At 46.5% G+C, this 60,948-nt stretch overlaps 2 protein-coding genes across 2 annotated transcripts; both read left to right on the plus strand.

Annotated features, from left to right (window-relative positions):
- Positions 1 to 23,867: 23,867 nt before the first annotated feature.
- On the plus strand, positions 23,868 to 25,451 carry LOC142574545 (kell blood group glycoprotein homolog). Its single transcript, XM_075683600.1, has one exon. The coding sequence runs from the start codon at positions 23,868 to 23,870 to the stop codon at positions 25,449 to 25,451; it is 1,584 nt and encodes a 527-aa protein (XP_075539715.1).
- Positions 25,452 to 36,198: 10,747 nt separating this feature from the next.
- On the plus strand, positions 36,199 to 60,480 carry LOC142575743 (OTU domain-containing protein 3-like). The gene is made up of 9 exons (XM_075685352.1): positions 36,199 to 36,368; positions 37,090 to 37,283; positions 39,701 to 39,849; positions 41,190 to 41,302; positions 46,239 to 46,361; positions 53,000 to 53,104; positions 55,942 to 56,047; positions 57,544 to 57,692; positions 59,757 to 60,480. The coding sequence occupies exons 2-9, from the start codon at positions 37,126 to 37,128 to the stop codon at positions 59,919 to 59,921; spliced, it is 1,068 nt and encodes a 355-aa protein (XP_075541467.1). The 5' UTR covers positions 36,199 to 36,368; positions 37,090 to 37,125; the 3' UTR covers positions 59,922 to 60,480.
- Positions 60,481 to 60,948: the final 468 nt, after the last annotated feature.

Below are 60,948 nucleotides of genomic sequence, written 5' to 3' on the forward strand. Positions count from 1 at the left end.
ACGTTGTGCGCCCTGCAGCGTCGTCTGCTTACTGTTTTCGAGCGACGGTGACGTTAGCGCGCATGCGCGCGAATTATTGCGCTCTCTTTTTGCTTACAGTCTCAAGCTCGCCGTACGGCCTTACACCACACTGCACAGTTCTTTTGTCTCAGACTGAGCGTGAGAGTCAGGATGCGCGACCGCGTTCTCCGCGTGTTTCAAAGAGACTGCTCGCTTCCGTGAACAAGACCGGTGACAAACGCGTCTGTCTCGGCTTGTCGCGCAGCGTCGGTCCTCGTCCGCGGTGCGCTTACATTTAGCCGCGAACTGATCCGGGGTTTCATGTTCTTTCCAGACGGTACAGACACGTGAGCAGAATGAAGTACTAGTCCTGCAGTGACAAATAGGGAGTAACGCTCCCATTCTTTGCGTTTCTTTAAAGCGAAGCTTTCTTTGCCTCTTCTCCCGACTTTCCGGGCGCTGCTGCTGCTGCTTCTGTGGTCTCTATAGCTCGTACGCACCGCTTGGTTTCTTGCCACACCTCCAGATGGCGCTCGCCTCCGTGCGCACCGGCCGGCGTCGCCGCAGCAGCGTTTTACAGCTTGTGCGTATGGCACGTGCTGTGCTTGCGTTACTATGCGACAAAAATGCAGGTGCTGGGCTGTCATACTGTAACCTCCTGGGATATTAAAGTGTAAACATTAGAATCGTCCATAATGTGAAGAGAGCGCTTGGAGCTGGCGTCTCAACGGCGTGATAGCCACGGATGCAAAAACAGCACGTAAACACGCACCAGCAAAATGGCTGCGAACCGTGCACTCGGCGTGGAGGACACCCAGACCCAAAGAAGCGAAACGGGTGCAGACGGCGAATGTATGTGTACAATGTGTACATAAAAAATGCAATAATTAATTTAAGTGCGTACAGTCCCATAATTCAACAAAAGTTTAACACTTCTTGCACGATGCGATGTGCCCTGTGAGGCAATGATAATGCTAAACCCTGTGAGAGATTACGGACAATTACATCAACGCCTCAAGCAAACACGTTGCCATGTGTGTTCTGTAAACTACGCAGACAAACCGCAGTGGTGCACACAAGGTAATGTTTAACATGAACTCACCACTGTGGTGTATATCACATTCGCCGCCAACATCACCACTAATTGTCGTCAATCAAAGCAAAAAGCACACAAATTTTTTAGACCATCTATTCCCACAGTGCGTCGGATCCGACAATTTTTTTTAAAAATCTTATTATCTTCAAGTGTTCGAGGCAGACGGCTCAACAAAAAAAGTTCGGCAGGCACGATTAAGACTGCATACGAATGGGAATGCGTAAGCATTACAGTACCTTTGGTGAAATGCTTCTTTCCGCGCGTTCTTTGTCCGCGAGGAGTTCATAACTCGGAGGACCATTCAGCCGTCTTCAATTGGACATTACTGCTTTTATTTTATTTTGTAGACTCATGTTATACACTCATGACATGGTGCCACCTCTTCTACAATGATTGCGCCGTCACGTGCTGTTGGATAGGCACCTTTTTCCTGGCATCACTCAAGTTCCCCGACCACATATAGTCACCGTAGCATTCCAATTATGGTGCGCAGGGGGGGCGTCTACCGCGTTGCCGGACCCGTCAGACAGGTTGCCGACCCTCACCTCCTCCCCGCACGTCGAGCCCTTCTTCTTTGACTCTTCCCGCAAGTGCACCGGGAGCCTGGCACGGTTCCAGGTAGTGGATCTTGGTGCCGAGCAAAGCTGTTTTGCAGCGCTGAAAGGGTCGTTCGGGAACAACCCGTCTCCTCCAGCTGAGCGCTTGCAGGCCAGGAGGCAACGCCGGTGGCGAGTCACCCATCGGACAGTGGAGTCCTTTGAGCGACACCATGGGCCGAATGTGACGGCACTTGCACGGGCGCCTAACATTGAAGGAAAATGACGACACCTGAGCTGGCTCGACGATTGGCTGAAAATGACGTGACCCCGAGGGACCGAAGCGGTTAGAAGCGGCACACACGGAGAACAGACATTCATTCATTCATTTTTTTTTCGTTCTTCTTACTACAGGCCGAAGCGTCCGATTTGCTGCCGGCTGTCGATGACTTTATGACTGTTCATTACTTTGTGTCATTACTGTAAATAATCTAATTATACCTTCAGTTCTCAAAATCCTCCTCAACGTCGGCCAACTCCCGCAATTCACGGCAAGATCTAATAGTGCCCAACGACGCGCACACTATAGGCCACACGTTTATTCAGCCAGATAGCAGCGACGTGACGTGTGCAATGACGCAAACACTAGGTACACCGTTAGTCAGCAAGAAGCGTGGAGTCGCAACGCCGTCGCGGAAGTGTGCTCGTCTCGCACCCAGGAGGGCCGGCTTTGATTCCCACCCCGACCTAAATTTACAAAATTGTATTTTCGAAGCCGTTAAATTACTTTGTTTGCATTGAACCCCCTGAGAAATTTGACGTCAGTCCGAGCATGTTTTTACTCTTTGTGCCAAAGGCCATTTCTAGTGCCATAAGTCGGTCACGCCCCCGACTACAACGGATTTTCGCTGGCATATAATGCTTTCGCACTAAAGCTAGTTGCATAAAGGGTGTACGCGACGGTGGACACCCTTTTCCACACTGTGTGCCAGCTTTCATTAGAAATAATACTACAACATCTTATCGATACCACAGACAAGATGTCAGGAAGAACACAGGTCTTTTTCTTTAAAATTAGTTGTCTCTGCTTGCAAATTTCTATCGGTACGGTGTCGCTGCTTTACCTCACAAGAGATTATGCAGCGAAATCTTCGACTCTGTCCTACCACAACTAGTGCCGCGTCCAATTTATTCTCTGTTTAGCACGCCGTAAGACGTTATCTTTAATTTGCATATGGGGAGGTAACCCGTCAAGTAGTGACTGGCAGAACAGTCGCAGTTTCACCCGAAAGGCGAAGCATCGATTGCAGTAGCAAATTAGTAGACAGCATAACGAAGTGAGGATAGTACTTTTATCAGCCGTAGCAACATCTAAACATTTGCTTGCTAACTAATTAGAAAGCATAGCCTCGGCGCGAACAAGCAAACATGAACACATAACACTCGATGACGGCGGATACTCGCTGTCAAAACGCTGGCAAGAGGAAACGCGGCAGCTGCAGCGAGCGAAGCGATCTTCGTGCTGTATATCGCTTCAACGCAAAGTGAGCGCCGAGGAAACACAGCACGCACAACGCTATGGGCCGCCGACGCACCTAGACGCTGTCCGCAACGCAGATCGCTCTGAAGATTCGGCCGCGCGACCGCGCGCAGCCGCCACATGCGCAGTTTCAGCCGGAGAAGAATGCCGCCCCCCCCCACGCCTCCTTCCCCTCCCCGCGGTGCCTCGCAACGTTGCGTGCCTCGCGCGCGAGAGAAGACGGCGCGCTTGCTCTTCGCTTTCGTCCCTTTCATGCAAGCGAGGTGGGGTGTGTATACTCCGTTCCATACATAGTAGACACCGCAGTGGAAGCTACGCAAGAAGTTCGGTCAAGTTATCACTCCGAGCGATCCGTTCATGCTTCGCTGCGGGCCATCAGCGTTCGCTCGCGCGACCTTGCACGTGAGGCTCCTCCCGACGAGTTGCAAATATCCCCCCCCCCCCCGCAAAAGAAAGCTAATCTAAAGCAGCGCATTAGGCGCTGTATACCACAGTGTGTTTGTTTCCAAGGATTAAAACTCGTTTCATTTAATACTGAGCCTATCAAAAAAAAAAAAAAAAAACTAAGTGCCCTTCCACTTTGTGAAGAAGGAGGACCATGCGAAGCTATGTATGTGTGCCCTTAATGGTGAACTGCACCTCTGCCGTGGGTCGGCGCGCCATTGCACGATCTCCGGGATCGGCCCACGTATGGGGAGCTCTTTGCTTGCTACGACACGAAAATTTCCTTGGACGGTAGAGGTATACAGCTTCGCTCTAAAACATTAGCGTAGAAATATGTTAAAAAAATTACAATCAGAGGCTATATCATTTCTGTATGTTGTGTGTAAGTCGTACTTTACCATTTTTCTACGTATTTTACTTTGATAACTTAATTTCCTTGTGACACATGGAGGGCCTGCGTGATAGGATATGTGTAGTTCGATCTTGGGTGCCGCGCGCGGGACGCCGACTCCCGATTTTCTGTGACACGGGACCCTTAGACCTATCGCGCTAAAATATCCAACTATGTCCAAGTGTGAACGAAGCCACTGCAAGAAATTTCTCCAGCCTCCACAGCGTTGACTGCTATGTATGTAACGCAGTTTAACGCAGCGTCCCAAAGCGTCAGGTGCCATCAGGCATGAATGGTACAAACCAACACGCTCCCGGTCGTGACGCAACGAAGACATTCGTTAATCATAGGAAATAAAAAAAAGCTGGGGCGCACACAAGTGTTCTAGCTCGGGCTTTGCCGGATGTGACGTCTATCTGCAAGTCGTGTCAAGGAAGTGCAATACAGTCGAACGCCTTTATAACGAAGTGCTTGGGGCGTCCGAAATCCTTCGTCATGCAGGTCACTTCACTGTAAAGTCCGCGCGCCGCACAGCTCCCACAAGAACAGGGACGGAGTTATTCCTTCGTTATACAGGTCATTCCGTTCTAACAATGTTCGTTGTAAAGGTGATTAGTTGGCGCCGGCAGCAGGGAAACATGCGTACGGTTTCAACATTGTGTGAATGTGCCTGCAGCATCAGAAGTAGGCCGTGCTGACTAGTTCGGACCCTCGTAACCAGCAGCAACTGGTGCGGCGGGCCCGGGAGACAGCAAGAGCCGCGGGAGCCCTGGACTAAGGGCGCCTCCCGCACAAGCTGAAAGACACCTGTTTGTCCTTTCTTTTTTTTTTTTAAATGAATGTTTCTCCTCCTCCTCGATGCCCCGTTTATATGTCATCGGTCAGGCTCTGGCCAGCGAATTGCCATTGGAGCCGAATGTTACGCGCGCAAGCCTACATGTTATCGCGCATAAGCGATGCGGTCAGTCTGGTAATCTTTGGAATCTTCTAACAAGCACATCGTCATGGCATGATTAGCGAGAAAATAAGAACAATCTTTGCGAACCGCTTCGGTAGCAGCAAAAGTCTCTTAGCTCAATCTCTCCCATCCAAAGCCTTTACAGAACATAAACCCAATGTTTAGGGTCAAATTTGGCAGAAACGCGCTTTTTAAGAACCGAAAATAACGCCGACCCTCATTTGCAAGAAAAATCGCGTTACGGTGAATGCCACCGTGAAGGTGTGATGTTTCTGTTACACATGCACTGACCCAAGTTGACGTCAAATAGTTCAACCTACGAATACAGTAGTCCCTAATGCGACATTTGAGTGAAACTCTACACGTGTTTTCATTTCGCGATATGTAGAGGCATCGCAATAATCGCCGACTGGCAGAGCCGCGACGCGCGGCGCTCAGTTGCCGCTTCCCGACAACTGCGCTTAAAGGAACCGTCATCTCCACCAGGAAGCGCTTGCGGCGAACGCTATGCGCTAAGGCTGGTTCTGGTTCTTTTTAACACAAAAGCCTTATGTGGCTCGTTCCAATTGCTCACCAGAAAAAAGCGGCGTCTAGTCCAGTGAGAAAGAAATATCGCCATCAGAAATAGCTCGTACCCCCGTAAGCAAGCAAAAACGAAATGCCTAAATATGGATGAGGTAACGAAGCGAAGAACGAAAAATGGAACTAAAGAAGGAAAGAAAGAAGAACAAGAACAAAAGAAATAACGAAGTAAGCTTTTGGTAGTACATTAGGTGTTCACATGTGTCGTTGAGGAGGTCGACCTACAACCGTCATACGTTTAATTCACACTGCGGCTCGTTATGGTCTTCCAAGAAGTCTGATCCCTGCGACCGTATAACTGGATGCATTACCACGTCCGAAGCATGCTTTCGCATTCACGTGCGACAGGAGTGTAATGTGCTGGCGAACTTTTTTGGAGGGCACCTGTAAGGTCGCTCTGATTGTTCGGGTTCTTAAGTGTCACGAATCGGCCACGTGCTTTGTGCATAGAGAGGGGGTTCACTTGCCCCCGTGTCAGCCGGGCGACAGTTGCTGTGTTATGTGGGGTCACAGGCACCGCGCGGTGTTGAGTGACGCGTCGCGGCAGGTGCCAGGTGGGCGAGTGCCGATTCCGGGAAGTCGGCATTGTGCGCACGGTGTTGGCAGTCCGCCGACGGTCACACGAGTCCACACAGACCAGCCTTGAAAGGGACCGCTGTACAAGGTATTGTGAGTGTGGCTCCCGAGTGCCTGACTAATTGGAGGCGCCGCCGAGGTTAAGAAGGGCTTAGCAACTCTGACCCCGTTCCGCAGCAGTGATTATGGACCTAATCTTCTACGCGTCCGGAACGCAATCGCCAGCCTTGTTGTTGGGTGCGACTGCCTGTGTGGTGTCGAAGGCCAGCTTACAGTGCACGCTGCAGGAATGCGGGGCACACGTAAAGAGTGCGTTCGGACGACGGCGTCTTGGAAACACGCACTCGAAGAACTTTGTCTTGTAGACAATAACTCTGAAGTACAAGGAGGGCCATCAGTCTCCCACGCGGACAAACTTTGAGTACGGCCGCACTACGTGGTATCGATGCCCCTGCTTCCGAGACATTTGCGGCCTAGACGCCGTTGGGATTTGAAACGGTCTAGCGATAACTTGTTCGGGCCTGGCGTGTTTTGCTGACCCCGTCACTAACTACGGAGAAATGAGAGGGCATCGGAGTTTTAGGGAAGAAGGAAAATAGCTTTGTTTTCCAATATGTTTATTTTGAAGAGTAAGCCCATCCCTGTGGGTTGTGGCTTAACAAACGTTTGACTCTGATTGGCAACTCAACCTGTGGGACGGGCCAACGGCCCTACCGCCTTTTTTTTTCTTTGTGTAATTGGGCTATAAAAATCGGGACGACATGCTGTCCCTGAGACTTGGCTGAAATCAGGATTGCTGATAGATCAGTGAGCCTCCGTACTATGTACGTTAAAACGAGTCTGGGCTCTAACAGTCATTGAGACAGTCGAAGAGTGAGACTTTGTTTCTCAGTTGTTCAAGTTTGTAATGTATTTGTTTTACCTGCCATGTATATAGAGAAGTTTACGTATAAATATTTCTTGTACATCTTGATCAACAACTGCCGATCATCGTCCGAGAAGCTTCAAGTTCCAACGGTGAAGCGAGGACGGAGAACGAACGAAACTTTACTGGCGCAGGCATGACAGGATCGGCAAGCCCCACAACGAGCAACGAGCAGCGAGCCAGGCGCAAGGCATCAGAGGGCCACCAGCGAATTCCGCAAGCGTTGCAATTCATCTGGACGAGGACGTCAGGCGGCGCCCCCAGCAGCAACGGGTGAGCGGGATTCCTTGCGTTTTGTCTAGGTTGGCATGGCTGTTGTTCAGTGAGGTTAATGGTATTCACGCGCAGAACAGCAAACGCGATTGAGGCTAACGTAAACATTGATACTGCATCTGCACAAACAGAGGGTCAGAGACGGCAGGAGCTGCAACGCGTCGGAGAGACCGAGTCTGAGACGTCGGATATTGAAATGGATAGTGAGGCGCAAGGCGCTGCGCAGGCTCCGAGCACGACGGATCCAGAAGCCATGGCGGTGAGACGCCTGGAGCTGGAGCTGGAAAAGGTGCGCCTACAGCTAGAGTGCGAGCGCATTGCTCTACGGAGAGTGGAGCTCGAGCAGTCGAGCAGGCCGCCTTCGGTGTCGGAAGGAAGCGATCGGCACGGTGCCATCACGGATGGAATAGCACAATGTGCTAAAGTGCTTAAGGCATACCGGTTGCCGTGTGACGCTGACGTTCCGATATGGTTTGATGAGGTCGAAAAGTTGTTTGCATCTTTTCAAGTACCAGCACATAGCCGTGTACATTTGATCATGCCGGCGCTGGCCGAGCGGGTTCGTTATCTGTTGCGTGGCCTCAATGACGAGGAATGTACAGATTATGAGACTGTAAAGAAGGCAGTATTAGATGAACTTAAGCTCACGTCAGCTAAATACTTGGAGAGGTTTGAAAAGGCATCTAAACGAAAGGAGGAAACTTGGGCTCAGTTCGCGTCTCGCGGGAGAACTTATTTGGCCTATTACCTTCAATCTCGAAATGCAAACACCAAAGAAGCTATGACGGAGCTTATGGTCGCTGACCGTATGAAAGCCAGTCTAAGCTCAGAAGCCCTTGAATATGTTCTTTTGCGGGAGGGCGAAGATTGGTTTAAGCCAGTGGAGGTGGCGAAAGTGCTCGAGACTTTCGAGCAAGCCAAAGGGAAAGGACGAGCAACTAAGCCAGCCGCAACAGCATCACTGCTGCAGCACGCAAAACTAGCTAGCCCGCACAGGACACATTTAAAATGCCACATGTGTCATGTACAGGGTCACCTAGCCAGAGACTGCCCAAAAGCTTCAAATAAAGAACAGCAGGGGAAGGCGCCGACTGTGCAAAAACAAAGGGTACAGAAGGTTGCTGTAGTAAGTGAAGAACCTCCACCAGAGCAAGAAAGGGTGCTAAGCGCTAGAGTACAAGTGTTAGCTCAAAATGCTAGTTCAGGGAGGTCAAAGCTGGACCTTATCCCTATCATGTGCGGGGGTATAGCAACAGTAGCTGTGTTGGACACAGGTAGTGAGATAACGGTGGTCCGTAAAAGTAAGTTGCCCGTCGTTTTACAGGAGCCATCACGAACAGTAAGACTCGAGTCGGCATTCGGAAACACCATTCGAGCTAACCTAGCTACGCTGCCCGTAGGCATGCATCACCCGGGGGCTGTGATACAACCGCAGAGGATCGATCTGGTGTGCGCGGTTACAGACGAACTTGCAAACGGGGTTGACTGCCTGCTGTCAAAGGCAGATTGGGAACTACTACAGGCGCACGAAAAAGAGGAGTTTGGAGGAGAAAATATTCCGCGGGTAGCCAATTCCGTTGGGGTCCGATCAGTTGAAATGGTCGATAACACTGACCCAGACTGCGGTCTAAGTTGCGAAGAAACGACAGATGAAATCCCTAAATTGCAAGGGAATAGTTTGATACAAGATATCAATGGGGTGCCTAGTCAGCGGGAGGAATTCCGAGCTGCTCAGATAGCCGATGAAAGCCTGAAAAAGGCCTCGTATGATGCGAGAAATGGAAAAGCTAGCATGTTCGTGTCAGACGGACTTTTGTACCATTGGGATTCCTTAGCGGGAGTCAAAGTGAGACAACTGGTCCTACCAGAAGAAAGACGCATTGAGGCAGTGCCGCTCCGATCCCTGACAGCGAGGGCCACATGCGAGGCTTTACTGGAAATTTTCAGTCGTACTGGAGTGCCGGGAACGATCTGTTCAGGCCAAGGTACTAACTTTAAATCTCAACTGAAACAGTTAATGTTAGAAAAACTGGGCTGTTCACCCAGGTTCTCCACTGCCGAACACCCTGAGGGCAACGGAGTGGTTGAGAGATGGAACAGAGTCCTCAAAAATATGTTGTATCATGTAATGGAACGGGACCGAAGAAAGTGGGATAAGCTGATCCCATTTGTTCTGTGGGCGTATCACGAAGTGCCGCATGATACCACCGGGGTGGCGCCGTTCAGGCCATTGTATGGTAGAAACCCAAATGGGTCCCTATCAATGTTGCAGCAAACTTGGACGGGTGAAATTGCGGTGCCCTCAACTCTGAGAGAGAACTACGCCGATGCGGGGAGCCCGCTTACAGCTTTGACAAGGCGAGGGGTTCCTAATTCAATTCCATGGTTGGAAGATGCGCAGTGCGCGTTCGAAAGTCAAAAGTTAACTCTCTGTCAGGCTGTCGCCATTAACACGCCTGAGCCTCATCAGCCGTACTGGCTATTCACTGATGCGTCGGCGACGGCGGCCGGTGCCTGTTTAGCTCAAATGTCAGCGGACGGAAAAGAAAAGCCGATCGCTTTTGCTAGCCATCGCTTTCATCCGACACAGGCGCGCTGGTCGACTATAGAGAGAGAAGCCTTTGCTATTATTTGGGCACTCAAGAAATTTGACTACTGGCTTTTCGGAGCAGTGGTGAATGTTGTCTCTGATCATAACCCATTGTCATATTTGACAACTAGCACCCCGCAGGAGGCCAAGTTAGCAAGATGGGCGCTTTCACTACAGCGCTACAATGTAACGGTGTGTCACCGGAAAGGAACATGTAACGCCAATGTTGATGCATTATCAAGGCTCTCGAATCGTTCATGGGAGCCAATCGAGTAAAGAGCAGAAAAGAAAGGATAGACAAAAACAGCCATGCCAGCTGGGACAGGCGTGAATGTTCCCGTTCACCCGAAGGACGTGTGCGTGGGACAGTTCAGCCTTGATGGAACTTTCTGTGGTTGTTGTCGTCCCTGTGTGTGAGGGTTATAAGACTGTGGACGTACTATGTATATAACCTGCATATGTTACTTTGCTGCTGTTGTGCCGTGCAGTGCGTTGGAGTGTTCCTGTACATACATGAGTGTTTCTTTTGCATGCTCACTGTCATGAATGTGTTGAGCTTTCGCCCTTTTCTTTTATCGCTGTGAGAAAATTGTTTTTTTTTCGTGGTCCTTTTAGTTCATTTTCCTGTTCCTTACGGGCTCCGCAGCACCCGTGTTGGGCAGCGTATGTCAATTTTCTTTGACGGAACCTTCAGAGCCTAAATTTTACGATACAGCGCCCTTTGGCTCTTGTAGTATAGCTGGGCACATTGTGAGCCCAGTATACTCTTTAGGAGGGACGTGTAAGGTCGCTCTGATTGTTCGGGTTCTTAAGTGTCACGAATCAGCCACGTGCTTTGTGCATAGAGAGGGGGTTCACTTGCCCCCGTGTCAGCCGGGCGACAGTTGCTGTGTTATGTGGGGTCACAGGCACCGCGCGGTGTTGAGTGACGCGTCGCGGCAGGTGCCAGGTGGGCGAGTGCCGATTCCGGGAAGTCGGCATTGTGCGCACGGTGTTGGCAGTCCGCCGACGGTCACACGAGTCCACACAGACCAGCCTTGAAAGGGACCGCTGTACAAGGTATTGTGAGTGTGGCTCCCGAGTGCCTGACTAATTGGAGGCGCCGCCGAGGTTAAGAAGGGCTTAGCAACTCTGTCCCCGTTCCGCAGCAGTGAGCATGGACCTAATCTTCTACGCGTCCGGAACGCAATCGCCAGCCTTGTTGTTGGGTGCGACTGCCTGTGTGGTGTCGAAGGCCAGCTTACAGTGCACGCTGCAGGAATGCGGGGCACACGTAAAGAGTGCGTTCGGACGACGGCGTCTTGGAAACACGCACTCGAAGAACTTTGTCTTGTAGACAATAACTCTGAAGTACAAGGAGGGCCATCAGTCTCCCACGCGGACAAACTTTGAGTACGGCCGCACTACGTGGTATCGATGCCCCTGCTTCCGAGACATTTGCGGCCTAGACGCCGTTGGGATTTGAAACGGTCTAGCGATAACTTGTTCGGGCCTGGCGTGTTTTGCTGACCCCGTCACTAACTACGGAGAAATGAGAGGGCATCGGAGTTTTAGGGAAGAAGGAAAATAGCTTTGTTTTCCAATATGTTTATTTTGAAGAGTAAGCCCATCCCTGTGGGTTGTGGCTTAACAAACGTTTGACTCTGATTGGCAACTCAACCTGTGGGACGGGCCAACGGCCCTACCGCCTTTTTTTTTCTTTGTGTAATTGGGCTATAAAAATCGGGACGACATGCTGTCCCTGAGACTGGTGGTGCTTCACTGGTGGTGCTTCAAGGTGGCTTAATTGCTCCACTTTCCTTAACGCGTTCTCTTCGCTATCGCCATCTTTCCCCAGCTAGGCCCCGCTGCTCTACGCGTTCGCTTTTTCATCTGTCACTCTGCTCGTTCGCTCGGTTACGCCTAGGTAGGACGAAGGACGCCGAGGCACGCCGACGCTCAACGCAGGAACCGGCGCCTAAGAGATCCGCTTTAAAATGGCATCGTTGGGTGTTAGTGGTTGGACGTATACGTATACATAAACGTCATCTGCGATCCGCTTCTTAACATGTATGTACGTGTGTGTGTGTTTAGGTTCTGACGGTTATGTACTACGTTGCGTTGCGTTGTTTATCATCGTAATGTTACTCTGATTAGAAGTCGTTTGTAAGGGTAAAAAACCCTCCCTTTCTACACGCTGCTGCGTACTCCAGGGTAGCGTATCGTACTGCTGCCGAGAAGTAGCGGCGCCTGCCGATCGAAGCTCGACCGACGTTACTTATTGGGTAGCGTGGCGTTGTCGGCGGGCTGCAGGCATACGGTAGACCATGGCGACCAAGCAAGGGCGAGACGATTTCTAGTGCGAAACTTGCACGGTTTATTCAAAGTTAGTTGAAAGAAAATAAGAACAGCATGAAATGATAAAAGTACATTTCGGAGCCCCTTAAATAGGCTCTCTACAATCGTGGGCGGGATCTTGCTTCCGTCGATGTCACGTGACCGGCACAGAAAAAAGGCCCTCCTCCTCTGGTTATACCGAGCCTGCTGAAAGGAAGAAGTCGTCCCGCCTTCCGGGGAAGAAGTCGTCCTGCCTCCCGGAATTGTAGACGCCTGTCCGCCTCTTCTGCGCTTTGCGCGTTCGTGAAAGTTCTCTTCTAGGTCCAATTCGAGCAAAGGGCCTCTCTAAACTCGCACACACACAAAAGAGGCTGTACACTGAGGGGCTTCCGGCAGACAGGTAGACACTCGAAACGGTCATGGCGAATTAAGAAGTCACGCTTCATTTCGACGAGGCCTGGTGGAAGAAGGTCGGGTGAGAGAAAGTTCTTTGTGCGCGAGGTGCGGGGTGCCAACCATAGCAGAAGTCACGCCTCATTTCGACGAAGATGGTCGGATGAAATTCCTTTCGCCACGTGGTGTCAGACGCCAACCCTAACAACGCCCCAGGATTAGAGTGTTCGGAGCGCGACGATAACGCGAGTCGTTTTGAGGCCGTCGTTACCGTCAACTTGTCGTTATTGTCGTCATGTTGCCCTTGGCTGTTATCGTACCATCGTTATCAAGCCCCCATAATGTCGCTGTAGTTGTTCCAGCTACTGCGGCCAATGCGTGTGCCAATTAAACCTGACATTACTGACCGGTTAGTCGCTACAGAGCTTACTAAGCCAACGCACGTAATTTAGGATTTATGAAGAGAGCAATTGCTTGTTTTATTTAGGTTAACTTAATTTCCGCTTAAGAGCCAGAAGGAATTATATTGAAGGGCGCTAAGTTTCACGTGAAAGTGCTAAATGCCGAACCATGGTAGAAAGAAGATAGTATGAGGCGCTTAGAAGGGTAAACAACAAATGTGCAATGTTCTGTGAAAACAAATAGCGCAGAAGAAAAACAAACGGCATAAAACTGAGGGTAGTTCAGTAAACGGCAAAAGGAAGAAAAAAAAAACAAGCAACGTGAGACATGTTTGCATGGGTACTACCGTATCACAAAGATCTTGTTTGGGTTTGTCCTAAGTCACAATTGGTTAATAATGTATATCGGATAAAATTACACGCTTTGACCACCGCAATTAGTTGTTGAATGATCAAACTTAGTTAAAACGAGATCATATTAAAAACTAACAATAAGGAATTTTTTCAGCAGACAATTTAAATGAAGAAATGTAAATCGGGAAGAACGGGGCCCGCGCTCCGCACTCGCGGTGATAAGACACTCGTGAATCAATGAACTCAATCCAAAAACACCCACAGGTACAAAAGCCAAGACAATAAACACCCACAAGAACATAGTAAACATTATTACACAGGTGCACTATAACTTTCGTAAGGAAAAGGTTAGTAAGGCTCTAACTTAGAGCAAGCTAATTAAGCATTATCGAAAGCAAGAGTCCGCATCGCACGAACTGTTTGTTTTTCTAAGAGCATGAGTTACACTGATTGATTGATTGATTGATTAATTGATTGACATTCATTCATTCATTCATTCATTCATTGACTCACTGACTCTCTCACTCATTCACTGAAAGGTCGGTGGAGCGATGAACGGGGCTTAGTCCCACTTACATGATTCGGCGCACCTCTATTGATACGATATGCCAGGAAGATGAAGATGAGGCTTCGTCATGGGGAGTTGAGAAATAATGAAATTAAATTTGATGACATTTTTGGAAATAATGCTAAACATGTTCCCTATCAATATCTGAATAGTATTCTGGAAAACCACCTGGCATATCTGGATACAAAGATCGTTATAGCAACTCATGCTTCAGTCTGTGTCGAACTTATGTCAAACACTTGCCTTTGCTTCGTGTTGTCGACAAATTCGACTTCGCCCTGCCATCTGCTAGCCGCCTGGTTAGCTCAGATGGTAGAGCGACTTCCCCGGAAAGGCGGTGGTCCGGGTTCGAGACCCGGACTAGGAGAGAGAGAGAGAGAGACAACTTCATGTAGTCGCCTGCAGAACGACACCATGACTAAATGGCGCCGTGACGCGGGCCCTGACGTCTTCCCAGCGGGTGGTCTCTACTCAACTCCAGCGCGTGTTACTCCCGCGGTCGGTCGTCTTGAGGGGCAACGTTCCGTCGGTTTCGCTCGGCCTTTGTCTTTCAAGAGCCGCCGAGACCTGCTGGACGGCCCAGGTTTGACTTTCGTGGTCGTAGCATTCCGCCGCAGCCACGAGTCGCGGCGGAATCTTTGTACTTGTCGAAGCCTCATTGGGGAACTTGGTGCAATTCCATAGGATGTGCGTCAGGGTGGCCCTCTCCCGCTGGCACACGCGGCACACATCACTCACATATAATTTAGGGTATAGATGAGTCATTAACGCTGGGGTAGGTAAAGAACCAGTTGGTAAGAACCAGGGTGGTAAGAACCGGACTAGGACGAATTTTTCAACTGTGAGGCTTTTCTTTCGAGGAACCCGTATGGTTTTTCTTTGTAGCAAACGCCACGAACGGGTAGATATCTGATTTTCCCTTTATTAATCAGTTACATTTCTTCGCGGACAGTTTAGATCGGTTCTGGATTTTACATTTCCGGGTCCAGGTCTCTCTATATCCGCGTCGCAAACGGTGGATGTTGGGACAAACAGTGATCATATTCTAGTTGAGTTTGAATTGGTAGGTCCGCAGTCCACCGTGGAGGCTCAAATCCACTCTTTCGTTGATTACCGAACATTTTAATATGCTTGCAGACCGCATTCAAATCAACTGAAGATTATTCATTGAACGCATACGATATTTGCTCCATCTTAGATACTACGTGCAAAAGGTCAGACTTCCAGTTAAAGCTAGACACGCAAAGACACTGCTTCTACAAATTGGTGGCATGACGATCGCTCGCGGGACATTGCAAGCGACCGCCCCCCCCCCCCCCCCCCCCGGAGCGGAGGGTCGGGGGGGGGCCGGGAAGGGGGGCCCGCCCCCTCCCTCGAAATTAAACGGCATACCCCACCTCTCCGCCCACACCACCACTCCTCACACACATTCCTAAAGCGCCGCCAAATCAATGTTGAGACTTAGCTATTTGGCGGTAACATTTTGCAGCCTTTTTCACTCCTTTTGGATGGCGGTAGTTATCGGCATCTCCTGGGGTGTGAAGACCCGTTTTCTCACAGATTCGGTGCCCACGCGATTAACTCGAGATTTGTCAGTTGTCACCACCTATTCAACGGTCACGCGCATTGCTTTGTCTTGGTTAGTTCAACCTTCTTTGTTTAGACTAATTCAGCGACCAAGAAAGGGATTCGGTTCGTAGTCGGCTGGTCTGTATGCACGAGAAACGAGTTGCGGCCGGACAAAACGCCAGTTGCGTTTAACTTCTCCTTTTGCTTCATTATTTGCTCGAGTGACGGCTCGCCGCTACGGTGGCAGATCATCGGAACCATATAAGCGCGATATGGATGAAATAAGGCGGAAAATGAAACAATGCGAAACAGCGTCCATCATCAAGCCCCTGCAGTAACCCTTAAGAGGAAGGTTTAGCTCGCGCCCAACTCCGACGCAGCCTATTCATATACATGTAAAACGCAAACATGGTTTTCTGAGATAACTCCTCGACCGCTTTTAATGAAATTTGTTGCAATAGAGAGAAAAAGTTAAATTCTAGTGACTGTTCGAAGCGGGATTTCGATTTATGGCCTGAACTTTGTGAAAAATATTTTCGAAAATTCGGAAGTTCGAAAAAAAGAATAGACGCACGAAGTTTATGAATTAATAGCTCTGCATGCAAAACAGATATCGCAGTTCCCTAAAGGGAATCCACTAGATCACTCAAAAAGGACAAATTTGATACGTCAATTTGTATCTTACGTAAATTTGTTACGCTGTGTACAAGCAAAAGACGTATTTCTATATTACTGAGTTATTTTGGGATTCACATGTAACATATCAATGTTGTCCCCTTTAGATGTATCAGATGCAATTCACAGAATTGTGATAATATTTTTTTCTTGCTGAGTTAGAGAGTTGTGGACTTGACAGTATCGTTTTTTTAAAATAAGAATTGACAATCTAAATCAAAAATTTCATTCAAAACAAAAATTCACTAGATTTTAATTCTCTCTTTTAAATGCAACAAAGCTCGTCAAATTCAGCGCACTGGTTGCCGAAAAAAACGAATTCTCCTTTTACAAGTTTTTATATAGGAACAGCCGAGCTAAAGCTTCCTCTTAAATCCACAAGCAATATGACTGTCACCCGTCGCCTCGTCTGGCTTTTCCATAATTGTACAGCACTTTTCCTGCAAAATTGGCTACTGGAAACAAGAGTCGCAAGGAGTTGAGAAATTAAGTGATCTACTGAGGGAGAGAGCCAAGGCAGCAGCCAAACAGGAAGAAAAAGTGAATAGTAACAAATGTACCGGTTGTTTATAAAAATATTTATGGATCAACATCTTTTTATTTAAAAAGGAAGTAGAGAAAACGCCGCCGAAAGTGGAGAATAATTCCGTGTGTTTTCAATGACGCTTCTACAGTTCTCATTCGAGCCGCCTGACGTAGCCACTTCTCCTGCTGTGCTTATGCATAGGTGTCTTTCTAAGCTTCGGCGGTGGGCGCAGTACGACTAGAACCGCAGCGTCCTGCACTCTACAGGGTTGTACGGGACTGGCGGCCACGCATCGTTACGCAACTTTTCAAATAACAATTTGAGTCGGTTGTGGCACTTGACTTGGTAGAGCAGCAAACGAGGGATCCAAAATAACTATGATTGTTGAGCAAATGTGTATTCTTCTATAATTCTTCCAGAGCTAATAAAAAAAAAACGCTACTATAGTCGGATACGACTCAAGTCTGCAGTCAAGCCCCGCACACGCCCTCATAATCGCCAGCCACTGTTCCTCCGCGAGGCTGCAAATAATTCGTACTTCAAGCTCTTCCTGTTAACCAAATCGGGCGGTAACCACAAAAATAAAATTATTAGCGCCTAACTTTATACGTTCTCCCTCGCCTATAACAGTGGAATGACGAATACCTAATTCTTTATTGAACTGAAATAAAATACTTGCTTCGCTGCAACTTTTCAGTATATTGTCAAGTTGTACTTCAGCTGGCAGTCAGGTTTCATGAGTAAAACGTGCTCAGCAGTGAAATGAACTGTACCGCAGACTTTCGAAGATTTAATTAATTAATCATGGAGTTATACGTGCACAAACCATGAGGTATGCCGTAGTGGGGGACTCCGGAAATTCGGACCACCTGGAGTTCATTAACGTACACCTAAATCTAAGTACATGGGTGTTTTCGCATTTCGCCCCAATTGAAAATGCGGATGCCGTGGCAGGGATCGGGATTCGATCGCGCGACATTGTGCTTCGCAGCCCAACATCACAGCCACTAAGAAACCATGGCCGGCAGACTTTTGATGAGTGAAATGCTCAGACTCCACATACTTTGTCCATGCCTGTCGCCCACCTCGTTGCTTCCGTCGATGAAAAGACTCTTCAAGAACAGCAGACGCTCCGGAGGTATAAAGTACGACGCAATTTTGAAAAAGGCCGCATGACGACGATTGTGTTTGCTTCTGTGATTGGCTGGCGGAGTAACACAACCCCGCGCAGTCCGTGTGCCTTGGTTGCCAACTGCTGTTTTATTTCTTTAAGTTATATGCTACCATGGAAATCTTTATTTTACACTTTCGCTTTTTTTAATCTTTCTTGGCAGTGTTCTTCCTGCGCTTCTTTCCTGCGCGAGTCCATTTGATGTGGTTCCTTGTTTGCCTAGTAAAGGAGAGGTATATCTCGCAGGCGTACCTGTGAGATGCACCTTACTTCATTTCTCTTTTGTGGGTTTACGCGTCTTTATGACGAACGGCGGGCGTTATTAACATTTGTACTAGTAAAGGTACCTCCCCCGCCTCATTTGCAAAGAAAAGTTACCTTGGGTTGGGCCCCTCCCGAAATAAAATCCTGGGTATGTGCCTGGCGGGACTACAAGTGACGTAAAGCTGCATGGAAACAGCTAATGCGTAACCAGTCTCCGAAAAACAGGAGCAACTGTAAATATATTGCTGGAACATTTAAAGGAAGGCACATCAGGCAAAATATGATTACAATGTCCGCCATCTCGAATTTCTTTCATAATCAAAGAATAAACGTGCATTATTTCGGTTTTTAAGATCCCAAAAAGTTATTCCGCGCCCACCAGTGAAAAACCTTAGTTTCTAGATGTAATTGCGAGAGGGTTGGAGACCCGATTCGCTACCTTTCTTCCCTCCTCTCCTCAGAGACAGGGCACATCAGAAGATTTCGAAGAGATATCGATGTCAGAATTGTCCCGAGCTGCTGCATGTTTACCAGTTGCAGCCCCAGCTCCCGATGGACTCACTACTAAGACGATTAAACTTCTCTTTGAAGTCGCTCCTAACGGCTTGTTGGATACCTTAAATTACTCATAGAATATACATGGATCCCTCCTGCGTGGAGAATGGAGAAGGTCATTGCATTGCTGAAATAGCCAACCAAAGGGTATGTTCGAGAAAATATTCGGCCTATTTCTCTAACATCAAATTTTGTTAAAATTAATAGAAAAATTATTAAACGCACGTATGATTAAGTTTGTGACGACAAGAGAATTATTCAGCACCTTCCAAATTGGATTTAGACCAGGGATGTCAATTTGGTGCACACACGTCGACCTAGAGAGCCCAATTCCTTTGGCTCGTTACCAAAAACAACGTGCATCTCTAGTTACACTAGCCATTTCTAAAGCATACGATAGTGTGGAATGCCCTGTATTAATAAAGAAGATGCAGGACATTGGATTACCTGAATAATTTGTAACGTGAACTGCTGAGTTCTCGCAGGGCAGGGAGTTTTACTGTGCACAAAGTGGAATATCATCGGGAGAGAGAGAGAGAGAGAGAGATGGCGGGGACAGGAAAGGCAGCGAATTAACCAGACGCCCGTCCGGTTTGCTGCCCTGCAAGGTGGGACGGGGATATGGCGATGAAGAGAGCGAGAGAGCACAGTTTCGCGCACAGTGGAAGGTTCGCACCGAGTCTACACACGGTTCCCAAGACCTGTCGACTTGAGGAATTCAAGAACGCTTTCGTGGCTTTCTATGCCATCGACGCGTACGGCCAGGGAACAAGGATCTTCATTGCGGAAAAGTGTCTTGAGTGCAGAATTTCACCGGGAAGATTGAGACATACGCGCGGGGTTCTGCACGGCGCAGTTTTACCCCCCTTGTTGTTTAACATCTTACTTAGCGCCATTCCTTAACATCAGGATGTAAACACGTACGTTTACGCTGATGATATTGCGTTTTTTTTTATTCAGCAAGTGATATTCAGTCACTGTACGAGTGCTTAGACGAATACTTATGCGAGCTAGAAGCATTTCAGGACACTATCCGATTGTTCCCTAATGTAAATAAGAATGCCGTTCTTGTCTTCCCACTACAAGAACAAGTTATTATGTCCCTTTCATAGCGCCACTCCACTATTCTGCAAGTGGGAAAGATCAAGGACCTTGGAATAAATTATGAAGGAAATCTTAGTTGGCGTCATCATATTGAATATATAACTTCAAGAGTTTCTTGTGCAATGGGGATATTAAGAAGGATAAGCAATCATTGATGGGACATGCACAGGGACACACTCATAATGATTAACCGCATGTATATGCGACTTATACTAGAGTTCGGCTGTGTGTTATGCTCTAGAGCCTCTGCTCACAAGCTACATCCACACTGTAAAATAATTTACACCCTAAAAAGTAAACAAAAGGTGTAAATGTGTCTATAATTCACACCCTTAGGGTGTCCGTTATATAGATAACACCCTAAGAGTGTGAGTTATAGACACATGTACACCCTTTTTCACTTTCTAGGGTGTAAATTATTTTGCAGTGCACTAGTTTTGCTGCAACGGCAAGCGCTTCGCTTATGTCTCGAGCTACCGAAGTTTGTAGCAAACGGTGCGCTCTCCAAGGAATCACGAATACCTTCCCTTGAAATGAGATTTAAAATACTCACCATTGAAACATTCATAAGGCTCTATGAATCCCCACAAAGGAGATTCCAGTCAATCATTATCAATCAACCAGCCTAATTTTTTCAGAGCCTTCTCATGGTCTCGGTTTCACACGCCGCAAGTTATTATAACACAGTCGTTATTGAGTCCATTAGATGTACATATATATTATGTTATCACGGGAAACAGTATCTCAATTTCATTGGTCATTACTTATGATGACATTTACCCAGACAATGCATAGCAGCTTCCCTCTCATATCCTTAACGGCTTACTCCAAGATCACTTGAATCAGCTGCGCACGAACATAACTACAGCAACAGATGCCTCGCAGATTGAAGAAAAGGCCGGAGTTGGCATTTTTTCCTCATCATTGTATTCGTCTTTTTTTATTCGGCTTCCCAACTTCACTCCAATATTTCTAGCGGAATTCCTAGTTGTTGTCCTAGCTTTGCGTAAGCTATGAGCTTCCAGGACAACCGCGATTATAATTACAGACTCTCTATCGCTGTGCACCATACTTACTGCTCCCGGTGAGTCGCATGTATTCAAAACTTTGCACTCCCTGGCTGCACGTTATTTGCGGAGTTTACGATTAATATGGGTGCCTGGGCACAAGGGCATATTTATGAATGAAACGGCAGACAGCTTGGCCAAGGTTTCTATCAGGGGCCCTGTGCTTACCGTTATTCCAAAACGGGTTTTATCTGGTCTGTAAAGTTTAGAAGATACCTCCTTTTAACATCAAAATCAAATCTAACACCATACTCTGAACTACACCACTTACCATTCCTTTGGAGCAGGACGTTTTTCAAAACCAGACAGACGGAAGTGGCAATAACGAGACTGCGTCGTCGAGTCCCACCTCTAAATTTATACTTGCGCCGATCTGGTCTGGCAATTTCCCATTTGTGCCATTTCTGCAACTCATTGGAAACGATTGAACACTACTTACTGGAAAGCCGGAGTTTGTCCTCCATGAGAAAAATGACGTTGGCAATTACAGTGCGACAGCTCGGCCCGACATTGACGACTCCGGTACTGCTGTCTTTCGAAGCGTCTGTGCTTGGGCACTCGCAAAGGAATGTTTGCATCGCCTTAGAAAAAATCATAATTGAATGAAATTGATGTTATTGTTGACCGTATTATTCATTTCATCCCTCCTTTATTGCATCCTTTATATTATATATACTTCTTTTATTGAGTGACTTTCTGCTAAATCGTCGTGAACTTTCCCCGCTTTAATTTATTCAACAAAATCATAGGTGTGTAAATGTGTTACCTTAAGACACATGTAAAATACGCCGGACTGATGACCGATCCCCGTGAGTGGGAATGCGCCAAACACATCAAGGTCATCATCATCATCATCATCATCATCATCATCATGAAGCTCCGGGCACGCGCCGTTCCGTGCCTCGTGCATCATGGAGGACGCCGACGAGCTGGCCTTGAACGTGCGGCCTTCCTGCTTGGATCGCCGCGTTCCGCAACCGTTCATCGCCGACCGCGCCGCCCGCTTCGTGTGCGCCTGCAACTACGCCGCCTACAGCGCGTTGGTCGTCGTCCTCGCCGTCCTGGTGATGGGCCTCGTCGGCTATCTGGTCGTCGTGCCGGGCCGAGGCGGCGTCGACTACGCGCACCGGCGATTCAACTTCACCGACGAATCGCCCGACGGATTCGAGGGTCAGAATTTCTCTCCCACCGCTCAAGCAGACGGAACCATGGTCAGGTTCACCATTTTACACCGAATATCATTTCTGTGTGCGTGTGTGGTGTTACTTCGCTTAGCGGTGCGCGAATAGTTATTTTTCATACCAAATCGAACACGTATCAAATGGTGCGAAATGAAGCCGAATATGGAATAATTTTCGGATATCCAACAGTCATTCCCACGATGGTGATCAAACGACAAGCACATCCTCGTATCCATGAGGTTGACAAGCTTTTGTCATCTATTGCACGTATCAAGCACTGTTTATTAAGAGCAGGAACGGAGATCTAGAAGCAAATTAAGCAGATTGTTCACATATGCTCAGGACTCTTCGGAGAGCCGTGTGCATAACGCCGGCCAAACCAGCCGGCGCACCACTCATGAAGTTTTCTCTCCGAAATGCCAGGTCGTCCACGAGAGGGATCTGTGCGACTCGCGCGAGTGCAACCACGAAGCGGTGCGCATAGTTGGCTCGCTCAACACGTCCGTGCACCCATGTGACGACTTCCACGCCTACGTGTGCTCTGTCTGGATGGATAAGCACCGTCCCACGAAAGGCCGGGACAGGCGGTCCGTCGACGACGACCTCTTGGACAGCTACTCTCACTTCCTGGTCAGCGTGCTGGGTCACAGCAATGCCGAGATACCCGCGGCCAAGACCCTCTTCGACGCGTGCGTCGAACCACCCGCCTCCCTGTTCAGGGACGTCGTCACCACCTTCTTCTACATGGTGTGTCTACAGCACTGGCCTTGCTCGCCTTCGGACAGGGTTATGGCCATGGACGTCGTCTCCAAGGTCGGCACTCTTCACCGTCTCTTAGGGCTGGACAGCCTATTAACGCGATAGCGTTAAGGAGCTCGTGTCGCAGAAAAGCCGGTGTCGTCGGCGTCGGTGTCGGCGTCGGCGTCCGCGGCGTTGGCCGTGAGCGATAAATCACGGCAGGCACTTCATAAATAAAAAAATTGGAGGACGCTTAAGCTTCGCCTTCAAGAGTGGAACGCGACAGCATTCCCGTCGACCCGCCAAGGGGTGTAAGACAATGCACAGCGACTACGCGCCCCGCATCGGACGCGGTGAGCGTCGAGCAACGCAGCGTTCGGCGCGACAACGAAATGTACGCCTGAGCAAGCGACGCACGCCTGAGCCCTAGAAACAGCTCGTTTCTAAGGCAACACCGCGTTCACTAGAGGCGCTTTTGTACCTCTTTGAAGCATCGAACTCGTGGCTCAGTGGTAACGTCTCCGTCTCACACTCCGGAGACCCTGGTTCGATTCCCACCCAGCCCATCTTGGAAGTTGCTTTTTATTTATGAAGTGCCTGCCGTGATTTATCGCTCATGGCCAACGCCGCGGACGCCGACTTTTCTGCGACACGAGCTCCTTAACGCTATCGCTTTAAAAAGCAACTTCCAAGATGGGCTGGGTGGGAATCGAACCAGGGTCTCCGGAGTGTGAGACGGAGACGTTACCACTAAGCCACGAGTTCGATGCTTCAAAGCGGTACAAAAGCGCCTCTAGTGAACGCGGTGTTGCCTTAGAAACGAGCTGTTTCTAAGGATCAGGCGTGCGTCGCTTGCTCAGGCGCACATTTCGTTGTCGCGCCGAACGCTGCGTTGCTCGACGCTCACCGCGTCCGATGCGGGGCGCGTAGTCGCTGCGCCGTAGCCCATTGTCTTACACCCCTTGGCGGGTCGACGGGAACGCTGTCGCGTTCCACTCTTGAAGGCGAAGCTTAAGCGTCCTCCAATTTTTTCATCACTCCGTCGTTGAGGATCCCGAAGACAAATACACGTTCATGTCCATCGGTGAGACCGAGCTGGTGTCCGGATTCGTCAAAGGATCCTCCGTCGGAGAGTTCGCCTTCTTGGACAAGGCTCACGAAACACTCATGTCGTACCTGGGCAGGACCTTGTCGACCAACGTCGCGGTGGTGGAAACGGACCTGGCGCTACGCATGGCTCCACGAAGGACACCGGATAGCTACGAGCTGCTGAGCAAGTGCACGACCGTGCGCCTAGACCAGCTGCCGGAGTCTCGCGTAGTCCACTGGACGTTGCTAGCGGAGGAAGCGTTCGGCGACCGCATCGCGGCTGTCAACAGGTTCGTCAGGATGCCTAACCACGAATATCTACTGAGCTTTGGCAGTGACGAGCAGCAGACCCTGCGGAAGCCGGACATTCTCAACTACCTGGCGCTCCGAGTCTGCATGGCGCTGTCACCACTCATCGCCAACGCCACCGTGCGCCACCGGCTTGCCTCCATCGCGTACGGCCGCAGCCCACACGCTGCCCAGGCTCTGCTACCGGAGCACTACTGCCTGCGGCTCTTGGACAGTTTCGAAGCACCGCTCGTCATGGCGTTGGCATACGACCAGTCCGTCACCCTAATCTCGTGGGACGCTGTCCGGGAGCTCGTTTTGGGTCACCTCAACGCCACGCTAGTAAGACACCTCAGCTACGACTTCTCCCGCTGGTTCACGCGCGAGTTCGCCGATCACGTGTCCCAACAGTTGACGCGCGTCTCGTGGGAGCCCCTGGTACCTAAGCGGTTCTTCGACAAGGAGTACAGCAGCAAATACCTGAGCGGGCTCTGTAAGGGGGACTCCGGCAGCAAGCAGCTGCCTTCCTTCTTCTACTTCTGGCTCCAGCGAGCCGACAAAAAGGCGCGCGGCACCCTGGAAATGTCCGAAGAGGACCTCAGGCCCGGCTGGAACAAGGGCTTCCTTAGCACGTGGCCGTATTTCGGCTCTCCGTTTAGAATCCTGGAGATCCCGCTGCCGGTGTTCGACTTCGGCATGCCCCTCGACCACAGGCTGCGCAAGTTTCACATCGCTCGGGTCGGTACGCGAGTCTACTGGAGCCTTTTCAAATACATCTACTTCCTGGCGTACGGTTTCTACCTGAACACCACGTCGTCCGACCCAGTCTCCGTGTTCGAGAACTTGCGCGGGTGCCTCCAGAAGGACTACGCCCGGATGAGCGCTTCTGCAGGCCGGTCTCCGCTGCACACGCAGCTCCTCTTCGAGAAGACTTCTCCCGCGGACATGCTGGACGTGTTGGCAGTGGCCCTGGCCTACCAGTCCTTCGAGGAGTACATGCTCAAGGAGCTCTCCAACTTCCGTTTCACGGAGGCGCGCCAGTTCTCGCCGGAACAGCTGTTCTTCATCTACTACGGCATGAGCCACTGCGAGAACGCGAACCCGCTCTTCGAGAGCTGGCAGCAGGCGAGCGACGTCAGCTCGGCGTGGGCCCGCGTCAACGGCCCCCTGAGACACGTGCCCGAATTCGCGGGGGCCTTCCGCTGCGCCCTAGGTTCTTTCATGAACCCGCAGGACAAGTGCAGGCTAGATGAGATCAGCACCACTATGCGCCAGCCTTAACGGAAATTTGTTAGGCTATATATGTGACGCAGGCACAGAGACCTATGATCTAAGTCTGCAGCGAGTTTATAGGTTACCTGTGATGAAATTAAAGGATGCGACACACGATGTGCAAACGGCGAGAACACAGATATGTGCGGTCTCCCTAACACGCTGTTTATATTCTTGCAAAGTTGTATACTTCTAACCTAAGCCTTCATGGAAAACGTAGTTTTGTCGCTTGCTGATATCCTGTCGGTGTCGTTAGCATGGATGTCGTTGCTTACCGCCACAGCACACGATTTCCGCGGTTATATTGATTTATGCGATGTACAACAGAACATGTGTACAATGGAGTCAAACTACTATTGCGACAAATCATGACGCGTGCGTCTAAAAAGTTTAAGCGTTTCTTCGATACAGTGTTCTTTTTCTTATGGCTAAAAAAAAAGAAACATGCTTTTCGCAATTTGATGTTCATATACCGTATACAGACGTTTAACGGCGGCTGGCACTTTCCTATTCGTCGACGCGGTTTTTTCCAGATTCAAGCTAGTGTGTTGAAGATTACCCCGGATGTTGTTTGGTTGATTGTGCATGCAGTGGTTACAAAGAGGAGGAAGTGTGGGTGCGCGTCAATGTTGATCATTGCTTCTCAATCTTTTGTATAAACGAGCATTGCTCGTGCCTCCGCGGTGTGTTAGGTTGTTTTCAATGCAAATAAGCGTGAGAAGTGTATTGTTCAGCTTGTTCGCACCTATAGCACCCAGTGGCTTGCGAGTGAACGTCGAGCGGTTGGGACGCGAAGAACGCGCACTTGGACACCCGTAAATGAACAGGGACAATTAAGGAATACAGACGGCGTTAGCGTATCACCACCATTCGATTGCTGCCGTACGATTAAGAAGTTTGCCTCCGTGCGAATGCAGCGATAGCGCTACGTACACAACGTTAGCATACAAATTGTTTAAGCGTGCGTGAACCGGCACGAATATGTTTAATAATGAAATACGGGACGTACGTGGTCTGCTCAGGATAATGCTACGCTGAGCGAAAGAAAGCGTATAGAAAAGCGAATGAGAGGATATGACGTTAGGGAGACTGAAGAGTCTTGCCGAGGTTGACGTCACACTGGTGGGTGGCGCCGTTAATGACAGATCTTCCGTTGTTTGACTTTAGCTAAGGCTCCTTGGTATAATGCGACTGTGTATTGCGTACGCAGATCGTTATCAAGAGTGCTCGGCGTTGTGGGTCGTCATCGTGGTTCCACGTTCTCGCTTTTTTATTTTCGACGGAAATCGGCGAATCTCTTCTCGAGTTTAGTCTTTTTCGACGTTTCCGTGTTAATCGGCGTTGACATTTTTGTTCATTTAGTTTGTGATTAGGCGAAATTTTGGAGTTTTATTTTTCGCCTTTTGAATGGCGGCACCTTATAAACAGAGACACCGACCACCACCCCCCCCCCAAAAAAAAAAAAAAAGAAGAAGAACTCATCCGGAACGCTGAAAGTAAACTTATTCAGGCGAAGTATATGCAATCGCGGGGGTTCAGCTCGTGCAAGCAGGATCGTTCAGCGCGTGTCACAGCCATATTGCGATGCGTGAAGCGTCCAGAATGAAAGGGGATAAACCACGTTCCCGATCGCGTATTTAGCTTCTTATCCGTCTCGAAAATCGTATGCGAGTTGTGGCACGCATGTCACCCGCGCCAATGATTAGGGTCACCATTCTGAATAATGTCGTCCGACATTTGACCGGCAATTAAGGGCCCATGTTTCGCGAAGTATAGGGGGCCAAATATATGCATTATTTATACGTAACTTCAATTGCGCGGCGCTGACACCCATGCGTGGAAACGAAAGGCGCCGCTGATGAACACCTTTTGTGCCGAATCGGCAGTTACCGAAAGGCACGGCCACCATAGTGCTCATCTTGATGATGATGATCCTGATCTTTTGCCATGGCTCTCACCCACTAAGGGTTATTGACCAAGAATCCGGAGGCAGGATCGAGGTAGTAAAATGAAATTCTTTGAAAACGATAAACGCAAAGTAAAAGAAATACGAATAAAAGGAGACGTTCATCAAAGCAAGACACCCACGGACTTCGTCTTTCAACTTTTTCGCGCCGGCGCTGATTTCCCGTACTTGTTCCTCAGTGAAGTGGCGCAACTCATCTCCGGGCGATCGGCCAAGAGTCGAGCGGTGAGAAAACTGCTATTACTTTTCTTTTAAAGAAAATAAAGTCAAATCAAACAAGTGTTCTGTAATGTGAATGAATATATCTACTGTTACAGATATGAATGATCAAATATCTAAGTATTACAGTAAAAATTACGTCACGATATGAAGTAAAAGAACAATTTTATCATGCAATTCCTTTTGTCTCGCGCAGAAAGAGTCCCGTAGTAAAAGTCAATCTGTTGTGTTTTGTTTCTTTTTAATTCGTGAGCATTTCCATGCTTATCCAACGAGGAAACCAGTCAGTCCGTCCGTCAGGCTGTACAACATCGCTTTCAAGATTGGGCCCGCGCGTCTCGCTCGAACGCGAACTAAGCGGCGATAACACAGCGCACACGAAGCTATCAGCTGTCGGCGCACTCTGTTACCATCGCAGATCTCGTTCCAGACAGGGCCGGCTCCGCCGAACCATATGCAGGCGCCTAAGCGGCTGCATATGGTGTGCGGCTCGCCGTACACTGTGCACAGCCGCCGCAGTACGGTTGATCAATTGTTCAACGCGGATGAATAAGGCACTCAAGAGCGACAGCGGCTTTTAATAATCGCAACGTCATCAGCGCACCAGGCGCCATCACCTGCAGCAGTGCGTGTAGCCTTAGCGCTCTGGTTTATACTGGTCGGATCAAGTTTCATAACTTTGATAATGACACCGGGCTGCGTTGACATGAGGAAGTGGCAGACTTCTCATGCATAAATAGGGAACTCCCAGAGGAGTTTCTCCGCGACTATGTTTTTTTCCGTTTATTGCAGTGGAAAAATTAGCACTTATGAAAAAAATGAAGAGAAAAAATATTGCGAATAAAAAATTCGGGGGTGGATCATTTTCGCGGTTTAAAATTACTACATGGAACACTAGTTATCATCGGAAACGGTTAGGAGAGATAAAGAGTGTTCCTGAGAGAGAGGCGAAGAAAAAAAAAAGTGGAGAACGTCGCTCGTGGCCCACGCTTTTCAGCGCCACGTAACAGCACAGAATCGTCTCGTAGCAAGTTGGTTTGCGCGGGTCGTCGAATGCGCCAGCCCCGCAAGAATTGAAGCGGTCACTCTCAAACAGGAGTATGCCAACATGATGCGGAGGGGAAAGAATGTCGGCGTAGGCCTTAACGACGCAGATACTCCGGAGTGCTGAAACGACCTATAGCGTCGTTGGCTACTGGCTCGGAAATCCCTCGGTTATCGAAAATACTTTTTTTTTTCTTTTGCGTAAGCGCACCGCACATCTGTATGCCTTGTCCTCATCGATTTCGTCTCCAGGGGGACAAAGCTATCCGAATTGGGCAAACGTGCTATGGTAGTCTGCCATTTTGCTTGCGTTAAATACGGTCTAATGGTCCGGGGGCTACCTTTGTTTCCACTCGACGCAAAGTGAGATAACATTGTTACTTCAGTATAGAATGCTGGTTCTTGATACGGCTTAAGAGTCGATCAGTACTCAAGTTACCAGTTTGGTTTGTGAATACGAAGTGGCGCTGTACGCCGCAGGCCAGTATAAACGACGTCAGGACTTTGTAAAGCAGAGGCTCACTCTTTCCCACATCAACGTCGCTTGGGAGCTGCGTATAGTCTCCACGTCGCCCTACAGTTACTCGCAAGAATGACCCTGCCGAAGAAGTCTCTGTGTAGCCAGAAAAAGAAAATTACATTCTGGCTACGCTGCGGGCTCAGACGCTCGAAGCCAGCGTTGCGCGCTACCGGAATAAAAACGGATCGGTGAACGCGAACACTCCCGTTCGCGTTCAATGTAATAGACCCTTTTCATGCTTACAGAGTTCCCAGAAGACTTCCGGTTAAGTCCTCAGTAGTGGCATATGTTACAATAGCCTATAAACTTATAGGACCCTCCAGCTGGCACCAGTTTTGCTGCAGAGTTGGAACGTTTGCCAGGTGAATTGTAGTGTTAAGTGCAACAAAAAAAAGCCCCTACACGAGCTTGATGTTCAGCGCACGTTCCTTATATCTGAAAACACCAAGAATATGTGCCTGGAGTATAGTATACGACGAAATACTTCTTTTTTTTCTTGGCTAACTGCACTGTCGAAAATGGCTGACCGGAAGTTCCCTGGGGTCATGAACGCACTGCTGCCACATCGCGGATGCAAAAGGTCTATAAAACAGTCTTCCATAACCAGTCACTCATTCACGCTGCACGCATACGTCACCAGTTCCCATGCACGTTACAACAGCGGTCACCGTGTCGCTATAAAAAAAAAAAAAAAAAAACTACCATCTGTCAGAACCCTCGTTCTAACCGAACAATGCTTCACGTCACATCGTGCTCGAGTGACGTTGTCCATGGCTGCCGAAAATTTTTAGCTTGAAGAATATAGGTATAGGTGCATAGGTGTGGTGACGGTGGTGCCGCTGCAAAAACATTTAACTTCGATAAATAAATCACGAGACAGGAATAACGCCCGAATTGATACCGCATGAGTGGAGCCCCCTTCCCGCCCCCAACTATACTTTATGACCCACCAATATTTTTATTCGCTCTTTTATACTCCTACCATCCCCTTCCCCGCTCGGGCTGATAAGCCATGCTTTCTTATAAGTCTGTTCATTCATTATTACATTAAATGACGCATTGCCACAAGGTTAGCACAAAAAATTCATGGTGCGTTACGCACACACACACACACACACACACACACTAAAGAAACAGAGCTCTCAAACATAGTCAGGAAATATTGGGTTACATTGTCGCAATGGGTTCGAGGAAGCCACACGCGAAACGGGGCAGCGTGCAGCTTGTTTCGAAATCTAAAAGCGCTACGTAACGTAGAAAGCACAGGGCCCCAACATAATGCGCAGCTTCCATAATATTCCATCGCTTTACTACCGAGCACCGCAATAAAAAAAAATAAAAGCGACAATAATAAAGGCTAAACGTCTAAATACATAAAAAATATTTATAGTAACGCCACGAAAAGAGGGTTAATTAAAATAAAATAAAATAACTGCCAAGGTTGCAGCACATGCACTTCGCTGCTACGTGTAGTTCAACGCGGCAGTTGCCAGCTGAATCGCACGCCATGGCGCCGCATTTCGCGCAGCTGCATCTGCCTGTGAAGTCCCAGAGGACACGGCGGAATGACGTCACTCGGCGGCGGAGGGGACGGCACGGGTGGGGGCGACACGACGGCGGTCTCGGCTTCGGGCACCGCGGACAGCCGGTTTCCCGTCCACACGCCGGGCAGAGGCATCTGGTTGATGGGCACCCCGCCCTCGACCATGGTGGAGTTGAACGGTCCCTCCAACGCGGCCCCACCAGCCCGACCGCGTCGAGCATCGGGGGCGTCGCCGTGACAGCCGGCACCTTGCTCGACGACGACGGAGTAGCAGCTTGCGCTTCCGTCAGTCACCGAGTCGAAACGGTCTTCGCGATCGACGGCACAGCGCATGGTCTCGATCTCTTCGTCTAAGTACGAAGAGGGCGAATTTGAAGCTGTCGTCACGACGACAGAGGTGCCGGAGGAGGACGTCCGAGATGCGCCACCGTCGCTAGCGTGAGGAGGCGGAGAACTATCCTGCTGTGGTTCCGTGCACGCCACTGGGAGACCGGTAGTGGCCGTCGAAGACGCCGCCGCCGCAATGTTCCGAGAACGACGCGCTGCAGGGACCGGAGAACACATGCCGGGTGCCAGGCGGCCGCGGAGCGCTCCCCGCCTACGTCCGCGGCTCAGCTTGGGTGCTTCGACGCCACGACGCCTCGGGGCCATACTTCTTGTTGACTTCCCTGGGTTGTTGACTTCCCTGGGCAACTCGGACGCGCGTACCTCTTTTCGTCGTCGTCTTTCACCGCAATCTGACTGCTTCGACAGTTGTCGGGTTATTCTGCGCAATGCTTGAATGTCCGCCTGGTGGCTTGATCTACCATCAGATAAAACGACCGAGACGCTATAGCTCGACCGGCGTTCTTGTAGCTTTCTGTATTTAGCTTTCAGTTCTTTGTATGTCACGATTGCGCCACGTGCTCGATCCAACGCGATAACAGCGGTGCGGCTGAGCCCGAGCTACGTCGAGCCAATCTCGAAGGGCGATAATAGAGCCCCTCCGTCAGCTCACGCTCACGGCGGCAGTATACTATGGAGGCAATGAATTCTAAATTAAATGCATCACTACAGGAAAAAATATGACCCATAGATGGACTCATCTGATAAGAGAAGACATGCAGCGCGCCACTTCCGCACAGATTTTTTCTAGAAAAAGGTACAAATTCGTGCAGAACTCATCCGCCATGACTATGCAAGTATGTGAATTATATATATATAGCAGCACGGGCGGTCTGGATGGGCACTCCAGCGCTTTGTATAAGTTGCAAGACGTTCGACGATAAATTTGCTTCTGCAAACGGGCGCCTCCCTTTCCGCGTCTTTCTGCTCTGTTGGGCGCTGCTAATCTTTCCGCTATTTTTTGCGCTAAAAAAAAATCGTGTCATTCCTTGTCCGTTTCGGTATAGCTCGGCGTCCACGCTGCAGAGTCATGCTTTTGTAGCGAAAGCTTTACTGGCCGCGAACTTGCGATTTCGCCGTGGCGGTGCTCCGAGGAGCCACATGACGTCACAACGCGCGCCTCGCCGTGGATATTTCTCTCTCTCTCTCGCTACCTAATCACTACTACGCATGCGCCACTAGTAGCACTGAGCCACAGGTGTTCCGCCGCTGCGCTGCGCCGCGCCTTTCCGGTCCGCCATTTGGTACGACGTCACACCGCGCTCCTCGTCGTTGCGCTCGCCTCCGCTCGCTTCGCCAGCTGCGTAGCATGCCTAATAACATGTCGTAGGATTGAAAAAGAGAGCTCGCGTGCGCCGCAATCACAGTCGAGGCGGCAGTATGGACGGTGAGAATTCTGATAAGCAGGAGGAGGACCGGAATCGACGTCGGAACGAGATGAAGAGGAAACGAATCGCCCAGGAAACAGACGAACAGCGCGCCGAACGACTGGCTAAACGCCGCAACATAGCTGGGCAACCAGACTAACCTGGACTTGCAATCAAGATTAACCAAGGCTAACCATGCTATGTTTTAGCGTTCGCTACGTATATCCTGGCACAGCCGAGCTAAGCCACTGCCAATTTTTGCTGTGAGCGCGCCTCGACATGCGACTCAATTCGGGGGCGCTGGCGCTCCTCTTCAGCGGTGCGCATACCTTCTTCGGGTGAGGCATTTCGCACTGCTGGACAACGTGGACACAGCGCAGCAGATTTCAATCCGAACGCCGTTTTCCTTTCCCTCGCGGCGAGCTCGCTCCTAGCCGGACGATGACGGACACCTGTCCCATAGCCTACGTAGTTGGGTCGGCAGTGTGACGTAGCTCGTGGTGACACGTGACTTCGAGAATTATTCAAGACATCTGCTATTTTGTGTGATATGTTGCTTGAATTGACGAATTGAAGTTTAGGATAATCAAATACACAAACAGAATGTCTGCGTGCTTTTTATTTTATTTCGCACCGAAGCAAGAGAAATGTACTTGCGCTTCGTCTGCTTGTTCCCACGTTCGTGCAGCCGCGTGCGCAGGTACCGAAACTGCCATTTTTTTTTTACCGCGTTTCAGCACGAGTTTATGCCCTGCGATCCGCTTGGTCTGCCTCAGTATTCGTGTAGCGCTGAATTATACCGCTAGCCATGTGTCCTTATGCACAGCGCGCAAAATCGCGGGCTGCGCGAAACGATCACAAAAAAAAAAAATTATCGGGTTTTACGTGCCAAAACCACTTTCTGATTATGAGGCACGCCGTAGTGGAGGACTCCGGAAATTTCGACCACCTGGGGTTCTTTAACGTGCACATAAATCTAAGTACACGGGTGTTTTCGCCCCCATCGAAATGCGGCCGCCGTGGCCGGGATTCGATCCCGCGACCTTGTGCTCAGCAGCCTAACACCATAGCCACTGAGAAACCACGGCGGGTGAAACGATCACAACACCTCGCTCGCAACGCCGTCAGTGCAGCGCCGAAAAAAAAAAGAAGAGGCCTGTGACGTATGCGCAAGCGATCCTCATATACTGGTTCCCGGCACACTTAGGACCAAAGATCGGCGACGTCCCCAACCTTAAGGAGGCGGCGCACGAGGCTGCGCGCGCGCTTACAGACCGCGAGGCTTCACCCGACCACTCGGAGAACAAGGACGCCCCCACTACATACAATGAAATCACTAAACACTACTACCTACAACGTAGAGAGTGTAGCACGCAACACCTCACGCTCATTCGAGCTCAAGCGGTTACACTCAGAATGCTACAAACAGACACATACCCCACGCAAAACAGACTGCACCATTGCATGCCTGAGCTCTATACAAGTCTTATTGCACCAATTGCAATACATCCCTTAACGTCTGTCATTTACTCTGGCCGTGCTCGCAAGCTCACATAAACTGCGAACAGGACAAGCGCAAGTTTGAGGAAGCAATCCGGAGCGAAGAACTAGCTCCCCGACTCTGGGCCGTCCAGCAGGTCCACGACGCCGCCAGGAAACTCAACCTCCCGGTTCCGTCGTGGGAGACGCCCACTCCATGAGAGCTCAAAGCTCTCGTGGCCTGCAGGACCTCGAATAAAGTTGATTTCCTTCCTTCCTTTCTCGAAATCCAGTGTGGGAGAACGCAGGGAAGGAATTTTGCTTGAGGGGGCTAGACGGAGCAAGTGGAGAGAGCGTCTCGATATGCAGTGGAGCTCGCCTCCTGAAATCATAGGTTCGCGGCGCTGAAATATTTCTATCTCGGCTATTAATGAGCCGATCTGAAAAATGTTTGCCGCAGAACGCTCCCTAGAGGACACGTAACAACTTCCCGCGTATAACCATAATTTGTTATGGGTCCTGATGAAGGCGCAGGAACACGTGTACGTCATCGTCCGGCTTGGAGCGCGGTCGCCGCGAGGGAAAGGGAAAACGGCGTTCGGATGGAAATTTCCGACCTTTCCGCGGTGTGTAGCGATGTAATTCTTTGCAAACACGATCGTTAGCGCGCATTGTATGCTCTGCGCTTGTCAGCTTAAAATGGCCACACTTGGTGAGGGGCCCTTCAAGAGGAAGCTTTAGCTCGGGTGCTCCTATCTAAATACATGTAAAAGGAAAATTCGTTTTTCTCGGCAACCACCGCGCCAAATTTGATGAGGTTTGTTGTATTTAAAAGAAAAACTTAAAATCTAGTGACTGTATGTTGCGAATTTTTTATTTAGGTCATCAATTTTTTATTAAAAAGTGCCAAAATCGAACATTTTCAGAAAACGAAACTATCAAGTTTACAACTCTGTAACTCAGGTGGAAAACACTTCTTAATAAAGAATAAAATGAAACATTCACTGTCAAAGAAACATATACAGGGCGTTTCGGCGAACACTTTCAATTAAAAATAAATGCCTATGGCAGATAACACAATTCTAGTCATCGAGTCTACTCGACGAGGCGCACATTAATAGAAAAAGAAAAATGAAATGCAGAATAAGTGAACTTAAAGGAAATCACTAATTAAGGTTCTAACTAGTTACTTTATGGCAGATATTTCAATTTACAAATTCTAGTGGGTGATACTGCAAGGTATATCCACTTGAAGGGAATTGTGTGGATGACACCATTTACGAGATATGCGCCGTCAAACTTGTCGTAAATATGCACTGTCGTTCCACTTACTTTCTTAACAAAACGTCGTTTTAAGCATTGATGCACAAAAGTAACAGCAAAGTTCGGGAATTAATATCTCGAAACTGTTACATCATTCTCAGAATTCGTTCCAAGTGGATCCGTCTTGCGAACTCTACGCGTAGAATTGGTAAATTGCAATATGTGCCATAAGCTAATTAGTTTAAAACTTAGTTAATATTAATGTAGTCGATTGTGCATTTAAATTTTTGTGCAAGTAATTCTGCCTCTTAGAGTAGAACAGCTCATGGATTAGAATCATGCTATCTACCGCAGGCAATTTTTTAAACATTTTTGGAAGTGTTCTCTGAAACACCCGGTACACAAACTAAAACCGCACGCTGCGCGTTTTTCTTTTTTCTTTTTGGTATTTCATGTACATAGTATTAAGGCCGCAGCGACCGAACACCGGTCGAACTCACGACCTCCGTGTTCGACAATAAAGTGCCGTACTTTGCTGCGGGCCCATTTCGGCCGCGTAGCCGTAGCTATTCCACCCTTTCGAGCGTCGTATTGCACGCGGTAGAGGTAACTAAATTGTGTCACGGAGCCCGCAAACAGCTTTTATCATTATCTCAGGTACCTTCGAACATACTTCAACAAGCACTTTGTGGGTATGATTCAATTAGATGAACTGTCGGACGACACGACTACACACTAGTCGCGCTTCCATTTCGAATCTCGGGGTACAATAGGCTTTTACGTGTCTTTTTTTTTTTTTCGTTATTTGCTGTTGCAGTGGTTGAAGGTGTTCACAGCCTTCTCGTCTGGCTGCTCCCGCGCCTTGTCACTCTATTCGCGTTCTCCTCATCCTCATCTGCTTCCTTTCTCCTCCTGCATCCATCCCGGCCTGGCCGACTCCTCTTCCTCTTTTATTTTGTCAGTGGCCGCAGCTGCCGGCAGATGGCGACTCGGTCGACGCAGCGGGCATCCATTCTTCGTGTGGCTGGCTGTCGCCGTGTAGCGATGCGAAATCGTCTCGGAAATGTTACTTCCCGATGACATGGGACCCCCGCCTATTACCCCGATGATCCAGATCACACGCTGTGGCCACACCCGTCCTGTGAGTACGCCGCGCGGCCGACTGGGGTCGGTAGATTCCTTAGCTTTTCCGGAGAGCGGCGTCGATGTTCCTTCCCGTGTACGCGAGAGCCGCCGGATCTAATGCGAAATGTAACTGCACTGCCCCCGCCGGTGGCGTATGACGCGTACCGGAGCTTAGGCGATGCTGTTCGCGTGGATTTTGCGAAAACCTCTGGGCTTCGGATGTGCTCGTTGAGCGGTAAATGCGCGCGCCTCGTTTGCGAGCAACGACCGCATCCGAGGCCTTTGTAAGTGAACTAGAAAAAATGAAAAGGGGGCCATTGGTGGTGGGTGCTCCGGTCAGCACGTCAGTCATCCCCGTGCGATACTATTATAGCGTATCGTTTGCAACACCGATGTAATGCGGCGCGCGAGTACGCATGAAATAAAAATAAACGAGTCTTGTTTCCGATTGCAACAGAGCCGGCGTGCGTAGTGTTTCGGCAATAGCTATGTTCCCGTAGCTGATGCTGGCACTGGGTTTCCATATCGTCAGCTGTAGTGCGGCTGGTACGGAAAGGCTCGCTGCTCGCTTTGGTATAATGCACGGACTTGTTTGAAAAGGGAGGGCGACGGCGTTCTTGCTCTTCATTTCCGTTTTACGTTGAGGCTTTGCGCTTCCTTATTGCTTCGTCGTGAGCGGTTTGGTTTTGGTCGCTGACGGACTGCGTTGTGCGCTGTTTTGCATGCGATGTTTGCAGAGGCACGGTTAGATTCAATATTTATTCGGAAGGAAAATGGCGCGCCGAAAATCGTCGGAAAAGTGCAACCAGCAACAGAAGCCGAGCACCCTGAAGCAAAAGAACAAGGCCAACAGCGATGATGAAAATTTCACGTGCTTCAAAGATCAGCTCAAGGCAATGGGGCTGACCCTACGGGAAATACAGGGTGATGGGTAAGAGCATCCTCTACCATTGTTTTATGCGGTACATCTTAATTGTCTCGTTTCTTGTTTATTGAATTGTGAGCTCGATAGGTCGAGTTATTTCAAGGAAGTTACTTTCTAGCTTCTGGTGTGTCATTGTTACGATTATCATACCATATTCATTATCCCCTCCCGCTGGACTTCAATGATAACTCGTGCTGTGCTAAAAAAATATCGACAACTCTTTTTCCTGGTGTCATTATACGTGTAAAAGTTATAAAGCATTTATACTTTCATGTAAGAATGCATTTGGTTGTAGGTAAGCTCTCTTTCCTTCAGCAATATTTGTGTACAAACTTGTTCATACATCAGGTATACAAACGCTGACAAGGAAATTTGTCCACGCGCCTAATTATTCAGTTCAGTTTTATTCCTTAAAGGCCCCCATTTCGGGGGTGTTACATACGGGGTGGGATGGGTGCTCTCATATATTGTGCTTACTGAAACTAATTGAATCAAATGCAGTTGAAAGGTTAAAACAATAATGAGTTCATGCATTAGTACTGCACAGCACATTAGCACAGTGATCACAGAGCACCTAGCCTGGGTAGTGTATGTTATTACAGTACATTGTGGCTGTTCATCATATGCATGCCCACTTATTTGTAAGACGTAATGAAAACATGAAATCAGGGCAAGATATTCAGTTTGACATTGCAACGGTGCAATTGAATGTGCACTAGCAGATTACCCTTGGGGGTTGAATTGCAGGAACATCCATATGGTGCAATGTTAAGATGACTTAAAGGGACCATGAAATGTTTCTGGAGGGGTGGATAGTCAGTATGGTGAGCCCTTCTGATCATCAAAAGACAGATTTAAGTGCTCTGCATGATATGTCTAATTAATTATTGAGTTTTGAACATCTGCATCACTGCAAATTGCAGCAGCACCGCCCTGTGTTTTCTGCTGCTTTTGCGCATTCTGTGTAAAATAAATTAATGGTCATCTCGGTCAGCGATCTCAGTGGCTTCCCACATGAAGCGATTGGGAATATGTGGGAGTATACTACTTCATTAAGCTTATCTTTAATAAGACATATACCTAGCAATTCCTCTACCTGTATATATAAGTACACATGTACGATATATGTAGATGTTTCTTTCAAACCGTCGGCACACTTCCGCCTGAGGTTGCGGATTGCCTGCTACAGTTGTTGCCTAAACAAATGCAATTGCGTGCATATTGTGAGGGAAGGAACAGACTGAAATGTTTCTCCCAAAAAACTTTGCAAGGCTACCCGGAAGAAAGCAAGATGTGAGAAAGAGTGTGGCAACAGTTGACAGGGGTAAAGTGGTGATGCAGTCGATGGGTGTGGAGGAGTTCACACATGAGCACAGGTGCAGCAATGACTTCTTTGGCAGCGGAACTGTGAATAGTGTCAGCGCTGTACAGCATTCGTCTTGCACTGCAGGCATGTGCTGGGAGTAAACTGCACGACTATAAGACATTAGAGAACATGAGTGCTAGATATAAACTTTATTTTGAGGACACCATCACCACAGTAACTATAAAAACCATGTTGGAAAGAGATGCAAGAACACACACAGTTCAAATCGACTGTAACTAGACCATCACTTGAGTGATGGCCTGTGTGCATGATTATCTGAGACTACGTCAGGTATTACTGTAGTGGACAAAGACAATGATGTTTGGGAATATGTCAGTCTTAGAAAGGATGTGTGAGAAATAATGAGAATATCGCCATTTTTCTTGTGGGAGCCTGCTGCTGCTCCTTCATTTAATTGCCAAGGGTACCATTAAAGTCTACTCATATTGTTTTTCCAGGTTTTCTTGCATTGTGTACATGCCTTACAACATTTCTTTCGAGCAGAAAAGCGTTTTTTGTTTGTAGCCAATCCACTGCTGCCGCACTATTTGCTGCAAGTTAATGAACTGCAACCTTTAGGTTGTGCCTTTATGGCTAAATCTTGACCACACTTGTACAGCAATACTCAGTATGTGCAGATCATACTTTATATTATAACAGGTGATTTTTCTTGCGATGTTCTTAAAACACTAATGATATCGTATGAATACTAAACGACACTCATTGCCGTAGAAAATAAGCTATGCGATAACAAGTAAACATTAGGTAATCTGCATAAAAAATTGTAAGAATGTTCAGAGTCAGAAGGGCAAGGTTCTGACAAAATACACTTGTGCATGCAGACACTAGTGCTAGGTTTCCTCCTTGCAGTGTTTGTCTGAAACTCCCTGAACACAGCACCCACGTACTGAAGCTAAACTTGTTTGTGTAGCTTTTACTGTGACTATGCACAAGAAAGCCTCACTTGCGATTCATTATTGAGAGCAAGTATTTCAAGTAAATGACTGATGGGATGTCATTACACTACTTTATTTTCTTCTCCTTTTAATCTGTAAAGGAACTGTCTGTTCCGTGCTCTCAATGACCAACTCGAAGGCCATACGAGGAACCACCTCAAGTACAGGTTCGAGACGGTGCAGTACATGAAGGAGCACAGGAGCGACTTTGAGCCCTTTGTCGAGGATGAGATCCCCTTTGACCAGCATTGTGAGTACATGCAGCTTGTGGCCTGTCTTTCACAACATGAGCAGTAATCTCTGAAAAGTTCACCCTGCTGTAGGGGTTTAAATAGTAGAATTCCAACTGGCAGCACAGAAAACATTGCATCACCACCTGTTAACTCCATCACCCAAGCTACATTCACTCTGGTGTATTTCACTACGATGCCTGAGACAAGCTGTACTTGTCAAGTTGTCAGTTCTTTTTTTCCTCTCGTTGCAACATAGGCCATGCTTGTCAAGACAACGCATCTCATGTTGTGCAGCTGTATTTTGGCCTGCATTCATTTTCTGTTGCATTTTGAATATCTGCTTTCAATATTAAATGGAAGGCAAATTATACTTCAATAGTAATATACTAGCAACAGTTTTTAGTAATAAAAGAAAATTAAATACAGTGTGGCGAGTCATGCATCCCAATCCTTAGGCAAAATGGTTAGTGATGGATAATTTACTTAAATAATCTTTAAAAAGCAGAGCAAATGAAAATGCATAAGCATCACAAAAGACGCTTTTATAAGTGCTTGCATGGTGAAAACACAGGATGCATACCAAACGGAGCAATTTCAAGCATAGATCACATGCAGGAGCATCAACTGATAATGGTAGTTACACATCCTGTTTTGTTCAAATAGTTACGTGTGGTGTTTCAGAGCAGTCATAGAATTTCCGGTTTGTTTTATCTGTGGAGGTACTTCAAAGGACATTACGACCAGCAAAGGGCATTACGCGGTGTCCATAAACATTGTTGGATTCTGACAAATTAAGATTGTTGCAGCTTGCCTGTCTTGTATAATGTTTGCTCCCTTTTTAGAGCTATCTTGTTTCAGTATTGGGTTATTCATTACAAAGGATGAAGAGTGCATTGTCTAAATTTCAAAGCAGGATGTTGCGTTGATTGTAGGAGGCTAAATAAAGTCACAGAAAAGGCATTTACTCACTGCGACATGTCAATGACTCTTTTGACCAGTTTTTCGGCATGCTATGTATGTATTTTTCATTCAGACTTAAGCAGTGGCTTGTTAAGGCTGACGAGTGAGATTGTGAGAAAACTTTGTTTGTGACTCTGCACAGTCTGTGCGAATTTAGAGTGCTCCCTTACGGTCTCTGCTCTGCTCCTGCCACTTTCCAGCGAACGATGCATACCATTCTCGCTGGCTTGAAATGCCAAACTGCATGAAGCGTAGAAAACTTTGGTAGCACAAGAAATGTTCTTTTCCCTGAGTATAGATGGATGAGGATGTTGAAGTGTCAATGATTACCTCCACTAAGGGCTTTCATGATTGTTGCAGTACTTAACCTGATTGTTGGGTTGCTCTTGCGTTGCAGTACATAACCTGGGTCAGCCTGGCACCTATGCAGGCAATGATGCCATAGTTGCCTTTGCCAAGCTTCATGAGCTTGTTATCGTTATACACCAGCTAAATACTCCTCTGTGGCAGGTGAGTGATAATGGCATTGTCCATGTACTTTTTATCATCTAAATCTTTGCAGTGGCTGGCCTCAGCAGCCAGTAATTCATATCTTAAAGTTTCACTAAACATATTTTCCGGAATTCCTCGTTGGTTTAGATTTCTTGAAATTCAGTATCAATCCAAGGCCTCTGGAGGTGCTAGCATATGTAGAAGTGCATATGTGTAAATTTCTAGCATACAGTCTGGAGAAGTGAAGTGGATAACCATATTGTTCCTCATTGGCCTCTTGAAACCAACCTCTTGCTTGAAATGTTTTATTTTCAAGTTCAAGGAAATGATGTTAGTGCGAACAAAAACAGCTTATTAGAAAGTCTAACAGAGAAGGAAACATTCGGGACAGCTAAGTAAACCTTCAGAACTTGCAGGCTGTCTTTTATTTGTTATTAAGGGTCTGCCGTACTTGCCTTTATTCTCATTATTTTTGCGTTTGCTATATTTAATTTGCTTGACCTTGCCTGCTTTGAGGCGGCCTTGTTTACTAATGGAAGAAACTGGTACATAAGAAGCCGATCAATGAGTTAGCAGTAAGAGGGAAAATATAGGAATTCCGGATCAAGCTACAGAACAGGTATTCGGCTTTAACACAGGAAGAGGACCTTAATATTGAAGCAATGAACGACAGTCTTAAGGAGTCTGAAATAGAAGTCGGTGGAAACTTTGTTAGACAGGATACCAGTAAGCTATCACAGGAGACGAAAGATCGGATCAAGAAACGCCAATGTATGAAAGCTTCTAACCCTACAGCTAGAATAGAACTGGCAGAACTTTCCAAGTTAATCAACAAGCCTAAGACAGCTGACATAAGAAAGTATAATATGGATAGAATAGAACATGCTCTCGGGAACGGAGGAAGCCTAAAAGCAGTGAAGAATAAACTAGGAATAGGCAAGAATCAGATGTATGCGTTAAGAGACAAAGCCGGCAATATCATTACTAATATGGATGAGATCGTTCAAGTGGCTGAGGAGTTATATAGAGATTCAGACAGTACCAGTGGCACTCACAATAATGGAAGAGAGAATAGTCTAGAGGAATTTGAAATCCCAAAAGTAACAGCGGAAGAAGTAAAGAAAGCCTTGGGAGCTATGCAAAGGGGGAAGGCAGCTGGGGAGGATCAGGTAACAGCAGATTTGTTGAAGGATGGTGGGCAGATTGTTCTAGAAAAACTGGCCACCCTGTATACGCAATGCCTCATGACTTCGAGCGTACCGGAATCTTGGAAAAACGCTAACATAATCCTAATCCATAAAAAAGGGGACGCCAAAGACTTCAAGAATTATAGACCGGTCAGCTTACTATCCTTTACCTACAAAGTATTTACTAGGGTAATTGCAAATAGAATCAGGAACACCTTATACTTCCGTCAACCAAAGGACCAGGCAGGATTCCGTAAAGGCTACTCAACAATAGACCATATTCACACTGTCAATCAGGTGATAGAGAAATTTGCGGAATATAACCAACCCTTATATATAGCTTTCATTGATTACAAGAAAGCGTTTGATTCATTCGAAACCTCAGCAGTCATGGAGGCATTGCGGAATCAGGGTGTAGATGAGCCATATGTTAAAATACTGAAAGATATCTATAGCGGCTCCACAGCCACTGTAGTCCTCCATAAAGAAAGCAACAAAATCCCAATAAAGAAAGGCGTCAGGGAGGGAGATACGATATCTCCAGTGCTATTCACAGCGTGTTTACAGGAGGTATTCAGAGACCTGGATTGGGAAGAATTGGGGATAAAAGTTAATGGAGAATACCTTAGCAACTTGCGATTCGCTGATGATATTGCCTTGCTTAGTAACTCAGGCGACCAATTGCAATGCATGCTCACTGACCTGGAGAGGCAAAGCAGAAGGGTGGGTCTGAAAATTAATCTGCAGAAAACTAAAGTAATGTTTAACAGTCTCGGAAGAGAACAGCAGTTTACGATAGGTAGCGAGGCACTGGAAGTGGTAAGGGAATACATCTACTTAGGGCAGGTAGTCACCACGGATCCGGATCATGAGACTGAAATAACCAGAAGAATAAGAATGGGCTGGGGTGCGTTTGGCAGGCATTCTCAAATCATCAACAGCAGGTTGCCACTATCCCTCATAAGGAAAAGCGTATAACAGCTGTGTGTTACCAGTACTCACATATGGGGCAGAAACCTGGAAGCTTACGAAAAGGGTTCTGCTGAAATTGAGGACGACGCAACGAGCTATGGAAAGAAGAATGATGGGTGTAACGTTAAGGGATAAGAAAAGAGCTGATTGGGTGAGGCAACAAACGCGGGTAAATGACATCTTAGTTGAGATCAAGAAAAAGAAATGGGCATGGGCCGGACATGTAATGAGGAGGGAAGATAACCGATGGTCATTAAGGGTTACGGACTGGATTTCAAGGGAAGGGAAGCAAAGCAGAGGGCGGCAGAAAGTGAGGTGGGCGGATAAGATTAAAAGTTTGCAGGGACAACATGGCCACAATTAGTACATGACTGGGGTAGTTGGAGAAGTATGGGAGAGGCCTTTGCCCTGCAGTGGGCGTAACCAGGCTGATGATGATGATGATGTTTACTTCTTGAATTAAACTGTTGAGTCAACTGTTCCAGCTTTTGTTTTGTAGCCAGAAATGTTAGGTAGGGGTGTAGAGCTTGCTGTTTCATACTGGTCCGTTTCACACATAGCTATGCAAGGAGCGTAGTTTTGCAAATCTATCACTCCACGCATATTGTAATCAGCAGGTTTGAATCAGTGGCACCTCCTACGGAATAAACTTTCTCACAAGTAACTATATCCTATATCACATGCTATGACCGCAGTATATGAAGTTAGTGTTACGTCGAGTCATTCATCATGCACATACCGTGTGCAATGCACTCTGTTTTGGTCGCGAGTGCAGGCAGTAAGAAAAGTTGCTCCAGCATCCACGGTGTTGCCTACTGTCTATGAAATGGGTTAGGGTAGATTGCCCTCCCGTCTGAAATATAAGTGGAAGCTTTCTTCGACAGTGACATTCTGTAATCCTTTCTCACTCATCTCCTGAATGTTGCACCGTTGAAAGAGACAGGTATAAATGACATTGCTGGTTAAACCGCTGCTGGTTCCAGCTCGAATTTTACCGACAGGTAGCATTTCGTGGCCTTTTTAGTCTAATGGTGCATTTGGGTACAGCGCTTGCCTGCTTCATCCCTAGTGACAGAAGCACGAGTTGTCTGCACCCAAATGCTGCTCCGTTAAAGCATTGTTGTCTCTAATAACTGCACGAAGGTGGGAAGGTATGCTTCATGAAAGGAATGTAAATGCCATGCATCACTTAGGGAGCAAGCTCCTCTGCATTTTATCATGTCTGTGGTGGTTGTCTTGCACTGTAAGGAGAGGTGGCACCAATATTCCTCTGTTTAAGCCATCATTGCCAGCTCCACAGCTGGTGTGAGCATTATGGAAAAGTCTGTTTAGTTGCTACAGATGTGCACTTAACAAAACAAGGAAGACGCACACCGGTGAACACAGTACGTAGTGTATGATGTTGAATCATAACTGCAATTTTTTTTGTGTTCATCGTCATGTGAAAAAGACACTGAAGAGCAGCACTAGTTCAGTTTGGAGAGCATACTATACTTTTATGCTCTAAAACTCGGTTATTAATAATTTGGGAGGAAAAAAAGGGTTCGGTTAGTATTTGAGAAACGGAAAGACAAACTTCTCTTGGTGCACAAAAATTTATGGGAACTTGTCATGTCGTCTTTTGACCTTTTAGAATGCAAGTAGTATTGATTAACTATTAGCCCTTTCTGGTCCGAATTTTTTTCAATAAAGGGGATCTTATGTTACATTTATCTGAATCGCGAAACTCGACGAGAAATGATTTAAAAATTCTCACTGCAGTTTTCGGCAATGAATCAAATGTTTTTTCCATGAACTGCCAAAAAGTGAATATGTTAAAAGCAGTATGTGGTTCTTCATATTTCCTAATTCACAATCATAAGATGTGAAATACAGCCAGCAGTTATTTGACGACCTCTTTTGCGCTACTCAGGGGAAGTTGTATGCACTAGACAGTAAGCTCTAAAAGTACAGTGCAGAGGAAGTCTAACCTTAGTGCAATGCGACGCATGAACATTTGCAACATTTCAGAGAGAATCATATTGACATGACAAAGTCGACAAATTATGTACTTAGCATTGCTGGCCCTCACATTTCTGAAAGTAGTTTTGTTGCTTCTCTTGATGTCAGATGTTTCCTGTAAAACATTGATTCCTACAGGAATTATTGGAACAGAAAGGTTTAAGTAGACCTGAGCAGATGCTGTCAAAATCCATGACACTAGAACGACTTGATGCACTAACTTAAAAGCACTGTGGCCACCCATATTTAGCTTTCAAGTATTTTCTGTCCTGCTAAGCCTCCTCTCACACTAAGACTGGCATTTTCGCTATTTGCAAAAAGTGTACTTTAGTAATACTGTGCAACTTAATATTGCTTTTTTAGTGCTCCTGTAAATTGGCGTTTTTTTTAACAAGCAGCATCTGAGCTGGCATTTGCATTGCCCATTGAATGCACTGCTTGTTTATCTGCTCCCGCTACAAAGGATAAAATGCCTGTCTTGGCTTTCTTATCAGAAACTTGTTCTGTATTCTATCACCATTCTAATGGCACATCCAACTGGTCGTTTGAGAGCATTGTTAGGCTGCTCTAAAGGTAACATAAAACAAGAATGAAACTGTATGCACAGACAAAGGACTTCAGCAGCACTACTGTCACTTTCTCAACACCATAGGAGTCTGTTTAATGTCGATAAAAGGCTGGTTACTTTGCTAAGCAACCTTTGAAGCTTCGCAGCAGTGCTCGGAACAACCTGTCAACCCGAACCACACCACACTTCGAAATCACAGAACATCGAATGTTTGCTTTTTTTCCAGGTGAAGGGCACAGACAAGCCTAATGCCACGGAGCTGCACCTGTCCTACCACAATGGCGACCACTACAACAGCGTTCGTAAAATTGGCGACAATACTCAGGGTCCCGCATCAATCCGATTAGCTGTAAGCCAACACGAAGTTTGAATGCCCGTCAATGTGGCCTCAGTGTGCTCTGTCTCATTTTCGCCCTTAGTCCCTCACCCATGCGATGTGTGCGCTGTAACACTGCCACTGGCGCCAGAGCTGCCACCAGAGTGCACTCCTTACACCCCTGCTTCACAAAAACCCCATTGTGCGACTGCTAGCTACATTCCTTCCCATTATTTCCTTTTTATTTATATCTCCTCATTACCTTTCAATGTGCCAAATGGCACGGCATAAGTGAAGGCGTGAGTGCTGTATGACTGCATTAGTATGCGGTGTGTTCAACGTAGTGTGATAATAGATAGATATGCGTCCGTACATAAATTGTAAATTTGTGTATATAGATAACACATATAATAGTGACTTCCCTTAGAGGTAAAGTCTGCTTATTGGCCATTTTTGGCCTGTACCACCGATGTGCTTTCAATAAAAAGAGGTGATGCGGGAGCCTGGTCTGAGGAGAGGAGAACCAAAAAAAAAAAAACACTTGTGTTCTGTGTGCGTTTCTTGCTTGGTTGTCGCTTTTGGCTTTGAACTGCCCAGACCCGTGCGATGGTGCAGTCGCAAGCCCATTAGTATATCACTAGGTTAGCTAAGCTGGAGGTCAACTGCAGTGAAATCTGACTTGAGCCTAATTTGTTAAAAGTGAATGGTAGACATCACCAAAGAGTGGTGAAGTAGTGAGGTCAGAAGTTGCAGATTTTGAATTAACAGCATTCTGATTGCTTCGTAGGAGACTTACAGGCGCTTCTATTGGTGTGCCATGAAGCCACACGATAAGCCAGAAATGATGTCAATCCCGCAATCGCGCGTGGTGAACTGCGGCCGGTCCCAGTGGTATTTTTTTGTTTTTAGAATATGCAGCCACACGCAGCGTACACTATGCACGAGCAGGCAGCAGGCACATAGGTTCCGATCAGGCCGAATCTGGGCTCTGCGCAACACCCGGCGAGTTGTAATCGGTGGATGTTTTTTTTTTTCTTTTTTTTTTTAAGTTTCAGTATCGAAAACAAATTTTGACACATTTCTGATGCACATGATTGCCTTTTGCACCAAGTCTCCTCTGTAACTATACCATCGCCACAAACGATTGTTACGCTATGTGAAATTTCGCTGCTGTTGGCCTTCAAGCAGCAAGTACATTGGTAAACACTAGGTGCACTTAATAGAGGGTAGCTGAAACATGGAATATACGGGGCACCCTATGAGGGTATCATTAAGCAATTGACTAGAAAGTATGTGGGCAGCTTGTTAACACGATAGATTCCTGCATTGTCAAGATAGCCCTAAGGGCCGTTTACATTCTGTTTTCTTTTGGTGCCAAGTTGCCTACTTGAAGGTTTTTTTTTTTTTCAAGTAGTGGAACATGGGGGGGTGTAGTGCAACTAACGACACGAAACAGGGTGCACCGGGTGCTGTTATTCTAGGACTGCTAACCTTCAGAACGAGCCATTCCTCCAGAAAACACGGGCTAAGCTATCCCTTCCCCATCCTGCTGTTTGCAAGGTGAAAGTTTTGTCCTATTCCTGCTCGTGGCCTGCCAATCCTCCCTGCCTTGCATGCATCCTTCAATGTGCGTTCATCTTTTGCTTCTCGCTTAATTATGCCCCCTTTTTTGTGCATGCCTCTTGAGCTTTTCCTTTTCTTTATATTGTACTCCTATATGCTACAGTCGGAACCTCGATATGACGAACATGGGTATAACAAATTATTGAACATAAATACTAGTACATTTCTTGCCAATAGGGGACAGGGTGTAACAAATGTTACATTTAACATGGAATATAATGAAGTATAATGAGGATTCGCTGTAACGAGGTTCCACTAAACTGATGGCATTGCTTCCCATGAGTCAACAAAGGGTGCGTGGAATGAGCAACCTTTGTTAAAGCGCACAGGCAGCACTGTGTTTTAGCAAAAACTACTACAGAGTCATGTGGTAGGGCATCTGTCGTGTTGCAAAACACCATGACGTGGGTTGGGCGGAGTAAGGGCAGTAGTCCTGCTTGTTCTTGGGAATTAAATTTGCCACCCCGAGTCCCACATTGTACTGTCCAGAGATTGGCTCAAATTTGTGGTTGGCGATGAAATAGCATAGTTCCAAGTGAACTGCACTCTCGCAAGCTTGGAGTAAAACTGCATCAACACAATTTCAGTGCTTCGTATGGACTCCTTGGTCACACTTGCAGCACGCCGAGGTTATGTCTGTGGCCACTCTGTGCTGCTTTCGTTGGCATAGAGGCACCCATTCAAGGCACCAAGACATCACTGTGCTCTTTTGTTGCATGTTTGCGAGTGTGCGTTCAGTTCGCAGCTAAGCCCCACAACATAGCCCAATGTGAACTCCATTCATAAGCAGCGGCAGTATGGCCTGTGCACTTTTGACAGAGGTTGCAACATTGTGTAAAAGACAGTGAAGGACCAAGTAAGTCCAAAGGCGTTCCAACACTCGGAGGCTCTTGAGCTCAAGCACCAAGTGCATTGCCAAACTGAAGCAGCCGTACAATGTACGCTGTAGAGTCAAAGAAAGTGTAATTACTATCTGTAGTTGTTCCAATGCAAACAGTGGAACGCGTAGTTTTCTTGCAGCCCAGCGAAAAGCAAAGGCGACGGACTTGTATGGCCAACTGTGGTGTGCCACAAGCGGTGACTGTGACACATCAGAGTTTGTAGTACATCTTTGCGCCTTTTTCTTTTCGCAGGAATGCATCAAAACTATGCGCTCTAGTGGTCGCATTTGAACGACTTCATACAGTACAGTACTTTTCAGAGTATGACTGAGCTTGTGCCAAAATTTTATCGGCCCCTTGCATCAGCACACTCTCATGCTATGTGTAGTATAATGGTCCGAGGATTTGTTAGGCATTTTAGCAGGAAAACTGAGGTACCGTATTCATGCAAATCTAACTGGTTGCTCTCTTTTTAAAGACCAGAGTGGGAAAGAGTGCTTAGATTCAAATCAGGTCTTTATTCTTACTTTCGACAAAAGGGGGGCCTGGAAAAAAGAGTTGCTGTATTGCAGATGGACAAAGCTGAACACCTTAGATACACAATATAGCAAGCGAGTGCAGCTTCTTTGCCAAGCAATTTAAATGTTCTATCAAGATACTGTAAACAGGCAGCTGGGGCAGAAAAAAAAACTAAAATAATATAAGAAAAAAGAAGTACAAGGTTTTTGAAACAGATACTGTTTGCTTGAAAAGATTTCCAATGTAACTTTTAGCAGACAAACCAATTGCGGCCAACTAGTTAAATGACGGCTTGCCACGATGACTATTGTGGTTCAATGAAACTGTGACACACTTGAAAAGAATTCCTCTGTGTCACGGCTCCTAGAGTTCTCAACAACCTGTCTGTCCCGTCATTTCTGTTTGTGATTATGAATTTTGCTAGGTACCATTACATAAGCTTGGATCCAAATATATTCCACAATTCGCAAATAAAGTGGTTATTTTTATATCCTAGAACATTGGGGGGTAGTGTGCTTAGATTCAAGAACATGTGGTAAATTTTTTTTCTCCTTGGAACGGTGATGTGCCGCAATGAAAATCTCCGGCCCTTTTGTTAATGGGACGTGAAAGAGAAAGTTCAAGAATGTAAAGCCAGAAACTAAGTCGACCTGAAGTGAAAGATCAGTTTTCCAAAGTGTTCAATGCACCACTTCTACCGAGGTAGTTTAGTGGCTATAATGCAGTAGTTTAGTGGCTGTTATGTAACCACTGCAAGGGAGGCTCAAGGTCATGGGATCGATCCTGCCCATGGCAGCTGCATATCTAGTGGGGTGAAATGCAAAAACTCTCATGTACTTAGGTTTAGGTGCACGTTAAAAATTACCAGCTGGTCAAAATTAATCCAGTTCCCCACTACCTCATAAACTGCTTTGGAGCTCTATGGCCATAGTAGCCTTTTGTGCTGTTAAACTTCATAAATCATCATCATCACTACCTCATAATCAGATTCTGGTTATGGCACATAAAACCCCAGAATTTAATTTCAATTGAGAGCACAGCCTTCATTAGCTGAAAAAATGCGGGAGAAGATTAGTTCCATTGCTGAGAAAGACACTACACCAGCTGCCATATATAATTGATAGATTTTATTCAAGTGGCAATGACGGCAGCAACGAGGCTGTGTTGACTGTGGAACACTTATGATTCTAATTAAAATGCTTAATTAGCACATATCTTAATTCTTATTTAAAATTTCAGATTTTAAAACTTCATTGTGACCATTTCGAAACAAAATGAAATGCAGTTTGGCCATTTTTTTTTTTTCGTAGAACTCTCTGCTGCAATCTCCTCGCACCTCTCTGCTGTGAAGGTTTTTAGACTTCTTTTTAGTGGAAGTGTCACGTCTTCCTTATCAAGGCCTCTCAGCTAGGGACTTGGCAGGTGGAACATGATTTTGTAGTCTTATATAGGGCCAGAACCGAGACTCATTGCGGGACTTTTAGTGTCTGTATTGACACACACTTTGTCTTGATGACTTGTGTTTAAATCCTGTTTCACGAGGTATGGTACCCACTTGGGATTTTCTTTTCATTTGTGACAACCATAATCTATGCACTCGTTTTATGTAACTTGCAGTGGTTGTGATTTTCGCACATTTGAAATGCAGTCTTCAAGCCCAAGCTTTATCTTGAAAGTTTATCTTTTTGATAAAGAAGAAATAAAACATTTGAATAATTGGTTTACTCTGCTTTTATTAAGGCCTCGTTCACAATTTCGTGAAAAAAGAAAAGAGAACATGCGTCATAGATTCATGTAGCGCGCACATTTTGCAGCCATATCTTCAGATTTAAATTTTCAATGGGAATACCAAACATTGAAAAAATGCATACCTTCAGGTCAGTGGCGCTTTCTCCATATGCGTGAAATCGCAAACAGAATCCCGCCATGTGGAAAAGGACAAACAGAGAGCACACTTCCTTTTGATCAGAGTAGTCTGGGCTTCAGCAACACTGCTCAGCGGTTTCTGAAATAATGAGTTTCATGGGAAATAGCCTTCTTCTTCAGTGCCTCCGTTAAAAAAAAAAAAAAAAACACCACCACCATGAAGAGCACCCTTAAAGGGACACTAAAGTGAAAAATGATTTCTTCTGCATCAGTAAATTACCATTCTACAACACCAAAAACACCACTCTTGCAACGATAAGACGTTTAGTAAGCCAGAAAAAGCAGAAGAACGAAATACGGGTGGCGATGCCTACTTAAGTTCCCGCACCTGGGGGCTGTGACGTCTTGGGTTTTGATGGCATCTTCTAGGGCCTACTAATTATACATAGCGGTACAGATTAACTACATTGTGTTCTAAAGGAACCAAATTTTAAACATGGCAAGTTTCGGGAACCTTTATTCAGCCAACGCGGCCCAAATGCGAAAACATACTTTGGAATCCCTGACGTCACGCTGACGTACCGGTGCTGGGGTTTTGGTGCGAAATTCAAATACTGATACTTCGACCTTCATTTTCTCATCTAATAATCAAACTATTTTGTTGAAATGACTGCCTGCAGGCTTCTCAAACAATGCTTCGTTAGTCTAAACTGATTTATTGTTTCGCTTTAGTGTCCCTTTAAAGAACATGTTGCTGGGCTATTTCATTTGCTTGTGGATGCCAGTTGTTTCCGCCCACTGTATGGCTTACATATTTCTAAAAGTGTAACAAATTCAATTTCTGTCCATGTAACACATGAGCAGGCTTTAAATTCAAATGCTATTTACTGACGATATGTTACCAAACATTTTGCAAGGTATTTTAAACAAGAGATAAGGTGTGTGCTAATTATACATTTCAAATAGGGTAATTTCTTTTTCCACAGGCAGGCAACACAACCTCATTGCTGCTGTCTTTGTCACTAGAAAACGCCTCATTATCAACGTCGAAGCCCTCCAGATCAGAGTTCATAAGTTCTTGAATTTATGCATCATTAAAAAAAAATATGCTTGGCTTTTTTGTGCTAATTCACCATGTCTGAAAACAAAAGACGTGAGCAACACTGGCAGATAAGCTTTGTTGTGCCATCTGTTGTATTAAAACAAAATCTGCCATGAAAGTTCGACACAGATGGCACAACCAGCCTACGGATGTTTCACAGTTGAGAATCATTCGGAAAGGCAAGGATTATGCGGAAATTGTGACATGGCATTACTTGTGCATGGCTACGGGTTGTGCCTCAGCGCCCAGACGAGCATACCTGGGCAGAGCACTCGCAGGGTTAAATAAGCGTGCACTTTGAACAAATGCAAGAGACACCGGACAGGCACTGCTGTCCCATGGCTTTTTCTCATTTTCATTCGAAGAGTGCGCTGCTTTAAGCCAGCAAACTACATGAACTCAGCCGAGAAGTTACAGCTTGTGAATAGCCAAGAGTCACCGTTCAAACAATGACTGCTTCTGTTATGGAAGGGGTGGAAAAGTGCCAATTCAGAATGGATTGGCGAATGTGCTGAGTCATAGCTGCCCTCCTCTCTCTCTGCACTGTCTCTAGTTCCTTCTCTCATTCTCAGTGCCATGCAAAGCATCCCCCCTCCTCCACTCGTGTTTCAGTGCATGCAATGGCTGCTTCCTGTCCGCGATGTCAACCGATTAATTGTTCAATACCTCTTTGAACAAAGGCATCAAAGGTCGACAAACAGGAGAATTCAAGTACAGAAGGGGCATCCGGTGATGCAGCTGCAGCACCGCTGGAAGAGCAAATAATGCGAGAGACTGGCATACAAGTAAGTACTCCTCGTGCATCTTTATTTCTGCTAGTGATCGATGGTCGGTGGATAAGGGAAAAGCTTCAGTCAGGAGCCGTCGTTTCAGCAAGGGGAGTTGCGTTCATCGGAGCTACAAGTGCTTTCCTTGGCAGAATTTACATAGCTGCCAAATCCCCTCATCAAAACACACTGGCTCCTGGCTGAGGCATCCCTCATTTGACCACTGGTGATCATTTCAAGCATGTAATTTTCTGTGAACCTCTGTCTTTGGCTTACTTCTGCCAGTAGCACGGCTGATGATGCTGATGTTAATTATGCAGTCTATTGTGCAAAGGCTAGATATAATTGTATAATTTCATTAATTTAATCATCCTTATTCACCCCCATCCCATACCCCTGTATACCGAGGCATTTACCCTCGCATTAAAAAAATAATGTAGATAGGCAGGAACGTGGTATCAAGTAGTTGACGGAGTAATTAATTATGGAGTCCTGGATGTAACATAGCTGTGAGATGCCTAAAACTCTCTAGCTGCACATCTGTCTTATATGGCTTACTTCTGCTGGTAGCTTAGGCGGTTAAGGTATGTTTAGTGCAAGGAATGTGGTAGCAAGCTGTCGATGGAGTGACAAATTACAAATGGTGAATGTAATGCGGCTGACAACAGGCCTAAAAAGTCTATGGTATGCCTGAAAATCTGACGACGAATGTGGTGAGCCAAGTTGTGAACGCAATACCTTTCTGTACCATAGATGGCAATTTTCATTGGAGAGATGCATGTTCTCCATGGCATGCATGTAGGTTGATGGCATGAAATGAGAGAAAAGTGAGGTTTCAAAGTTTTGTCTCTGCAATTTTAGTGTGCATCAACCTCGGAATTATTAGGGGCAACAAGCAAGTGCGTTGTTTAGAAGCTTTGAGTTGCATACGTTGCTTTGCCAAATATTCCACTTTTGTCAGTGGCTAATGTTTAGTCTAGAATGAGACAGAATGTCATTGAATAAAAGAAAGCTGCATACAGCACTGAAACTGGTTATTACTATGCAGAGGTGCTTGTTGTCATAAGCATTTGTATTGTTTGTACAGTGCTATCATCGTTAGCGTTGCCCTTGTGGCATTATTTATTTATTGTACCTTAAGAAGCTGAAGTTTGGAACAAATGCGGCAAAAAAGAGTACCCATTGTTAACAGTTTATCTCCATCTTCCTGTGGACCATTTGTCTTGTCGAGATCAGAACGAGCATTTTTAGTACATATGTGTATGGATGATGGGCCCACCTCACCAATTCATTCCTATCGAAATGTGCCTAAGATTCATGATTCTGAAACAGTTTCTTCTATTCAAGCTTCCCACAATATGTCTGCTACTCGTCTGTCTGGCTCTGCATGCCGAAGTATGCATTCAAAAAGTGCAAGAAGGCTTACAACTGCACCTAAATACTTATTGGTTTTGTTGTCATTGGCCCTGCCACTTTTTTTCGAAAGCTGCTGTCCTCCATAGAGAACTTTTGCAATATTTTCCAATCTGCTTCCAGTTTCGGAAAGTTGTTCCTTGTTACTCAAGTGATGGCCTGGAATTTAATGGCTCAGTTCCAAGAGGTCACTCGATGCTTAGGAGCACTTATGTTAATGTGTTTCCTTTTTTCGTTTCCACCTGTAAGCTGCGCTGAATTTTCCACATAAACTTATACCAATTACTTCAGGTTTAGTCTGTGCTCGTGTTGACATGTCTCTTTTCTTTGTCTTCGTCTCTAAGCTGCGCTGAATTTCAGACATGACATCACTCCGCCCCTTGGCTGGCCAGCCATGCAGTGAAAGAGTGCAGACATGTGGCTGTGCGGAGTGTACAGCTGGTACAGTGATTCCAGATGGCTGTCACAGAAAACGTAGAGAGGTGTTCAGTTCACAAATTACCTGGTGGCACGAATTAGTAATGTTGGATTGATTTGAAATGAAAAGTTTTTGGGTTCAATGTTCCAAAGTGACTTGTGTGCCACAAGAGGCACCGTCGTTGGGGAGATCTGGATGATTTCGATTGCCCGAGGTTTTTTATTGTGCACCCAAAGCATGGTACACATGCGTTCTTGCATTCTGCCCCCCATTAAATTGTGGCTGCTACAGCCTAGGGCTTAGCAGCGAAATGCCTTGGCTACTGAGCCACAGCTGCAAGTAAAGGGAGTGTAAAGTAAGTTGTAGGGCAAGTTCACACTCGTTCATGAATAGACAAAAATCGGCACAATAAAAAAGAAAGACGACGACGTCATCTTCCTCGTTAGACATAGGAACAACGCAGAGAGACAAGGATAGAAACCAGAAAGAGACCACACGAGTGCTGGTAACAAAACATAGTCATCAGATGATCAAACATTATGAGAAGAAGAGGAAAAGGGGAGGAACATGAATGAAGGAAGGGTGTATTCTAAGACAAACAAACTAGCCAAACACACCCTATTGCAGTTCGTCTGCCTCATCTTTGTTCCTTTTTCATGCACACTCCTTCCCATTCATGAGAGCGAAAGTAAGAAAATGAGGTTTGATTGATTAGGTTTAACACTGAAGAGCAGTACGGGGCTATAAGGGACACTTCAGTCGAAAGCTCCATATTAATTTTGACCAGCTGGGGTTACATAATGTGCCACCTCCGCATTGTACAGTTAGCATGTTAGCATGCCATGCTCATTGGAATGTGGCTGCCACGGCCAGAAATAAATCAAGCCCTCATGCTCAGCAGTAGGGGGCCATTGCAAATAAGCCACTGCAGCAGGCACCTCGTGTATCGATGAACCTATGCTATTAAGTTTTTATCAATGTCTGCGCACGGTTGGACAGGCTTACAGTTCGCGATCATCCACAGGACCTGCAGCTGATCAAGGAAGCCCTGCAAGAGAACGGTTTCAACAAAGTCGGAGCCATTAGTCAACTCATGACGCGCCGGGCTTCCCTTCCCAGTAGGGACACAGGTGAGTACCGTTCACGCAGCGTAGAATAGTACAAGCAAACCACCCGATAACACACAAGCATTAACACTAAGCGTATGCACACACAGATGTAGAACAAAAATGGCTTGTTGTTGGGCAACCCAAAATCAAGAAGAGGGCTGACAGATGGAGTAGCACACTGTGGTATGAGGGTTATAAACAGGAATAAGGTGCCTTAGGCTGGCCAATGTTTTGATAGGAGGATCTATCTTCGTCCAAGGTGGCCTTGTCATCCTTAGCAGGTTAGTTTTAACAGATTGGCAAGTTTGTTGATACTTCGGAAGCCACTGTAGCGCAAATAACCTCTTCAGGTGTCAATTTTGTCCATAGAAAATGTTGTTTTGTCACATTTCTTGTGTCGCCAGAATCTTGAAGAGCATACAGCTACAGAACAGATTACGAATTTTCAATTATTGGGCAAGTTGTGTCAGGTTGCAGTATGTGGACCTCATGCGAGAACTCTCTACAAGAATGTAAGGTATCAAAACATCAACTGTTTCGTGTCTAGCATACTTGGAAAGCACATATTCAGCCACTTTAAAAATATGCCTGATGTGAAACATTATGAAAAACAATGAAAGAAGTGAACATGCTACGTGATGTGATATTGACAACAAGAGCAAACAGCCAGCTGTCTACCTTCCAACTAATTTTACACACATATTATTCAAACTTGTAGCATAGGTCCACTGAGAAGTGTTTCAAGATGTATGTGATATATTTTAAATATGTTTTCAATCGGCTTTTTCATTTTACACACTATTTTGGTTTGCACAATTGTGCCCACAGTGTCCAAAGAGGATAAAGCAAACACAAAGAAAAGAAAGCAAAGAGGGCACCCATAATGTCCCATCCTCTGTTCCTCATGTTTTTTTTTTTTTATTTGGACTACAATGGTTTCATCATTTCGAACTACCTTCAGTCTGAAGCAATAAAACGGCAGACATCGACCAAAAGAAGTGCTAAAAATAAATAAATCTTTAAGACGTTTCGGCTTCGCTACGGAAGCCTTGTTCACACATCGGTTGTGAACAAAGCTTCTGTAGCAAAGCCGAAACATCTTGAAGATTTATTCATCTTTAGCACTTCTTTTGGTCAGTGTCTGTCATTTTATTGCTTCATGTTTCATCCCGACCAGACGGGCTTCTGTCGAACCCTCGACTTCATCTACCTTCAGTCTGTTCTGCAACTTTTGAAACATACTTACTCCAACTCTGTGGATTCTTTTGTCAGCACTCATTGAGAACAGGTGTGCTCACCCGTCCATTGGGTTAACGCCACATATTAGCAAGCCTGTAGATATACTTATCTACTTTTGTTTCCATTGACTACGATGTTATGGTGGCCACTTTTTAAATTTCTCCACACTTGAGTTTTCTTTCTGTACCTCAGAAAGGTTGCAACTGCAAAGTTTTCACTCGAGTCCTGTGACTGCGTGTGACAGTTTCATTCCTTTTTTCTTTCTTTCTTTCTGCCAGAACTCGGCGAGGATGTAGAGTCGATCTGGAGCACAGATGGACTGGAACCTTTGATAGTCGGTGAGGGTGCAGCAGCAGTGTCGCCGAAGAATGGTGTTACGGAACCTGAAGAGGGCAAAACGAAAGCAGATTCCACACCTGGCCAAAAGGTGGGACCTGTGTAATGCCCCTAGGTAGCCCTACCGCTGCTGTTTAGTGGTGCTGTGCTGTCATTTGGTCTGCCTTTTGACCGGCACCTCGGCGATATTGTAGACCTTGTGAAAATGTCCACAAAACATTACTCTCCAACCATTAGCAGCTCATTAAGCTGTTAATGTTTGCAGAGCTTACAGAGAGAAAAATGCTTACATTGCATTCTTAGGAATTGGCTCGCGCAGTACGAGTTTCTGTGAAGGCTGCAATTTACCAAACACATAGATATTCCAATTACTTTTCTTCATCAAACAGAAAAGCCAGTAAAGCTTTTAAGGTTTTGTATTTTTCATACATTGCTTTTGAATGCTTTCATATTCAGTTTTGTGTTTTATGGTGACAAGGCAGAAATAAACCAAAGAAAAAGCTAGCATATGCATGTTTATGGTTATGTTGACAGTTAGAAGGTTAGCATATACCTGCCATGCTTACATTGCATTCTTGGGAATTGGTTCTTGCAGTACGAGTTTCTGTAAAGCCTTCAATTTACCAAACGCACAGATATTCCAATTACTTTTCTTCATCAAACGGAAAAACCAGCAAAGCTTTTAACGTTCTGTATTTTTTACACATTGCTTTCGAATGCTTTCATACTGTGCCGCACTGTGTTTTGCAACTTCTGTTAGGTATGTCTAGCAACTGCTGCAATGCAAAAGCATTGCGACATTACAGGTCAGCATCCATTCAATATACCAAGTGCTTGCTTTTTTTAAAACCATACAGAATCTTTGCCTGTGGCACGCAGCACAATTCTAGTCCTCGAGCTGGATTATGTGAAGAGGTGGATATTACTTGCATGGAGAAATCAAAATGCATAATTGAGTTACAACATTTGATAATGAAGTGTCCAAGTGCTTCACAGCACATATTGCAATTTGCAAATTGCAGCTTGCGAGTTAGCTAGGCATATCCACTTGGGAAGTAATTCTGAGGATAGCACTGGTGTTGGGACGTGCATCGTCAAACTTAGCAGTAAAAATTCACTCTTGTTCCAACTTATTAACTAAGAACTCCGTTTTGCATTAAAGCACAAGATAACTGGAACACCAGCATACTTCGTTGCCTACTTTGGGAGTGAATTTCTCTAAACTGGTGTCATGTTGAGAATTTGTTCCAAGTGTATATGCCTTGCAAAAATTACCAGCAACAATTCCTAGATTACACTTGTGTGACATAAAGTAACTATCTATAGACTTAAGTGGAAGTTAAAGGGGCCCTGAAACACTTTTCAGATCCTTCAACTATAAGTGCAGTTATTACACCACTTTCTCTGTCTTTCCGTCTCCACTAACACGATGAAAGCTACACAGCGAAGAAGTCAAGAGGGAAAAGCCCCAGCTAAAATTTGAGTGTCACGGCGGTGATAGTGCTTGTCGCGGTACCCTATGGTAGCCGTGGTAGACTACGCTACACAGCACGCTGCTGCCATCTCGGGAGGCCATGCGCAGAGCAAAGATGAAGTGGCTTTTCTGCATCTTTGAATTCGCAGACACCTATATAGTTACAATCATTTAACTCAAAATGAGCAGTTATGAATTACTGCGAATGCTCTCGTGATCAAGAAATCAGCCAGTAGCGTGTTTGTGTGTCCAGCTGCTTTCGATGACGCTGCGTGACAACATTGCCTAAGCCAGAGCAAGCGATATTTCATTGTGTCTGACAGGAGATTGTAGATTCCCTGTGGCATGCAGTGCGGTGATATTTGGCGCACATGTTCCCAGCTGCCTCTACGACAGATTGGATATGTTTTTCTTCTTATGTTCAAGAAGTGTTTCAGGGCCCCTTTAAGTGGAATTTTGTTAATTATTCGTTTATGCATTTGGATTTCTCGTGCAAGTAATGTCCACCTCTTTGAGTAATCCAGCTCAAGGAATACGATTGTGCCATCTGCCACAGGCAATCTTAAAAAGTCCTGTACGACCTAAAGAAAAGTACATACAGTAGATATTGGAGCTGATAATGAAAGATGCTTCACAACCTTCTTGCTTCTTCAGCATTCACTCAACTGTGGCTCTTTGCAGAAACGGCTATCATCTAAGGCAAAGAAAGAGATTAAAAAGCAGGAGCGCAAGCAGCGAAACATACAGCGCAAGAAAGGCGACAGCAACACCCTCAAGCTTCGCAACGAACAGGAGGCCAAGGCGACCGACGTCATTGTGGCAGACTTCAAGTACCTCACCATCTAAACTTTGCCGAGCAAAGGCCACTGCTGCCGCCTTCCCTCGACATAAAGAAGAAGAAAAAAACACCGAAAGTGGACTGTACAGACATTCCAAGTTGCGTGCCTTAACGACCGTTCGTGCGTTTGGAGGCGACGACGTAGTTCCTGTGAAAAACCAATTCGACGTCGAGGTGATGGGGAGGAAGATGTCTCCGGCTTCATTAACTTATTTAGAATGAAAGTGGGTTGTGAGTGTCCTTCGCCTTGAGAGACAAGTGTGATAGGTGCGTGTGGGCGTCTGGCAGGCCCTTCGCCTTTTTGACGGACTCTCAGGGCTGCGACGCCTTCTGTTCTTGTTGTTTGAAAAGAGAGAGAGAGACTTTGCATTTCGACGTTAACGCCAATCAACTCCTTCTCGTGGGCTCCCATTTCCTACCGTTGTCATTACGACGGAACGCTGTAGTGTGTTCTGAAACTCTCTGCTATGTATAATTTATTTAGATGACCAATGAACTGCTGCTCCAGTGGCGAGCACTCATAGATGCTGTAAAGTTATGATGTTGGTTATAAAGAATATGACCGTACGTGCTTGCTTATTTTCTCTCCAACAGTAGAGTTTAGTGATAAATTCCATAAACTTACTGCATCTTATGGAACACCCGAGACAAGCATGCGCCGCATTGCTGGTTGCACCATCTCATGATGCTGACATCAACTAGGGACACTAAAGAAAAATATAAGCCAAGTATAGTACTATTAGTAGGCAAAGCTTACCAAAATAAGCCACTGTTACCAGGAGAGGAGGCTTGATAAGCCAAAAAAGATGCAGAAATGAAAGACGAGTGCCTATGCCGCTGCCTTGGAAATTTATGCGCCAGCTCACCGTGATAAACCTAGTTAATTGTTTACTGGTAAATATGGGCAGCATTGCATTTTAAAAGAGCCAAGAAATGAACTTGTAGCAAGTTGCAATAACTTTTACTGCACCATGACAGCCTAAGTACAAGAACTTTGCAGAGCTGCTTTATAAGTACAAGTACAAGAAAGAATTT

This window comes from Dermacentor variabilis, chromosome 3 (genome assembly GCF_050947875.1).
Source record: "Dermacentor variabilis isolate Ectoservices chromosome 3, ASM5094787v1, whole genome shotgun sequence".
Taxonomy (NCBI): Eukaryota; Metazoa; Arthropoda; class Arachnida; order Ixodida; family Ixodidae; genus Dermacentor; species Dermacentor variabilis.

Coding starts and splice junctions, on each gene's coding strand:
- LOC142574545 (XM_075683600.1), top strand. CDS start 23,868: ATGTCCATCGGTGAGACCGAGCTGGTGTCCGGATTCGTCAAAGGATCC.
- LOC142575743 (XM_075685352.1), top strand. CDS start 37,126: ATGGCGCGCCGAAAATCGTCGGAAAAGTGCAACCAGCAACAGAAGCCG. Junction 37,284..39,700: donor CGGGAAATACAGGGTGATGG/GTAAGAGCATCC, acceptor TAATCTGTAAAG/GAACTGTCTGTTCCGTGCTC. Junction 56,048..57,543: donor CCTTCCCAGTAGGGACACAG/GTGAGTACCGTT, acceptor TCTTTCTGCCAG/AACTCGGCGAGGATGTAGAG.